The 70784-nt window shown below is 46.5% G+C and overlaps 2 protein-coding genes, 1 long non-coding RNA gene and 1 pseudogene across 24 annotated transcripts; 2 read left to right on the forward strand and 2 right to left on the reverse strand.

Moving 5' to 3' along the window:
* The first annotated feature begins 2486 nt into the window (after nucleotides 1-2486).
* LOC147343434 (ubiquitin carboxyl-terminal hydrolase 17-like protein 22) lies at nucleotides 2487-8982 on the forward strand (annotated as a pseudogene). Its single transcript, XR_015155958.1, has 3 exons — nucleotides 2487-2511; nucleotides 3441-4397; nucleotides 6803-8982. The product of XR_015155958.1 is annotated as a ubiquitin carboxyl-terminal hydrolase 17-like protein 22 (transcript).
* A 17620-nt stretch (nucleotides 8983-26602) lies between these two features.
* On the reverse strand, nucleotides 26603-50254 carry LOC147343435 (protein FAM90A13-like). 20 transcript variants are annotated; one of them, XM_086379761.1, is made up of 9 exons: nucleotides 50124-50254; nucleotides 45869-46300; nucleotides 44288-44444; nucleotides 43704-43786; nucleotides 43457-43583; nucleotides 29602-29770; nucleotides 28963-29159; nucleotides 28430-28535; nucleotides 26603-27891 (listed from the first exon to the last, which is right to left on the reverse strand). In XM_086379761.1, exons 6-9 carry the CDS (start codon nucleotides 29719-29721, stop codon nucleotides 27187-27189), a joined length of 1128 nt encoding a protein of 375 aa, XP_086235887.1. In that variant the 5' UTR covers nucleotides 29722-29770; nucleotides 43457-43583; nucleotides 43704-43786; nucleotides 44288-44444; nucleotides 45869-46300; nucleotides 50124-50254; the 3' UTR covers nucleotides 26603-27186. The 20 variants fall into 20 exon arrangements, 17 of the variants coding, with proteins under 17 accessions (XP_086235887.1, XP_086235889.1, XP_086235888.1 ...); XM_086379763.1 differs by lacking the exon at nucleotides 50124-50254 and having other exon boundaries at nucleotides 44351-44444; nucleotides 45869-50083; XM_086379762.1 differs by lacking the exon at nucleotides 50124-50254 and having other exon boundaries at nucleotides 44296-44444; nucleotides 45869-50083.
* An 8652-nt stretch (nucleotides 50255-58906) lies between these two features.
* On the reverse strand, nucleotides 58907-66660 carry DEFB1 (defensin beta 1). The gene is made up of 2 exons (XM_086379781.1): nucleotides 66529-66660; nucleotides 58907-59162 (listed from the first exon to the last, which is right to left on the reverse strand). Exons 1-2 carry the CDS (start codon nucleotides 66587-66589, stop codon nucleotides 59014-59016), a joined length of 210 nt encoding a protein of 69 aa, XP_086235907.1. The 5' UTR covers nucleotides 66590-66660; the 3' UTR covers nucleotides 58907-59013.
* Nucleotides 66661-67039: 379 nt separating this feature from the next.
* Nucleotides 67040-69641, forward strand: LOC147343437 (uncharacterized). Of its 2 annotated transcripts, none has more exons than XR_015156004.1 (5): nucleotides 67040-67350; nucleotides 67443-67551; nucleotides 67968-68233; nucleotides 68323-68495; nucleotides 69060-69641. It is a non-coding gene; the product is annotated as an uncharacterized LOC147343437 (long non-coding RNA). The 2 variants fall into 2 exon arrangements; XR_015156003.1 differs by having other exon boundaries at nucleotides 67968-68216.
* The last annotated feature ends 1143 nt before the right edge of the window (nucleotides 69642-70784 follow it).

Genomic DNA, 70784 nt, shown 5'->3' on the forward strand with positions numbered 1-70784 from the left:
TATGAACTGAACTGAGGGGGAGTGACACTGGGAGCTGACAGTCAGTACCGAGTGGTGCTGCTGGGCAGGTGTGGATCAGGACCCTGCCTCCCAGGAGGCAGCCACCCTGCCAGCCAGCTGTCCTCACTCTGGAGAGCTGGTGGTGTCCTGTGGGGGACCTGGACCAGGTCTCTCTGTGCCCAGAAACCCCTCCATATAAGGCTGGCAATGGGGTTAAGTGCCCTGTGTCCTCGTGTGTAAGTGGATTCCTTTCTCTTCCTGCTCCTAGGCTGTGCCCCCAGAATGTATTTCCCTGTTAAATCTAGAGCTCTGCTGCCCCTGAGAACTGATGTCATGACCCTGTCACTCACTCCGTAAAAACCTGTCTCTCATCTCCCATCACTGTAGGTTTATTATCATCATTAATATAATGAGTACATCTCCCTCCCCATGTTCATTGTTGCCTTAATTGTTATTGTTGTTAATCTTCTTTATTCCCATTATTGTATATTATAGTACATTGTTATTCAGTCAGTTCAGTTGCTTATTTGTGTCAGACTGTTTGGGACTCCATAGACTGCAGTACACCAGGCCTTCCTGTCCATCACCAACTTGCTAAAACTCATGTCCATTAAGTTGGTGATGCCATCCAACCATCTCATCCTCTGTCATCCCCTCTCCTCCTGCCTTCAGTCTTTTCCAGCATCAGGGTCTTTTCCAAGGAGTCAATTCTTTGCCATTGGGTGGCCAAAGTCTTGGAGCTTCAGCTTCAGCATCAGTTCTTCCAATGAATATTCAGGACTGATTTCCTTTCAGATTTATGGGTTTGATCTCCCTGCTGTCCGAGGGACTTTCAAGAGTCTTCTCCAACACCACAGTTGAAAAGCATCAATTCTTTGGCACTCAGCATTGTTTATGATCCAACACTCATATCCATACATGACTATTGGAAAACCCATAACTTTGATTAGACAGACCTTTGTTGGTAAAGTAATGTCTCTGCCTTTTAATATGCTGTCTAGGTTTGTCATAGCTAGTACATTGTGGTTGTTGATACAGAACATTGAGGTGAGATGTCTTTGGAAAAGTGTTTCCAGCTATACCACAAGGTATCATTTTCTCCTGAGGAGCTTCCTGAAATATTCCAATTCTTGATTCTACCAGGTGTGAAATAGATAACTAATAGTGATGTAATGCACAAGCATAGGGAATATGGCCAATATTTTATAATTATTTTATATGGAGTATGATCCATTAAAAATATTGAAGTACTAAGTGCTGCACCTGAAAGGTTTATAATCCTGTAAATTAACTGTACTTCAACTAAAAAAATCAATAAAAAATAAAAGCCAGTTTTTAAAACATAAAAAACACAAAAAAGAATGAACTTTTAGAAGCCAGATTTTATCTCCTACCAAATTCATATGTTCAGCTATTCGGCTGTATATTGTCACCCTGTTTATTTAACTCCTATGCAGAGTACATTATGAGAAACGCTGGGCTGGAAGAAACACAAGCTGGAATCAAGATTGCCGGGAGAAATATCAATAACCTCAGATATGCAGATGACACCACCCTTATGGCAGAAAGTGAAGAGGAACTAAAAAGCCTCTTGATGAAGGTGAAAGTGGAGAGTGAAAAAGTTGGCTTAAAGCTCAACATTCAGAAAACGAAGATCATGGCATCCGGTCCCATCACTTCATGGGAAATAGATGGGGAAACAGTGGACACAGTGGCAGACTTTATTTTTCTGGGCTCCAAAATCACTACAGATGGTGACTGCAGCTATGAAATGAAAAGATGCTTACTCCTTGGAAGAAAAGTTATGACCAACATAGATAGCATATTCAAAAGCAGAGACGTTACTTTGCCAACAAAGTTTCGTCTAGTCAAGGCTATGGTTTTTCCTGTGGTCATGTATGGATGTGAGAGTTGAACTGTGAAGAAGGCTGAGTGCCAAAGAATTGATGCTTTTGAACTGTGGTGCTGGAGAAGACTCTTGAGAGTCCCTTGGACTGCAAGGAGATCCAAACCAGTCCATTCTGAAGGAGATCAGCCCTGGGATTTCTTTGGAAGGAATGATGCTAAAGCTGAAACTCCAGTACTTTGGCCACCTCATGCGAAGAGTTGACTCACTGGAAAAGACTCTGATGCTGGGAGGGATTGGGGGCAAGAGGAGAAGGGGACGACAGAGGATGAGATGGCTGGATGGCATCACTGACTCGATGGACGTGAGTCTAAGTGAACTCTGGGAGTTGGTGATGGACAGGGAGGCCTGGCGTGCTGCGATTCATGGGGTCGCAAAGAGTTGGACACGACTGAGAGACTAATCTGATCTGATCTGATCACATTGAAGAAACCAGAATGGAGGATGTTCCTTGTGGTCCTGTGGTTAAGACATTGCCTTCCAAGGCAGGGAGTGCAGTTTCCATTCTTGGTTGTGGTAACATGTTGCAAAACGTGGCCCCCGAATTAAAAATAAATCAATAAAACTTGAAGAGACCCTAATGTGGCTGTCTATGGAGACTGCTTGTGAGCCCTTGGACTATAGCCTCTCAGGCTTTCGGTCCATGGAATTTCCCAGGCAAAAACACTGGAGTGGGTTGCCATTTCTCTCATGTCTATGGAGAGGGGGCAGATAAAGCAGTGTTTAGGTTAAAGTCATACCCTCATCTCAGCAGACTGGTGCCTTTAGAAGAAAAGCAAGAGACCCCAAAGTCTAAGGACGGGCAGGCCACTGGAGGACACTGGTCACACTCTAAAAACAGAGGCCTCAGGAGAAAACAGAGCAACTACACTTGATGTGGAAACTTCATGCCTCCAGGACTGAACCTCTGCCTGCAGTTGGAGATCTTTATTTAGATAGAAACTGGAGTGTGGACCTCCGGAGGTGCGGTTTCACACCAAACCCCTCAGAGCATGTTTTCCATTTCTATAACCCAGTAACTCTGGAGGCAGAGACCAAGCCTTGGGCTCAGATCTGGGGACTCCCAGGACCAGACCTGGGGTTGAAGGACTGAAGAAGTGCTCTAAAAGGATAAATGTTACTAGAACTCCTACCGTCAAATATCTATGATCTGTCCAACTTCTTTCTCATACCTTTCATTTCAGGTGTTCTTTTTCATACATCTTGAGTTGACTTCTACTTTCAAATACTTGGGATGAATGTGGATGATTCCCAATAAGTTTTCATCTTTCTAAATATATTATAGTTTCACCATTAAAAAAACTATCTTTGGGGAATTCCTTGGCAGTCCAGTGGTTACATGTCAGACATGCACAGCTGTGCATCAGGGCACCCAGGATATCTCACTTTCTTGTGCATTTTGTCACCTGTGAAATCTGAGACCCACTTCCAAGCTGAAAGAGACATGAGCTGGGAGTTGGGCTTCGAACATGGGGAACACCTGCTCTATGAATGCAGTGCTGTAGTGCCTGACCGACACGCGGGCCCTGGGCAGCTCATGCTGTTTCAGCAGCATGGACCATCTGTCCCTACCATATCTGTGTGCTGTGTGCTATGCAAGCTCACATCACCTGAGCCCTCCTTCATTCTGGAGAGGTGATCTGGCCCTGGAAGTACCTGGTTGCTAGTTTCCACAGATATAAGCAGGAAGATGCCCACGAGTTTCTGATACTCACCCTGGACATCATGCAGCAAGTGTGTCTGAGTGCCTATGAGCTGTTAGACCATGCCTCTGAGGACAGCACCCTCATCTGTCAGATCTTTGGAGGGTCCTGGAGATCTCAGATCCAGTGTCTCCACTGCCTTGGTGTCTCAGACACTTTTGACCCATGTCTGGACATCCACTGGATATCATGGCAACTCAGAGTATGAACCAAGCTTTGAGAGAGCTAGTGAAGCCCAAGAAGCTAGATGGTGGCAATGCCTATCATTGTAGCATATGTCTCCAGGTGCAGGCCACCAAGAGGTTGACTCTGCACCACGCCCCCGCAAGGTCCTGATCCTCGTGCTAAAGCGGCTCTCAGGTTTCACAGGTGACAAAATGCACAAGCAAGTGAGATATCCTGGATGCCTTGATGTTCTACTGTACATATCTGAGCAGAAAGTAGGACACCTGGATTATGTGCTCTATGCCGTGCTGGTCCACTCCGGGAAGAGCTGTCACCAAGGACATTACTTTTGTTGCATAAGAGCTGGAAATGGCCAGTGGTACAAGATGGACGATGCTAAGGTCACCCCCTGTGCCGTGCATCTACCCAGAGTGCCTATGTCCTCTTTACATCCAGAAGAATGAACTGGAAGCAGGTAATGGGGGTAGCGCCAGGAGGTCCCTGGGGGTTGACCCCGCAGGTGTGGATGCAGCCCATGGCGAGCCTGCAGGAGATGCCAGTCCTGGAGCTCCTGGGTCAGAGGAGCCCCTGGAGGAAACTGATGTTCAAGAAATCAGCTTAAAAACCATATGATTATCTCAATAGATGCAGAGAAAGCCTTTGACAAAATTCAACATCCATTTATGATAAAAACCCTCCAGAAAGCAGGCATAGAAGGAACATACCTCAACATAATAAAAGCTATATATGACAAACCACAGCAAACAGTATCCTTAATGGTGAAAAATTGAAAGCATTTCCCCTAAAGTCAGGAACAAGATAAGGGTGCCCACTCTCACCACTACTATTCAACATAGTTTTGAAAGTTTTGGCCACAGCAATCAGAGCAGAAAAAGAAATAAAAGGAATCCAGATTGGAAAAGAAGAAGTAAAACTCTCACTGTTTGCAGATGACATGATCCTCTACATAGAAAACCCTAAAGACTCCACTAGAAAATTACTAGAGCTAATCAATGAATATAGTAAAGTTGCAGGATATAAAATCAACACACAGAAATCCCTTGCATTCCTATACAATAACAATGAGAAAACAGAAAGAGAAATTAAGGAAACAATTCCATTCACCATTGCAACGAAAAGAATAAAATACTTAGGAATATATCTACCTAAAGAAACAAAAGACCTATATATAGAGAACTATAAAACACTGGTGAAAGAAATCAAAGGGGACACATACAGATGGAGAAATATACTGTGTTCATGGATTTGAAGACTCAATATAGTGAAAATGAGCATACTACCCAAAGCAATCCATAGATTCAGTGCAATCCCTATCAAGCTACCAAGGCTATTTTTCAGAGAACTATAACAAACAATTTCACAATTTGTATGGAAATACAAAAAACCTCAAATAGTCAAAGCAATCTTGAGAAAGAAGAATGGAACTGGAGGAATCAACCTGCCTGACTTCAGTCTCTACTACAAAGCCACAGTCATCAAGACAGTATGGTACTGGCACAAAGACAGAAATATAGGTCAATGGAACAAAATAGAAAGCCCAGAGATAAATTCATTCACATATGGACACCTTATTTTTGACAAAGGAGGCAAGAATATACAATGGAGAAAAGACAATCTCTTTAACAAGTGGTGCTGGGAAAACTGGTCAACCACTTGTAAAAGAATGAAACTAGAACACTTTCTAACATCATATGCAAAAATAAACTCAAAATGGATTAAAGATCTAAATGTAAGACCAGAAACTATAAAACTCTTGGAGGAAAACATAGGCAAAACACTCTCCGACATAAACCACAGCAGGATCCTCTATGACCCACCTCCCAGAATATCGGAAATAAAAGCAAAAATAAACAAATGGGACCTAATTAAAATTAAAAGCTTCTGTACAAAAAGGAAACTATAAGCAAGGTGAAAAGACAGCCTTCAGAATGGGAGAAAATAATAGCAAATGAAGCAACGGATAAAGAATTAATCTTAAAAATATACAAGCAACTCCTGCAGCTCAATTCCAGAAAAATAAACAACTCAATCAAAAAGTGGGTCAAAGAACTAAACAGACATTTCTACAAAGAAGACATACAGATGGCTAACAAACACATGAAAAAATGCTCAACATCACTTATTATCAGAGAAATGCAAATCAAAACCACAATGAGGTACCATTTCACGTCAGTCAGAATGGCTGTGATCCACAAGTCTACAAGCAATAAACGCTGGAGAGGGTGTGGAGAAAAGGGAACCCTCTTACACTGTTGGTGGGAATGCAAACTAGTACAGCCACTATGGAGAACAGTGTGGAGATTCCTTAAAAAACTGGAATAGAACTGCCATATGACCCAGCAATCCCACTGCTGGGCATACACACTGAGGAAACCAGAATTTAAAGAGACACTTGTACCCCAATGTTCATCGCAGCACTGTTTACAATAGCCAGGACATGGCAGCAACCTAGATGTCCATCAGCAGATGAATGGATAAGAAAGCTGTGGTACATATACACAATGGAATGTAACTCAGCCATTAAAAAGAATACATTTGAATCAGTTCTAATGAGGTGGATGAAACTGGAGCCTATTATACAGAGTAAAGTAAGCCAGAAAGAAAAACACCAATACAGTATACTAATGCATATATACAGAATTTAGAAAGATGGTAACAATAACCCTGTATGAGAGACAGCAAAAAAGCCACGGATGTATAGAACAGTCTTTTGGACTCTGTGGGAGAGGGCGAGGGTGGGATGATATGGGAAAATGGCATTGAAACATGTAAATTATCATATGTGAAATGAATCACCAGTTCGATGCATGATACAGGGTGCTCGGGGCTGATGCACTGGGATGACCCAGAGGGATGGGATGGGGAGGGAGGTAGGAGGGAGGTTCAGGATGGGGAACACTACACCCATGGTGGATTCATGTCAATGTATGGCAAAACCAATACAATATTGTAAAGTAAAAAAAAATTAATTAATTAAAAAAAAAAGAGAGAAAGAAATAATCTTAGGGGAGTGGAAGTGCCTCCAAGAACACCGTCGACCTCGGCTTGAGTTCCACCTCCGAAAGGTTGAGTCAGCCCCACCTCCCGCGGCAGTCCTGATCCACCTGTCAAAATATGGAGATGGGAGGAAAATGAAACTTCCTGAACAGGAAAACTACCGGCTCAAGAATTCAACCAGGGATCCCCCACCTCAGGGGCCAATAAACGTTGGCAGTGACCCTTGTTTCCAAGGGGGAGGCCAAAGGAAGAAAAGTAGCAAGAAGAAGCAGAGGCCTCTGGATGCACTGCAGTAAGTGCTGCTGTACATGTCTGCATGCACACTCACATAGACACACACACACACTCACATAGGCACACACTCACAGACTCAAATATACACACACACTCACATAGACACACACACACACATAAACACACACAATCACATACTCACATAGACACACACACTCAGACTCACATAGACACACATACACTCACATAGACACACACTCACAGACACACACTCACACACTCACATAGACACCACACATTCACACACTCATTCACTTACAGACACACAGAGTCATGTATAGGAACTAGTTGGTGTTCTGGGTGTGAATTGTGGAAGGGCTGTGTGTCTGGACCGTTCACGGGACACAGAATTCAGCTTGAACTTTCCCTCCTGAGATTTGGGGTGGGAGATCAACTGTGAAGTTGTTGGAGGGTGGTATTGATGACTAATTTATTTTCCTTTCCTCACTGGGTTGGGCTTTCTTTTCATATTAACATGACCACTTGTAGTAATTTTACTGTTAAATGTATGTCTGTATGCTCTGTGCCTTCGTCATCTGATTGGTTTCCCATTTGCTTGAGAGGAAATACTAATACCTATTTCATTTGTGGCATGTCCTTTCTTACAGTGTGTGCAGACCGGGGGCCCTCCAGACACCAAGGTCACATCTGTCCGAGGCCGTGTTCTCACATGGACTCTGCCCTGTCAGCACTGCGTTGGGGACATCACTGGGTCCCCCGCCTACCATCCTGCACTCTGCCCAGGACCTTCTGTCCCTGCCCAGCTCACATAAGCAGGCCTCCTTGGCCTCAGCCCTGCCCTCACGTTGCAGGTTCAAGCCCCGCATCCTGATGTGCCCGCCAAGCCATGCCCCCACCCTGCCCCCCAAAGACTGAACCAGGACTCCAGACTCTGCATCCTGGCCGCAGACGAGGGGGTTTGCCTAGGTCCCCATTCAGGATACAGGGTCCCTTAACAGGCAGAGACCCCCAGCAACTTCCAGACCCACAGAAAAGCACTCAGCAGCTCCACTGGGAGGCTGACCAGACTGTCTGTCTCCACTCAGCACAGACGGCTGTGGACAGAGAGACATCTGCTCAGGTGACCAGCCCTGACCTCGGCCTCCCCACAGGAGGACTGCTCTGACCACTGCCTGTTCCCCATCCAGCTATTCCAGGCTGGCACCTAGAATGGTCTTTACCAGACTGACCGACGGATGGTGGAGCTCCAGGTTCAGAAGAATGTCCTTCCTCCAGCCTCTGGAGATGCCACCCTTTTCTGTCAAAGCCCTCGTACCCTCAGTGACCCTGGAGGGCATGCCCCCTGGGTCCCGTGGCCTTTCCTCTTTGATGACTCTGTGCTCCGGTTCTCCTTTGAGCAAAGTGACTGGAGTGAGAAGCTCACATAAAAACTGAGATGTGGTTTTCTGCCCCAAATGACTGAGGAGGGGTGAGCACAGGGCATTCACCGCTCCCTGTGTGTGAGTGGAGGAAGAAACCCGGAGCGACATGGGAGGTAGACACGCCACACAGCCTCTTCTAACTGTGGACATTCCAGGAGAAAATAACATGGAACTTATAAAACTGGCATAGGAAAGCTTTTTTAACTTTTAAAAATTTTATCATGAGGTAATCTGAGTAAACTAATTGAACAGGAATTTAATTGGAAATAAAGAGCTTTGAAATTAGTCTGAATTTGGGGACTCTGGTTAAAGGACTGAGCTATGGGCTCTGTGTCTTTTAAGAGTTGCCCTGTCCTGAAACAAGAGTTTTGTTTTATAAAAATGATTGTAATATCTAGAGAACTATATGTAACTTTGTTCTGTATTTTCCAAGTCTCCTGTAAATGTGTTATCATACTTTCATCATTTAAAAAATTAAAAAAGAAGGGAAAAAGTTTTGTTTTATAGAAGATGAGAGTTTTGTCTCTGTGGAGGTGTTTTATAGAAACCACTACATTTCGTTATTCAATAGCACTGTGTTTTAAAATGTCTTTCAATGTTACTAAATCCACAAAATATGATATACCGTGCAGGTATTTTGATTTCTAAGTTGTCACCAGTTGACTTTATGTTTTATTTATTAAGTTTATATTACTGACATGTTCATATGCTTGGTCGTGTCCAACTGCAACCCTATGGACTGTAGCCCAACATGATCCTCTGTCCATGAAAAATTTCCAGGCAAGAATACTGGAGTGCGTTGCCACTTCCTCCTCCAGGGGATCTTCCTGACCCAGGGAACAAACCCGCATCTCTTGTGTCTCCTGTATTGGCAGGAGGATTCTTTACCACTTCGCCACTTGGGAAGCCTATATTCCTGATTGTAGGGTAAGGGAGTTAGAGAAGGCGAGGTTTGGAAAAAGAAGACCAGCACTTTACAGGAACAGATCACCTTTAATGAGGCGAGAAGGGGCAGCAGTCAGATTAATGAGCTGCTGCACTAACCCAAGAAAAGAGTAAGCATATATAGGCATATATGTGGAAATCTACTGTCTTAAGGGGGCCGTTCTTCTCCAAGGTTGTTTGGAGTAGTTATCTCTTAAATGGCTGGGGCAAGGAAGTCTGGAGATCGCCCAGAGGATGGGGCCAGCTGGGAGCTGGGCGTAATCAACCTTAATGTCCATTTTTTTTCTTCCTGTGAGAGAGTTCTTTGTTTTGCATAGAATGGTGGGGAGGACCTGAAGGGGAGTTTTAACTCCAGGCTATTTTGAGCCGTGGAACTTTCCTTCACTGATATAACCTGTGGCTTAATAGAAATGCAGTCCTTTGGGTATCCAGGACTCAACTCTAAGAAAATGAGATTCCACAAAGTGGATGGACCCAGGAAATTGCATTTCTAGCGAAACTCTTAGGGATGCTGAACATGGTCCCCAGACCTCCCTCCAGCGAGCACTAAGGTAAAAGGCAAGCACAGAACCGCCAGTCCCTGAGACCCACTGAGTACATCTTAACACAGGACTTCTTGTTCCTAGGGAGGCCACCATCACTTCTCAGATAGATTACAGCTTGCACTGAGCTAACCAAGCAAAGACTGGAGGGGAGAAGGGGGTCGGTTCTGAGCAAGGTGGCATCTGAACAACACCCAGCCTTCATTCAGTAACACCAACTGCTTTGAGCAGCTATTCTGCTCTCCTGGGTGGGCTGGGGGCCTTCTACGCTGGACCCTGTGCTGGGAACCACAGTTCATGATATAAGCACATCGTCATGCACTGCAAGTACATGTACACACTGGAGTGGAAACCTTCGGATGTGCAGATGGCCCATTCAGCTTAAAATTCCTGGTTCCCAAGCAGAAATAATTAAACCAGGGGACACAGTGTTTCACTGTATCTGGACACTTTTCTTATTCTTTCCCATAAAAGGCCTGGAAATCTTATGACAGCAAGCATTTCAGTTTCATCTCCCATGCTCAGTAAAGAGCTTATCTCCTGAGACTAAGATAAATCAACATACTACTTCAGTTTTTTTTAAAAAAGATTATTTGAAACCTTCACCATTACCACACAATCTCCACAGACTCATCCTGTTCTCTTACTTTCATCAGATTATGTGTAAACTATGTCACAAGTGAAATAATTAACTTTGGATGCAGGCACTTTCCACCCCAAGATTTAAAGGACTCCTATAGAGTCATATACAGAAGAACTGTACAAAAAAGATCTTCATGACCAAGATAATCATGATGGTGTGATCACTCACCTAGAGCCAGACATCCTGGAATGTGAAGTCAAGTGGGCCTTAGAAAGCATCACTACAAACCTAATGGAGGTGATGGAATTCCAGTTGAGCTATTTCAAATCCTGAAAGATGCTGTGAAAGTGCTGCACTCAATATGCCAGCACATTTGGAAAACTCAGCAGTGGCCACAGGACTGGAAAAGGTCAGTTTTCATTCCAATCCCAAAGTAAGGCAATGCCAAAGAATGCTCAAACTACCACACAATTGCACTCATCTCACATGCTAGTAAAGTAATGCTCAAAATTATCCAAGCCAGGTTTCAGCAATACGTGAACCGTGAACTTCCAGATATTCAAGCTGGTTTTAGAAAAGGCAGAGGAACCAGATATCAAATTGCCAACATCCGCTGGATCATCGAAAAAGCAAGAGAGTTCTAGAAAAACATCTATTTCTGCTTTATTGACTATGCCAAAGCCTTTGTGTGGATCACAATAAACTGTGGAAAATTCTGAAAGAGATGGGAATACCAGACCACCTGACCTGCCTCTTGAGAAACCTGTATGCAGGTCAGGAAGCAACGGTTAGAACTGGACATGGAACAACAGACTGGTTCCAAATAGGAAAAGGAGTACACAAAGCTGTATATTGTCACCCTGCTTGTTTAACTTATATGCAGAGTACATCATGAGAAACGCTGGGCTGGAGGAAGCATAAGCTGGAATGAAGATTGCCGGGAGAAATATCAATAACCTCAGATATGCAGATGACACCACCCTTATGGCAGAAAGTGAAGAGGAACTCAAAAGCCTCTTGATGAAAGTGAAAGTGGAGAGTGAAAAAGTTGGCTCAACATTTAGAAAATGAAGATCATGGCATCTGGTCCCATCACTTCATGGGAAATAGATGGGGAAACAGTGGAAACAGTGTCAGACTTTATTTTTTTGGGCTCCAAAATCACTGCAGATGGTGGCTGCAGCCATGAAATTAAAAGACGCTTACTCCTTGGAAGGAAAGTTATGACCAACGTAGATAGCATATTCAAAAGCAGAGACATTATTTTGCAAACAAAGGTCCGTCTAGTCAAGGCTATCGTTTTTCCAGTGGTCATGTATGGATGTGAGAATTGGACTATGAAGAAAGCTGAGTGCCAAAGAATTGATGCTTTTGAACTGTGGTGTTGGAGAAGACTCTTGAGAGTCCCTTGGACTGCAAGGAGATCCAACCAGTCCATTCTGAAGGAGATCAGCCCTGGGATTTCTTTGGAAGGAATGATGCTAAAGCTGAAACTCCAGTACTTTGGCCACTTCATGCAAAGAGTTGACTCATTGGAAAAGACTCTGATGCTGGGAGGGATTGGGGGCAGGAGGAGAAGGGGACGACAGAGGGTGAGATGGCTGGATAGCATCAGTGACTCGATGGACGTGAGTCTGAGTGAACTCCGGGAGTGGGTGATGGACAGGGAGGCCTGGCGTTCTGCGATTCATGGGGTAGCAAAGAGTTGGACACGACTGAGTGACTGAACGGAACTGAACTGTAGAGTCATTATTTATACCATCTCCCACATAACAGGAACAGAACTGTCTTTCATTTCAGCTCAAGAATTTATTTCTACACTTGTGTTCTTTTCCTATTCTTTCCTGCCAGGTCAGAATGTATGTTATGATTTAAATTGAATTCATTTTTTATTTTTTAAACATGGTTGATTTACAATATTATAGTAGTTTCAGGTGTACAACATAGTGATTTAATTATTTAAAACATTGCTGCTGCTGGCAAGTCGCTTCAGTCGTGTCCAACTCTGTGCGACCCCAGAGACGGCAGCCCACCAGGCTCTCCCATCCCTGGGATTCTCCAGGCAAGAACACTGGAGTGGGTTGCCATTTCCTTCTCCAATTTAAAACATTATACTCCACTTAAAGTTATAATAAAATATTCCCTGTGTGGTACAATTTATCTTTGTAGCTAAATTAAAAAATTTTTATACATAGTAGTTAGTACACCTTGATCTCATGTTTTCAGTTTGCCCCTCCCCTCTTCCCTTTGGTAAGCCCTGCTTTATTCTCTGTGAGTCTATTTGTTTTCTTACTTCATTTGTTTTTTTTTTTAGGTTTCACATATAAGTGATAGCATACAGTATTTGTCTTTTTGTGTCTGACTTATTTCTCTAATCATAAGACCCTGCAAGTCTGTCCATATTGTTGCAAATGGCAAAATTTCTTTTTTACAGCGAAGTGATATTCCATTGTGCATATACATCATTTGTTATTTACTCTGTTGATGGAGATGTAGGTAGCTTGCATATCTTGACTTTTGTAAACAAAGTACTTATGGACATTGGGGTGCACGTATCTTTTCAAAATAGCATTTTTGTTTTCTTGAGCTGCACACCCAGGAGTGGGGTTGTTGGATCATACAGTAGTTCTATTTTTCACTTTTAGGACCCTCAATACTCTTTTTCATAGTGGCTGCACCAATGTGCATTCCCACCAACAGTGTGCTGCTGCTGCTGCTGCTAAGTCGCTTCAGTCGTGTCCAACTCTGTGTGACCCCATAGACGGCAGCCCACCAGGCTCCCCCATCCCTGGGATTCTCCAGGCAAGAACACTGGAGTGGGTTGCCATTTCCTTCTCCAATGCATGAAACTGAAAAGTGAAAGGGAAGTTACTCAGTCGTGTCCGACTCTCAGCGACCCCATGGACTGCAGCCCACCAGGCTCCTCCATCTATGGGATTTTCCCGGCAAGAGTACTGGAGTGGGGTGTCATTGCTTTCTCCAAACAGTGTGTTAGGGTTCCCTTTTCTCCATATGCTGGACAACCTTTTCAAGTTGTAGAACTTTTTGTGAGGGCATTGAGACAGGTGCAAGGTCACAGCTCATTGTGGATTTGATTTGCATTTCTCTGATGATTAGAGGTGTTGAGTATCTTTTTATATGGCCATGTGTATTTCCTCTTTATGAAAATGTCTATTCAGATCTGCCCATTTAAAAAAATATTCATTTATTTATTTATTTTTGACTGTGCCGGGTCTTGGTTGCTGCCCAGGCTTTTCTCTAGTTGTGGCGAATGGGGGCTACTCTTGTCATGGTGCCACCACTTCTCATCCCGATGGCTTCTCTTGTTGCAGAGCACAGGCTCTAGGTGCTCGGGTTTTGGTATCTGCAGCTCCTGGGCTCTAAGGGATAGGCTCAGTAGTCGCGGTGTACAGGCTTAGTTGCTCCATGGCATGTGGGAATTCCCTGACCAGAGACTGAATCCCAGGGTTGCCTCCAGGGAAAATGACTCACCTCCAGCCCGGGCGGGACTCAGCTTCCTGCCAACATCAATGCTGGGACGCAGCTCTAAGAAACTCGTGGGCTCCAACTGCCTAAGGCTGCGAACCTCAGGCCCTGTTGCTTCTCCTACAGCATCTCACCCCTTCTCCCTGTGACCGGCTGCCAAGGGCCAGCGGGAGAGGGGCTTCCCACACCCTGACCCAGGATACCGCGTTTCTGGTGGTCTGTCTAATCTCTGAACGCAGTTCTGTCCAGAGAGGGAGGCGATCCCGCCCGGAGCAGCCCCAGCTCTCGGCCCTTGTTCCCGGGGACCAGTCCCTGCGGAGCCACCACGAGGGGAGGCTTGGATCTCCTCTTGTTCAACAGAAACGCGCCCCACGACCACATCCCTGGAGGCTGGAGCAGAACAGACCCGGCGAGACCTCCCTGACGGCAGAACCGCGGTCCAGACAAGTCTGTGCCCTTCAGACCTGACCTCTGGGAAGCCATCAAGTCCCTCGGTCGTCTGAAATTCGTGTCTTCGAGGTCCTGAACTACAAGAGGCGAGGAAGAGATTTTGGCAAGTTGGAAAACGGAGACTCGAACAGTCAGAGCGCTGGCTTTGAGCTACTGAGAAGGTCCTGCGCCGGAAGGTGCCGGCGGCCCTGGAGCCCGCCCTGCCGTGCGCGCCACAAGGCGGCGCCGGAGAAGGGACCGGGCGGGTCCACGTTCCGGGCGTCAGGCGGGACCGGACTCCTTTTGAACGCGAGTCTGCAAAGAGCCTGGACAGACGGACTGTTAACGGAGAGACGCAGGTGCTCACTGACACGGCGGAGTGAGCGCCAGGCGGAACTTGAGACCTGCGGTCCTCCTTTGAAAAGTGCGAGAGGCGAGCGCTGCACACGGGGGGGGGGTCCGCAGGGCCGATCGGCCGGACGCCCCGGGCGCGGGGCCCACACCCCGCGCGCTTCCCGGCAGCGCTCAGCTCCCCCCGCCTCCTTTTCTTGGTGCAGACCTGCGCTCAGCTCCTGTGAGACGGGCGCGCCCGGACCTGCTCCCGGACCGACCTGGGGGGCCTGGGGCTCGGGGCGTCCTCCTCACACGACGGCTCCGGAGGGACAGGGCTGGGGGGCGGAGGTGACCCTGCGGCTGAAGGGGCTTGTAAAGTCCTCCGTGGCTGCTTCCTTTCTTATGGCGAATGCCCAGTCGTGATGTTACTTAAAGACAAAAGAATAACCTTTGTAGCATCACTAAACTCATGACTTCTCTTTCTCTCCCTCCTCGCTACTCCTTTCTTTCCTTTCCTTCTTCTCTTTTAAAACTCACATCTGACAAATGTCAAATACACGCAAACGTATAATGAATCATCATATTCCTATTTCCTCGCTTCTTGGTATTTCTCAATATTTTGCAAATCTTCTTTCAGCTCTATACTTTTCATGTATTTCTCTCTTCCTTTTCTTTCTTTTTTTGACTGAAATGGGAAGTATATACTCTTTAATTTTCATTTATGTATTCATTTCTTTTTTAATTGGACTGTAGTGGCTTTACAACGTTGTGTTGGTCTCTACTGTACAGCAAAGTGAATCAGCTGCATGAATACATGCATCCCTTCTTTCCTGGATTTTCTTCCTACTGAGGTCACCACAGAGCATTTTTCCTTTCTTTTTCTTTTTGCTAGACTGTTTTGAAGCAAATCTAGGGTACCCTGTCGTTTCCCTGCTCAGCCCTTCAGTGAGCTTCTTTAGCTGATGAGGCCCTTTCTCTTCCAGCATAACTGCCACATTGCTGGCACCCTAATCAAGTCAACAAGAAGCCTCTGATATTGCTGCTGCTGCTGCTAAGTCGCTTCAGTCGTGTCCAACTCTGTGCGACCCCATAGACGGCAGCCCACCAGGCTCCCCCGTCCCTGGGATTCTCCAGGCAAGAACACTGGAGTGGGTTGCCATTTCCTTCTCCAATGCATGAAAGTGAAAAGTGAAAGTGAAGTCGCTCAGTCGTGTCTGACTCTTAGTGACCCCATGGACTGCAGCCCACCAGGCTCCTCCATCCATGGGATTTTCCAGGCAAGAGTACTGGAGTGGGGTGCCATTGCCTTCTCCGTCCTCTGATATTACCTAGTCCATATTCAAACTTACCTGGCCCTCTCAAAAATGTTTTCTTGCAATTGATCTCTTTGATACAGAATCCAAATAAGGCCCACCTGTTGGTTGTTTTGCCTCTTTTCTCTCCCTATCATTGTAATCCTCCTTTCTCCTCAGGCCATTGGGTTGGTAAAAAAACTAGTTTGTTTTTCCTACCTAGCATCTCATGTCCTGAGTTTGACTTATTGCTTCCTTGAGTGGTTGTTTTACTTGTTTCTCTAACTTTGGCATTTCCTGTAAATTGTTAGATGTAGGAACTTGATTAGTTTCAGGTTCAACTGCTGGTGAACCCTGAGGGAACTCGGGAAGGAAACAAGAAATACCCACTATCTAGTAGCCATCAGACTGCAGCCACCCCTGATGGTGCAGCTTGAGGAAACTCAGGATGAGAAAACACAGGATCCTGGCCCCAGAGAGCCGAGGAATGATTTCAATGAGCCCAAACTCTTGGATCTTCCCATACCTAGAAAAGTGCTGAATTCCTTAACTGGGGATATCTGTTTTTCTTTTATTACCAGTAACCTTTTGTTCTCACTACGTGTTGTTATCGCAAAAATTCCTGTATATCCTGGAATATATACTGGGTTCACCATTTCCTCTTCCAAACAGTTTTATCTGAGAGGCTCTCTCCCTAAAACTGCCAGCCGAATAAACATAACTCTCAACTTGTAGGTTGTGCATTTTTTTTCAGTGAACATGCTTTTGGCCAGAGTATTTCTTAGGTGGTGGTGTGCCCTTCTCTGAATCACAATAGGAGGTCCATGAACCTCTGATCCTGTCGCTTACAGTGAGGACTAAGTTGATGATTGAGTGTAGTTGATCTCAGCCATAATTCTCTATCATCAAATTCCTTGCCAAGCTTTCCAACAGATATTTTAAAGCCATCCATTGACATTGTTTTAGTTCTATGGTTTCATTCAGGGGTGCAAAATGTGGTTTTCCAATTCTATTACCCATTCTTTATTTATCTGGAAATTTTCTATAAATATTTCACTCATATAATGGTTATTTACCGTAAAATACAGTTTCTACAAGAAGGGCAGAATAAATGCTTCATCTTTTCTCCTATATACTGATTTCCAGAGTAATAAGTTGGAATCTTAACAAACCCCAAGTATAAATAATATCGTTTTTTAGGTATCAGTATGACCTCATGGGTTTTTCTATACTTGATGTGTTTAAAATATAATTTACTATTATATTTTTGTGTATTTAATGTGTTTATATATTTTATATATTTAATCAGTTATAGTCACAATTCTCTGCCAGGATGGAAAATGCTCCATCCTAGCCTAGGGAGGCCCCCTCAGATTGGAGCCAGTGTTCTCTGGACATTCACCAGCCTTTGGTAGCTTCTCTACTATCTAGCACAACGAGACTCCAGACTCATCTTGTCCATCTCATGCTCCGTACTTGGAACCTGCCGCTTCTATAAGACATCGTGGTTCTTTCTAGTGGTAAAGGTAACGACCCATGGCCTGTGTGCTAGGGGTGCTCATTGCTACTTCACTGTCTCTGCATTTGTAGGGGTGGGGCTGAGAAGTATACACTTGTTAAGAGGGGGAAAGTCTGGATTTTATACTAATACATCCAATTCAAATTTAAGGCTATAGGATTTTAATATAACCTTTTAATTTTATATGAATCTTCTCTTACATCAAAAATCTTGGTTCTGATGATGTTTCTCATCCTCCCCCCAACCTGACTTTCATCTTGAGAAGCTTCAGATGGACACACAGGCAAGATTAGTATAGTGCGTACCCGTACACCCTCCCTCTGGATCCACCAGTTGTAATCGCTTTGCAAATTTAATTTGCTTTGAGTGATTACAGAGGAAGTTGCCAGCTTTGTGACATTTCAGCCAGCTCTAAATATTTCAGCTCATACCTCCTAAGAACAGGCCATTCTTCGGCAAAATGTCAGTGCAGGAAACAACTCAGATGCAAATCTCGTAGATACTGCTCTGAGGAGGGGCACTGGTCATGGCGTGTTCAGATGACTTTGGCTTTTCCACTGGACAACAGTCATGTCTTGCATCTTCAAAATATATGTTCTATACTCTGCATCAGATCAGATCAGATCAGTTGCTCAGTCGTGTCCGACTCTTTGCGACCCCATGAATCGCAGCACACCAGGCCTCCCTGTCCATCACAAACACCCGGAGTTCACTGAGACTCACTTCCATCGAGTCAGCGATGCCATCCAGCCATCTCATCCTCTGTCATCCCCTTCTCCTCCTGCCCCCAATCCCTCCCAGCATCAGAGTCTTTTCCAATGAGTCAACTCTTCGCATGAGGTGGCCAAAGTACTGGAGTTTCAGCTTTAGTATCATTCCTTCCAAAGAAATCCCAGGGCTGATCTCCTTCAGAATGGACTGGTTGGATCTCCTTGCAGTCCAATACGTTTTACACAAATATACATGTGTTTTGTGAAAACGAAATTCTTCAAAAGTACTTATAACTGGAAGCCACTGCCTTTCACTGGTCCTTCTCTGAATGGCATACTTACCCTTCTTATTTTCACTTATCAACTTTAAACACCATCTGTTGGCTCATAAACCACAAGGACTTAGTTGATACCACCCACTGGACCGCCAGGGAATTCCCCCACGTTTTTATACTGCTTGATTTTTATGTGTGCTTGTGATTGATTGAAGTGGAATGTGGGCTTGCTCTTGCTAGATGAAGGAGAGGATAGCGTGTGTATCATCAGGAGTTGAAAGAAATTTATTGGAGAAAAGGGAAGGCAACCCTCTCTCTCCCAGCAGTGGGTGTCTACAGGCCTCGTGGTGCAGAGATGACAAAAGGCAGGGGCAGTGGTCCTGGAGATGCTTCTGTGAGTGATGTGTAAGTAGATCATGTGACGGTGCTGGAGTTAGAAATGATCCTCCAGGAACCAGCTATTAGGCCTCCTTACTCGGGATAGTTTTATGGTCTTAATGAAAGTTCTCAAATGCTAAGGTTAACCAACCTACAGCCCACTGTCCCAGCCCAGGGAGGAGCAGAGGCAGCAGTTCTGGGCTCAGCAGATGGACAGGCTGCTGAGATCACTGGGTCTGGGATGAGCTTCTGCTACGAATGAGGGGGCCTGAGGCTGTGTCATTTATCGCGTGCTCTCAGTCTCACCTGGACCCCCTGCATTGCTCACCTGTAGATCTGGTGATAAATCAGAGTGGAGGTGGCAAGGCTCATGGCCTCATCAGCATCCCCCAGTCCCATACTCGGTGGGCTTTGCGCCTGGCCTTTCTGTCCTTTCAAACTTCAAACTTTCTTAATCTCTTCCAAAAGGAGACACAAGACTCATTCTAGTCTCAAGGACGTCCACTTCACAAAATCCTTTTATTAAAACAATGGTTACAAATACTCCACGTGGCTCCTGAGTGCCCTCTGCCGTCGCTCCCAGCTCAGAGTCAACGGATGCAGCACTTGGCTTTGCCCCTGGAGCAGGTGCCTTCGATCCTGTTGTAGAGGGGGCAGGGCGATAGATTGTAGGTTCCCCCTTTCCCGGCACATATGTAGCTGTCAGACTGCTGGCCGAGAGCTGTAAGCTGGCCAGCACCTGAGAGGAGGGAAAAGCAACCATGTCAGACTCCTGGCTTGTGGCCACAGGGATTTCAGGGGAAAGCAGGACAGACAGCCCTTTGCAAAGCACATCACAGGGGTTTCCCTTGCAAGAGCTTCACACCAAGATGACCTGTGGAGCTGCTCGTGAAACACGGCATCTGAAGAGCCCCCTCAATGCTGGTGGGTTATGGTGTCTCCACCCTTAGTGAGCCCTCATTTTTTGGCATTATCTTTGAAGATTCAGTTGGAGAAGGAAATGGCAGCCCACTCCAGTACTCTTGCCTGGAGAATCCCATGGAGGGAGGAGCCTGGTAGGCTACACTCCGTGGGGTTGCAAAGAGTCGGACACGACTGAGCGATTTCACTTCACTTCACTTCACTTGAAGATTCAGTACATTATAAGGCCAAAAAGGAATAGCAACATATCTCATCAGAGTGCTTTGGTTACGTTCCTTATCTAGAATGAGTCTGTGTGATTTTTAGCAAAGCACTCAAACATTCTGAACCCCAGTTCTCAAATTTAAAATTAAGGAGACTAGATTATGTGATCTCAATCATTTTCAAGATTCTGAGGCTGGTCATCTTTCTTTCGGTCGGGAAACAGCACTTTTATGGTTACTTTTTTTTAATTTAAACTTTTTATTTTATATTGGAGTATAGCTGATTAACAATGTTGTGATAATTTCAGGCGGACAGCAAAGGGACACACCGATGCATATACATGTATCCATTCTCCCCCAGTTGCTCCTCCCATCCAGGCTGCCATGTAACATTGGGCAGAGTTCCATGTGCTATACAATACATCCTTGTTGGACATATAGCATTTATATATACCGTTTTATATATACCATTTTATATATAGCAGTGTGTACATGTCCATTCCATTATGGCTGCATTTAATTCTCCAAGAAATTTATCACTAACTGACAGAGGAATAGAGATTAAATGTTCTCATTATCTAATCAGTCAATGGTTATATGTTAAAAGATGCAGAAAAATATTGGAAAAAATTCAACATTGATTCATGATTTTAAAAAAGAAAGAAAGAACTCCTACCAAACAAGGAACTGATTGTCAGTCTCATCACACAGACTCATTCTAGAATAAGGAAAGTAACCAAAGCACTCTGATGAGATATGTTGCTATTCCTTCTTGGCCTTATAATGTACTAAATCTGAAGTGAAGTGAAGCGAAATCGCTCAGTCGTGTCTGACTCTTTGCAACCCCATGGAGTGTAGGAAATTTACTTAAATTTACTTAACCTGATAAAGAGTACTTACAGAAGCCTACAGCATAGTGTACACTTAATGGTCAAGCACTGAAAACATTCCCCGAGACTGACAATCAGACGAGCATAACTGCTATGTTATTATCATTCCACATTGTACTTCAGGCACTAGCCAGGGAAATAAGATAAGAAAGAAAGAAACAAAAGGTACAAGTGTTGGAAAGGAAGGAGTAAAACTGTCTCTATTTGCAGATATTATGATTATATGAAGGCAGTCCAAAAGGAATTAACAGGAAAGCTTAGCAAATTTGCTGTCCATGAGATCAATATACAAAAAGAAAAAAAGAATTTTACTTCTGCAATCAACAGGAAAAAAAAATAAAAACACCTTATAGAAGAGCATAAAACATACCTGCTTACAAATCTAAAAAATAATGTACAATATCTGTATCTGTAAAGAATATTGTATTTTTTAAAGAGGCCCTAAATAAGTAGAAATGCTATGCTTAAGCATTGGAGGATTAATTATTTTTAAACTTTTAATTTTCGCCCAATTAAGCTGCAGGGCTAGCCCAAAACCATGAAAATCCCAGGAGATTCTTGCAGTGAAACTTGATGAGTTGATTCTAAAATTTTTGTGGCAATTCAAAGGACCAAGAATAGCTAAGGCAGTCTTAGCAAAGAAGGCAGGAGAACTTGCTTTATGGGATTTTGAGACTAATTATAGAGCCACTGTGATTAGACCAGATGGTGAGGATACAAACATACCAACGGAACAGGGCAGACGAATATACAAACAGAATAGCAGAAGATGCCCAAGGAGATCCATGCAGATACTGAAAGTTGAACAACAGTGCCTCAGCATAACAGTGGAGGAAAATGGTCTCCTCCATGCTTGGTTCTGGAACAATTAAATATTCATAATGGAAAAAATAAACCCTTACCCTTAGTCACACCATACGCGCACATTAAAAATCACTGCCAGATGATTATCAACCTAGATGTAAAAGGAAAATCAATAAGCCCTCAGAAGACAACACTGAACACTCTTCATGCCTTTGGGCTAGAAAAAGATTTCTTAAGGCATCAAAGTACTAACACTAAAGGAAAAAATATGACACTCTTAACCACCTTAAAATAATGTGGAAAATTCAGAGAGTGAAAAACTAAGGCACAAGGTGAGGGAAGTATTTGTCATGCTTACAGCTGACAGGGCTGCTATGTAGAATCTATAAAAAACTAGTCCAGATTACAGGGCCTCTCCTCCGTCCAGCCTCCACACCCAGGAGACCAATCACTTAAAGGAGCTGTGTCTGGGGCACCCCTGGCAGTCCAGTGGTTAAGAATCTGCCTTGCAATGCAAGAGACATGGGTTTGATCCCTGGCCCAGGAAGATCCCACATGCCCCAGAGCAACTGAGCCCCACGTGCCACACTACTGAGCCTGTGCTCTACAGCGTGAGATCCGCAACTACTGAAGCCCATGTTCCGGAAAGCCCATGCTCATCCCCAAGAGAAGGCACTAGAACAAGAAGCCTGTACACACAACAAAGAGCAGCCCCCGCTGTATAGCTAGAGAAGGTCCTCACATCAGCGAAGACCCAGCACAGCCAAAATGAAGAAATAGATCCTTACAAAGAAGAAGAAGCCATATTTGATTCTGTGAATCTGGTTTGAAAGCCTCTGGGGCCCACCTGAACACCGATGGGGTCTCCTGCTGCCTCAGGCCTGATTGACCTGTGCTTCCCTACATCCCTGGCTCCTCTCCTGACCCCTCACCCAGGTCTTGGCACGCTTTGTGCCTTGACAGCCCTGCAGAGTTGGAGCTGATGGCCTGGGTTTGACAGAGTCGCTGCTCTGTCTGTTACCAATCATGTGACTTTAGCCAAGTTATTAAACCACAGAATGAGGGTAATGAGTCTTCCTCCCCATAGTGGAGCTGGGAGGACTAGAGTAAGAGTGAGAGCTCTGCTTTTTTTTTTTTTTTTTTATCTGGATGTCTTGGCTTTCAGGGAGGCCTGGGGTGCTGCGATTCATGGAGTCCCTAAGAGTCGGACGCGACTGAGCGACTGAACTGAACTGAACTGGGCTTCCAAGGGGATCCCTTGGATTTTCAGATGGTAAAGAGTCTGCCTGCAATGCAGGAGACCAGGGTTCAATCCCTGGGTGGGGGAAGATCCCCTGGAGAAGGAAATGGCACCCTACTCCAGTATTCTTGCCTGGGAAATGCTATGGATCGAGAAGCCTGGCAGGCTACAGTCCATGGGGTCACAAAGAGTCGGACACGACTGAGCGGCTCGCCCACCTCCTGGGCTCTCACACCAGCTCTCCTTCCATGTGGTTTGTCCTTGCCCCCTCTCGTTTTGACAGAGGCAGATGAAAAGACAAAACAGGTGATGAAATAGTTAATCCCACTAGGGGACTGAAAGCAGAAAAATATGGGAGACCCCTGTAAGTTCGTGATCACTCGAGAGAGCAGGTTTGCTTAACCCCAAAACCAAGCAGATTGCTTAGCAACCAAACTGTGCAGCAGAGGCACGAGGCATGGCTCAAAACAGTAAAACAACGGTGGCATGAGACCCACATCTGCCCAGTGAGCTCAGTGAGTCAATGACCCCCAGGACATGCTCTCTGCACACATAGTAAAACTAAGTTGTGGACCTAGCTTGACCAGGAAGGGACGAGAAAACGCCCCTGATCAACCTGGAGGAGGAGCAATGTTGGAAGCATGATGTCCACCTAAGAAAGTCAAAGAAGTTCTCCCTCTCCCCACTTTTCCATTGCTTATAAAAGAAGCCAGTAAGTTTTGGGGTGGTGGCTGCACGGGCGCAGGAGGGCCGAGAGGAACTACTGGACATTCAAGGTCAGGTGGGGCGGCCGTGAGGAGGTACTCCTAGTACAAGGTAAGGAGCAGCAGCTGCGCTTTGCTGGAGCAGCTGTGAAGAGATACCCCACGTCCAAGGTAAGAGAAATCCAAGTAAGACAGTAGGTGTTGTGAGAGGGCGTCAGAGGGCAGACACACTGAAACCATAATCACAGAAAACTAGTCATTCTGATCACATGGACCACAGCCTTGTCTAACTCAATGAAACTAAGACATACTCTGTGGGGCCACCCAAGACAAGAGGGTCATGGTGGAGAGGTCTGACAGAATGTGGTCCACTGGGGAAGGGAACAGAAAACCACCTCAGTATTCTTGCCTTGAGAACCCCATGAACAGTATGAAAAGGCAAAATGATAGGATACTGAAAAAGGAACTCCCCAGGTCGGTAGGTGCCCAATATGCTACTGAAGATAAGTGGAGAAATAATTCCAGAAAGAATGAAGGGATGGAGCCAAAGCAAAAATAATACCCAGTTGTGGATGTGACTGGTGATAGAAGCAAGGTCCAATGGTGTAAAGAGCAATATTGCAGAGTGCCTGATGAACTATGGATGGAGGTTCATGACATTGTACAGAAGGCAGGGATCAAGACCATCCCCATGGAAAAGAAATGCAAAAAAGCAAAACAGCTCTCTGAGGAGGCCTTACAAATAGCTGTGAAAAGAAAAAAAAAAAAGACAAAAGCAAAGATATTCCCATTTGAATGCAGAATTCCAAAGAATAGCAAGGAGAGATAAGAAAGGCTTCCTCAGAGATCAATGTAAAGAAAGAGAGGAAAACAACAGAATGGGAAAGACTAGAGATCTCTTCAAGAAAATCACCCTACAAAAATCATGAAATGTAAACATTAAAGTATCCATACCCCATTGCCTAGACCACATCGGTACCTCTTTTGTCTACTGTCCTATTTCTCCGATGGACACACATCACCAAACTTAAATCAGCCTCAATCCCAGCTGCATACCTCTTACCTGTCAGTAAATGCTCAGAATGTCGGTGCTGTACAGTCTGTGCACCTTTGAAGGTGGCTAAAGAGGGTCAGTGGGGTCATTTCCCCTCCTGCTACTTTTGAGTCTCTCCCACATCACCTGACCTTGATGAGGTTGTATTAATCCAATCAAGGTTAAGTATCACCTTTGATCTAACAACATCTTGCAGACACTTTCCAAAAAGAGAAATACCTTATAAATTCACTTGTATATGGAACACTAAATACAAAGTAAAAGAGGGAATAAGCACAAAAAATTAAAGAGACAGCAAACGACACAAGAATAAAGACACATTGACAGAACAGAGCAGCTGGTGTCTGAGGGTGGCAGTAAAAGAGGCCCACAGGGCGGTAAAAGAAAAACCCGGTTTTTGGTGCTGGTCAGTTTTATGGCATGCCAGTGTTGAAATCTATTTTTATACAAATAAAACATATAGTATTGTAACCCAAAGATACCCTAGAAAAAGAAGTACTTAAAAACTACATTATCCATGCCTCAGTGCATCCCTTGTGACTCAGCAGGTAAAGAATCTGTCTGCAATGCCAGAGACCTGGGTTCCATCCCTGGGTTGGGAAGATCCCCTGGAGAAGGGAAAGGCCTCTCACTCCAATATTCTGGCCTGGAGAATTCCACGGACTATACAGTCCATGGGGTCGCAAAGAGTTGGACACAACTAAACGACTTTCACTTACTTCACTGAGAGACAAGGGGGTGGTGACCCTCAGCCTGAGCAAGGGTAGATAAGTGCCTGGTTTGTCAGGGAGTTCTCGAACCACTTGAGGTGGCCTGTGCTGGCCTCTCTTGGTCCAGGAGCAAAAGTCCCTGACACTTGCCTGTAGCCCCCTGCGAGATCCCCCTGACAGCCCCCTGCTGTCTGGACTCCCAGGGTTCTGGAGGAAGAGCTGGCGAAGGGCACCTGAGGATGAGGGCTGAGCTGATTCTGGGGCTTCCTGGGGCTGTAGGCAGTGCACAGGCTGACCACAGTCTCCAAGCAGGGGACTGACACGGGGGCACTGTTAACGTGCGTAAGTGGCCCCGAGGATCTGGGAGGCCCTGATTCTGTGTTTTTCATACAGTCCTCCCATGCTCCTCTTTCCCCTCCATTACAAGATCTATCTTGAATCAAAATAGTGTTAAGATGATCCTCAAGGCTAAGAGATAAAAACCATACACAAAATGTTTTCTATGGTAAAACTTTATTAAAATTCAAACTTATTCATTGGTAAATTTTATAAAATTTGTGGGAGACAGTATATCAATCCCACCAAAATTATCATTCAAAAGCAAGGCAGCAACTGATTCCAACTAGTTTTTCATACCAGGATGACATAATAGGGCTTCCCTAGTGGCTCAGTCTGTAAAGAATTTGCCTGCAGTGCAGGAGACATGGGTTCAATCCCTGGGTTGGGAAGATCCCCTGGATGAGGGCCTGACAACCCACTCCAGGATGCTTGCCTGGAGAATCCCCATGGACAGAGGAGCCTGGTGGACTGCAGTCCATGGGGTCCAAAAGAGTTACACACGCCTGAGCCACTAAGCATAGCATTCCAGGATAACAAAGTCACATGATACATAATAACAAAGTCAAAAATTTTCTGATGCACATAAATACAAAAGATCTTAAAAAATATTAGCATATTACATTCAACAGTATTTAATTATATATACATATGAAATGGATCTTGACCTATTGCTGATTTGATTTAGGGCAGAAGGAAGTCCCTGCAGGGGCCGGGTGCAGGGCCTGCCTAACCAGGGTGTTGAATGTGACCAAATGATCTTTCTACATCTCTTGAGAGGGCTGTGTAATTTTTCTAGTTTATTCTGAAAACACAGAAAGAAAATTTTATAAAACAAAGCTTTGTAGTAACATTTAATGACACTTGATAAGCACAGCCTTGGGAATTTTCCCCACTGTGATTTATAGTGCAAGACTCCACAGAGCCCACTAGACTTCTCTCAGGACAAGGCACTGCTGACCTTCTGCAGAGCAGAGTCCGGCCCTTTAGGCAGGTTCCAAATGTTCAGATACAGATACTACCATCCAACACAGACACTACCATCATCAACTACAGATACTACCATCACTTCCTATCTACACAATGGTTAAAGTCACTCCTAGAATTTGCCTCAATTACTGATAATAGTTTTAGGTTGACAGCTTGCCATTCGGTTGGATGAGTGCCATGGGACAGACTCGGATTCCATGAGGAGACAGGGCAGTGTGTGCAGCTGTGTGTCCCCAGGGTGGTCCAGTCCCACTGCTGTCTCGCCCACCAGGGTGGGGAGTCCTGCTTCACCGGGAACAGCCGCTCCCTCTAACACCCAGCCCACCCGCCAGAGTCACAGTCAAGTCAGGGCACCGGGCGCTGGAGGACGAGTCTCAGTTGCCACTGGAGTCTTCGTCCCAGTCACTCTCTTCGGAGGAAGAAGACACCTGGAGGTCATCGTAGAGGACGCTCCGGGGCCCGGGGACAGCGTGTCCGTCGGGCTCCTGGTCAACGGACGGGCTCTGAGCAGGAGGGGCTGGCTGCTCCGCAGGCCGTGGAGACAGGGGCGCCGTGTACTGGCAGCTCCAGCAGCCTTCGCCATCTCTCAGGAAGAGCATCCTGAGAGGCTGGGCCGGGACGTGGATGATGGGCAGGAGGTGGGCTGCGGAGACGGTGCCCACGCTCCTGGAAGGAGATCTGTCCGCTGGAGGCTGGAGGTCCAAGCATTGCCCCTGGGCAGGTGTCTCCCTGGATACACGGGCGGCCACTCTCGGTCCACGTCCAGCTGTGCTGGGTGGAGGAGGGAGATTCAGGAAGGCCCCCAGATCTGCTGTCGGAGTGCTCTGCTGGGGGGTCTGTACGGGGCTGAGTCTAGGTTTCTTTGGGAGGTTCACACATGTCAGGCTGGGGGTCTGCCCACATCTCTTGCCTGGAGCCTCGATGCGGCCCTTGGAGGCTGGAGCCAAATTCCTGCCGATGAGAGGCACTGTGGGGAGGCTGGATTTCACATCATCTCTCCTCGTTGGTGACCCTCTTGATTTGGGATCCTGGAAGGATTTCCTCTTGGATGTGTGGATAAGCAGGGGCATGTTTGGGTGCTGTAAGAGAAGACCACACAGAGAGGCCAGGGGTGAGAATCTCCTTCCCTCCAGAAAAAAAACACCTCACAGGAATTAATTTTATATGATAAGGTCCTCAACATCAGGGTGCTCATGTGACCTTGATACATTTATACATCCAATGGCAAATGGAAATGTTCTAACAATGTCTCTTGTTCAGTAAGGGGAAGCAAGCTTTTGGTAGATCTTCTTCTCGAGACTGTACACAGATTGGGGTTTTGCATGCGCCATGATGGCAAAATGAGTTTATCTGTCCAGTTTTGGAGGATGAATCACAATTCACAGATTTCTGTTCTAACTTAAAGGATTCGACTATGGAAGCTGCTGATAAAATCACTTCCATGTCCCTGCCAGCTTCTCGCCAGACATGTGAGTAAGAATGCAAAATCAAAGGCACTGCGAAAAATGGCATCTGAAAAATAAATGATGACTTTGGTCAGGAAAGAACATGACCGGTTTCCTCCCACAGACAGGACTGAGGCCAGTGGATTAAAGAGGGGGCCCAGCAGAGACTGACCCTCAGGCAGAGGCCGGGCTCTGGCTCTTCCTTCCAGCTCTGCAGCTGCCGACCACGGGGCCTCCTGGGAAATTGCTGCAGGAGCTTCCTCTGCTGCTCCTCTTTCCTGCAACACAAACATGTCAAGTGTCAGAAACCCAGTATCCTTGTCACAGTTGGGATCAACGGTGCTGTGGCCCAGCCCCTTTCCTAGTTTGGGTGTGACATCAGACCTGAACCCCTCTGCCTTTGTGCAGACCCCTGGGTCCTTCCCAACTCCAAAGACCCCTCCAGGGTCTCCCAGGAAGTCCTGTCTCTTCATCTGTATGGCTTTGGGTCTGGTCAGGTGCAAAGTTATGTGTGTTCCCCACTTTCCTTCGTGACTTCAGAGTCTAGTGTGAGCCCCCAAGTGTGGCCCCTGAGCACGTGGCTCCTGTCTCTGTCTGCCCAGTTTCCCTGTCCTTTCTAGAGATGGCTCAGCACAGTGTCGACAAGGAGAGGAACCGTCTCCAGATTGCAGCCCAGACCTTGGGTCCCACCTCCCCGCCACTCACCTCTGCCTTTCCTCCTCCTCTCTCTCAGCCGTGTTAGGGGTCCCTGGGGTCGGTGGGTCCTGCAGCTTCCACGCCAGGTTCTCCTTACCGAATCTGGACCCCAAGGGCAGGGGGACCAGCGCCCCTTGCCAGCGCTTCATGGGGCACCTGAGGCTCCTTGCTGTGTGCCCAAAGGCTCCACAGTCCTTACACTTCACCTGTGGGTGGAGGAGAACCAGGTCAGTGAGTCAGCAGAAGCCACAGGCACGAGGCCAAAGGGAGTGCAAAGATGGATGGAGAGCGTTGCATGCTGGTTCTGGAGAAAGGACACAGTTCCTTAGGTGCCAGGATAGTTACAATATTGTGGTTCCCAAAGCCCTCATCAGGAGCATCAGAGGAGGAGGGGCTGGCGGCCTAAGGTGAACAGTAAGAGCCCCATTGAAAGATCTGGATGAAGCCAGGGCAGACATAACCCCGAGGAGCCCAGATGGTCCCTCCCAGGCTCTGAGTGGCCAGATCTGCTGGGGAGGGAGGTCGAGGGAGCTATCTTTGGATGGGAATGCACTAGTGAGTTATGGACCCAGAATATTCCAGGTCTAAACCCTGTCTCCGCAGTCCATGCCACCCACAGATTCCCTGCGGGTCCAAGCCTCCACACACCATAGAGTCTTTGTCCTGTGGTGGGGGAGCCGTCTGCCTCCCAGGTCCCGGGTTTTGCTTCCTCACTTTCTGGTCTTGAAAGAGTTGGCAGGCTGTCAGCCATCCGTAATGACCAGCCATCTTCCACACCTACTGGAGGTTCTCCTCAATCTTAATTTTTGGATTTTCTCTGTGAAAAGAAAGAAAAAACTGTCAAACTGATGCAGAGACACAGAGACATCCCTGCCCTATCACCCCTAAATGGGGATCATGACATCGTGACCAGGTTTCTGACCCTAAATGGGGATCATGACATCGCGACCAGGTTTCTGACAATTTGACTTCTCCTACCCAGATCTTTCTCTTCACAGAAAGTGGAGATGAACTAAAGAGCCTCTTGATGAAAGTGAAAGAAGAGAGTGACAAAGTTGGCTTAAAACTTGACATTCAGAAAAGTAAGATCACGGTAAGTGGATAGGGAAACAGTGACAGACTTTATTTTTTGGGGCTCCAAAATCACTGCAGATGGTGACTGCAGCCATGAAATGAAAATACACTTGTTCCTTGGAAGAAAAGCTATGACCGATTTAGACAGCATATTGAAAAGCAGAGACATTCCTTTGCTGACAAAGGTCCATCAAGTCAAGGCTATGGTTTTTCCAGTCGTCATGTATGGATGTGAGAGTTGGACTGTAAACAAAGGCAAATACCGAAGGACTGATGCTTTTGAACTGTGGTTGGAGAGGACTCTTGAGAGTCCTTTGGACTGCAAGGAGATCCAACCAGTTCATCCTAAAGGAAGTCAGTCCTGAATATTCACTGGAAGGACTGATGCTGAAGCTGAAACTCCCATACTTTGGACACTGATGCGAAGAACTGACTCACTTGAAAAGACCCTGATGCTGGGAAAGATTGAAGCCGGGAGGGGAAGGGGGTAACAGAGGATGAGATGGTTGGATGGCATCACCAACTCGATGGAAATGAGTTTGAGTAAGCTCCCGGAGTTGGTGATGGACAGGGAAGCCTGATGTGCTTCAGTCCATGGGGTAGCAAAGAGTCAGACATGACTAAGCGACTAAACTGAACTGAGGGAGGAAACTTCGGTGGAGAAGCCAGGATAGTCACGGTGGTCAAATGTGTAGTGGCAGTGAGAGAGGAAAATCTGGGTGGTGAGCATGAATAAGGTTCAAAAGCTGAAATGTGATAATGTACAAAAGGGCAGAGTCGCTGCAGTCAGCATGACGCGAGGTAGCCAGCAGGAGCTTGCCCGCCAGAAGAATCAGAAAAGGCAGAGCAGCTCAGTTAAGGGAAAGCACTGAGCCACTGGGGTGATTGTCCCCCAAGCAGAGGGACATGCAGATCACGCAACAGAAGCTGAGAAAGGCAAAAGGGAAGGGGGAAGCCAAGTAGCTGTGGGGCTTCGTGTGCAACCCTCTAGCCCTTGGCCTGTGTCCCTGAAGCCAGTGCCCCAATGCTGGGGTTTCCTGCTGCAGGGGTCCCGGGCCCCAGGACTCATGGCATTCCCTTTGCCCTGAGTCTGCAGCAGGTCCCTTTTGTGCTTCCTTCCCCTCACGTAGCCTCTCTCCCTTTCGGCCACTCTCAGAGGGTGAGGGGGTTATCCTTTCCCAGTCTTTTCTATTCCTGTGGAGTTCACCCCAAAGTTTTAAAATTAGCTTTGTAATTGCAAACAAAACAAAACAAAACAAAAACAAAACAAACTACAAATGAAACATCTAATATTAACATCAATGTTTACTCAATTTAAAAAATGAAATCATAAAGTTCAAGACACCTTACCCTATTGCCAGGCCATACCACTACATAAGTTTACTATGGACTTTTTTTCTGAACGATATGCTGAACACCAGCTTTAAAAAGCAAACCAATCTAAAATCCAGCTGTGTTCCTCCTCTCTGTAGGAGATGATCATAGAGGTGGGAGAGGCTTGCCCTCACTGAGGGAGATGCAGATTTGATGGTGGCTGAGGACCAGTCAAGATGTCCCTTTCTCTGCTGACCTGAGGCTGCTCCAAAGTCGCATGAGCTTGTCGAGAGTTTCTTAGCCAAGTGACAGCATCTATTCCCTTTGGTCTAACCACATCTGAAGACATGTGAAGAGAAAGAAATAATTCACGATTTCCCTCATGTGTGGAACACAAAAGACAAACAAAAAGAAAACAAGAAAAAAGAATTTTAAAGAAGACAACGTGGACATGATAGCAAATACAAAGATACACAGACCTGAGTGAAGGAAATCAGAAGAGGAACCTCAAAGAAAATGGGGCAGCAAATAGTAACAGAGGAAAACTGCAGTTTTTGCTGCTGAGAAGGTGTGTGATTCACAGAAGCTGAAATGTATGGTGATACACCTAAAACTTCACTAAAATTATATTAGGATAATACCAAAACTTAAAACAAGTAAAATAAAATTCAAAAGAAATTACAGAATCGATCCCAGGCTGTCCCGTTTCCCTGAGGGACAGGCCAAACACCAAATTTAAACCACACAACCTGAAATTCAGCTGTGAGCCTCTAGTCTGTCAGCAGATGCTCAGAATCATGAGTGCTGGACACTCCAGCTGAGGAGATGCAGCTTTCAGGGTGGCTGAGGAGGGTCAGAGGGGAAATTTCCCTTTCCCACTGACTTTATACTCCCTTAAGGTCACATGACCTTGATGAGGTTTTCTTTCCTTTTTTTTTTTTTTTTTGATGAGATTTTCTTAACCAATCAATGTTATGTAGGCTACAGTCCAGGGGGGTCACAAGGAGTCAGACACAACTGAGCGACTGAACAGCAAAACTCACCCTGTATCTTGTCTTGTGTCTTGAAGACCCATTTAGAAAAGAGAAATACCTTGTGAATTCACTTCTATGTGGAACACTAAACACAAATTTCAAAAGCAAATAAGTCAAAAAAAAAAAAAAAAGAAAGGAAAGCAAATGACAAAAAAGCAAACATTCTCACAGAGCAGAGCAGGGCATGTCAGAGGATAGTGGCAAGGGGACAGCTGATGAGTGAAACTGGTCCACAGGAGGGTTACAGAAACACCCAAGTTGTTGGTGCTCACCAATTGTCTGATCGACTGGAATTGAAATATATTTTTTGTACACATAACGTTTAATCTAACCAATTCGCTGAATCAGTTCAGTTCAGTCGCTCATTTGTGTGCGACTCTTTGCTACCCCATGAATCACAGCACAGGGCAGGCCTCTATGTCCATCACCAACTCTGGGAGTTCACTCAAGCTCAAGTGCATCGAGTCGGTATTGCAATCCAGCCATCTCATCCTCTGTCGTCCCCTTCTCCTCCTACCCCCAATCCCTCCCAGCATCAGGGTCTTTTCCAATGAGTCAACTCTTCGCATGAGGTGGCCAAAGGATTGGAGTTTCAGCTTCAGCATCAGTCCTTCCCATGAACACCCAGGACTGATCTCCTTTAGGATGGACTGGTTGGATCTCCTTGCAGTCCGAGGGACTCTCAAGTGTCTTCTCCAACACCACAGTTCAAAAGCATCAATTCTTCGATGCTCAGCTTTCTTCACAGTCCAATTCTCACATCCAGACATGACCACTGGAAAAACCTTGACTAGACGGACCTTTGTTGGCCAAGTAATATCTCTGCTTTTCAATATGCTATCTAGGTTGGTCCTAAGTTTCCTTCCAAGGAGCAAGCATCTTTTAATTTCATGGCTGCAATCACCATCTGCAGTGATTTGGGAGCCCCCAGAAATAAAGTCTGCCACTGTGTCCACTGTTTCCCCATCTATTTGCCATGAAGGGATGGGACCAGATGCCATGATCTTCATTTTCTGAATTTTGAGCTTTAAGCCAACTTTTTCACTCTCCTGTTTCACTTTTATCAAGTGGCTTTTGAGTTCCTCTTCACTTTCTGCCATAAGGGTGGTGTCATCTGCATATCTGAGGTTATGGATATTTCTCCCAGCAGTCTTGACTCCAGCTTGTGCTTCTTCCAGCCCAGCGTTTCTCATGATGTACTCTGCATATAAGTTAAATAAACAGGGTGACAATATACAGTCTTGATGAACTCCTTTTCCTATTTGGAACCAGTCTGTTGTTCCATATCCAGTTCTAACTGTTGCTTCCTGACCTGCATATAGGTTTCTCAAGAGGCAGGTCAGGTGGTCTGGTATTCCCATCTCTTTCAGAATTTTCCACAGTTTAATGTGATCCACACAGTCAAAGGCTTTGGCATAGTCAGTATAGCAGAAATAGATGTTTTTCTGGAACTCTATTGCTATTTCGATGTTGGCAATCTGATCTCTCTTTCCTGTGCCTTTTCTAAAACCAGCTTGAACATTTGGAAGTTCACGGTTCAGGTACTGCTGAAGCCTGGCTTGGAGAATTTTCAGCATTACTTTCCTGGCGTGTGAGATGAGTGCAATTGTGTGTTCGTTTGAGTATTCTTTGGCATTGCCTTTCTTTGGGATTGGAATGAAAACTGACCTTTTCCAGTCCTGTGGTCACTGCTAAGTTTTCCAAATTTGCTGGCATATTGAGTGCAGCACTTTCACAGCATCATCTTTCAGGATTTGAAATAGCTCCACTGGAATTCCATCACTTCCACTAGCTTTGTTGGTAGTGATGCTTTCTAAGGCTCACTTGACTTTACATTCCAGGATGTCTGGCTCTAGGTGAGTGATCACACCATCAGTGGCCGAGAAGAGCTACCCCACATCCAAGGAGTGGCGGCTGCATGGGCGCAGGAGGGCTGAGAGGAGCTACTCCACCTTCAAGGTCAGGAGTGGTGGCCATGAGGAAATAGCCCTCGTCCAAGGTAAGGAGCAGCAGCTGTGCTTTCTGGAGCCGCCGTGAAGACATACCCCACGTCTAGGGTAAGAGAAACCCAAGGAAGATGGCAGGTGTTGTGAGAGGGCATCAGAGGGCAGACACACAGAAACCACAATCACAGAAAACTAGCCAATCTGATCACATGGACCACACCTTGTCTAAGTCAATGAAACAAAGCCATGCCGTGTGGGGCTGCCCAAGACGGGAGGGTCATGGTGGAGAGGTCTGACAGAATGTGGTCCACTGGAGAAGGGAATGGCAAACCACTTCAGTATTCTTGCCTTGAGAACCCTGTGAAGAATATGAAAAAGCAAAATGATAGGATACTGAAAGGGGAACTCCCCGGGTTGGTAGGTGCCCAATATGCTACTGGAGATCCGTGGAGAAATAACTCCAGAAAGAATGAAGGGATGGAGCCAAAGCAAAAATAATACCCAGCTGTGGATGTGACTGGTGATAGAAGCAAGGTCTGATGCTATAAGAGCAGTTTTGCATAGGAACCTGGAACATCAGGTCCATGAATCAAGGCAAATAGGAAGTGGTCCAACAGGAGATGGCAAGAGTGAACATTGACATTCTAGGAATCAGCGAACTCAAATGCACTGGAATGGGTGAATTTAACTCAGATGACCATTATATCTACTCCTGTGGGCAGGAATCCCTTAGAAGAAATGGAGTAGCCATCATGGTCAACAAAAGAGTCCGAAATGCAGTACTCAGATGCAATCTCAAAAACCACAGAATGATCTGTATTCGTTTCCAAGGCAAACCATTCAATATCACGGTAATCCAAGCCTATGCCCCAACCAGTAACGCTGACGAAGCTGAAGTTGAATGGTTCTATGAAGACCTACAAGACCTTTTAGAACTAACACCCAAAAAACATGTCCTTTTCATTATAGGGGACAGGAATGCAAAAGCACGGAGTCAAGAAACATCTGGAGTAACAGGCAAATGTGGCCTTGGAGTACGGAATGAAGCAGGGCAAAGGCTGATAGAGTTTTGCCAAGAGAATGCACTGGTTATAGCAAACACTCTCTTCCAACAGCACAGGAGAAGACTCTACACATGGACATCACCAGATGGTCAACACCAAAATCAGACTGATTATATTATTGTCAGCCAAAGATGGAGACACTCTTTACAGTCAGCAAAAACAAGACTGGGAGCTGACTGTGGCTCCGATCATGAACTCCTTCTTGCCAAATTCAGACTTAAATTGAAGAAAGTAGGGAAAACCACTAGACCATTCAGGTATGACCTCAATCAAATCCCTTATGATTATACAGTGGAAGGGATAAATAGATTTAAGGGACTAGATCTGATAGGCAGAGTGCCTGAGGAACTATGGATGGAGGTTCGTGACACTGTACAGGAGACAGGGATGAAAACCATCCCCATAGAAAAGAAATGCAAAAAAGCAAAATGGCTGTCGGAGAAGGCCTTACAAATAGCTGTGAGAAGAAGAGTAGCCAAAAGCAAAGGAGAAAAGGAAAGATATAAGCATCTGAATGCAGAGTTCCAGAGAATAGCAAGAAAAGACAAGAAAGCCTTCCTCAGCGATCAATGCAAAGAAAGAGAGGAAAACAACAGAATGGGAAAGACTAGAGATCTCTTCAAGAAAATCACCCTACAAAAATCATGAAATGTGAACATTAAAGTATCCATACCCCATCGCCTAGACCACATCGGTACCTCTTTTGTCTACTGTCCTATTTCTCCGATGGACACACATCACCAAACTTAAATCAGCCTCAATCCCAGCTGCATACCTCTTACCTGTCAGTAAATGCTCAGAATGTCGGTGCTGTACAGTCTGTGCACCTTTGAAGGTGGCTAAGGAGGGTCAGTGGGGTCATTTCCCTTTCCTGCTACCTTTGAGTCTGCTCCCACATCACCTGACCTTGATGAGGTTGTATTAATCCAATCAAGGTTAAGTATCACCTTTGATCTAACAACATCTTGCAGACACTTTCAGAAAAGAGAAATACCTTATAAATTCATTCATATATGGAACACTAAATGCAAAGAAAAAGAGGGAAGAAGTACAAAAGATTATTAAGAGAGAGCAAATGACACAAGAATAAACACACATTCACAGAACAGAGCAGCTGGTGTCCGAGGGTGGCAGTAAAAGAGGCCCACAGGACGGTAAAAGAAAAACCCAGTTTTTGGTGCTGGTCAGTTTTATGGCATACCAGAGTTGAAATCTACTTTTTATAGAAATAAAGCATGTACTACTGTAACCCAAAGATACCCTAGAAAAAGAAATACTTAAAAATTACATTATCCATGCCTCAGTGCATCCCTTGTGACTCAGCGTGTAAAGAATCTGCCTGCAATGCGGGAGACCTGGGTTCGATCTCTGGGTTGGGAAAACTCCCTGGAGAAGAGAAAGGCTACCCACTCCCGTATTCTTGCCTGGAGAATTCCACGAACTATACAGTCCATGGGATCGCAAAGAGTCAGGCAGCACTGAACGACTTTCACAGTGCATAAAGCCACCTGTGTACATATTTTATTTATGTCTTGTTTCTCTGGGGGATACACTGAACACCAAATAAAAACAAACAACCTGAAGTCTGGCTGGGTACCTCCAATCTGTCAGTAGATACTCAGAATGGTGGGCGCTGGACTCCATCCAGTGGAGGAGATGCAGCCTCGGAGGTGGCTGAGGGTCCGTGGTGGAATTTCCCTTTCTTAGCTGAGTCGTTACTGCTCCAAGGTCATGTGACCTTGTTAAGATTTTCCTGACCAATCCAAGTCATATATCAGCCTGTTCCTTCCATGTCTGAAGACAGATTAAGAGAAGAGAAACACCTATTGACTCTACTCATGTGTGAAGCAGGAAGAAACCAAGAAACAAAAAGAAAACAAGTGGAAAAAAAATCAAGGAACAAAACAAATGACACATACACAGATGCACGGAACTGAGTGGTGGATGCAGCGGGGAATTTGCAGGCGGGAGGGCCCAAGGTTAACACAGTCACGGAGAGTAAAGGAGGGAAGATAATGTGTTGGTGCTGAGCAGGTGCTCGGTATGCAGGAGCTGAAATATATTGCTGTAAACCTAAAACTCTAATATTATAACAGAATACCTCAGAAAAATAAAAATGAAAATGAAAAAAAAATTAAAGAATCTTCACCCCATTGTCTAAAGCCACATCACTACATATTTTGACTGCTGTTCCATTTCTCTGGGGGTGTAGCTGAACACCACATATATTTCAAAGCAACTTGAAATCCAGGTGCACTCCTCCTATCTGTCAGTAGAATCTCAGAAAAATGGGTGCTGGACAAACTTCACTGGATGACATGAAGCTACTCAGGAGGCCAAGGATGTGTCCATGGGGAAAGTTGTCTTTGCAAACTGACCTCCATGCTACTCCAAGGTCACATGACCTTGTTGAGCCATTTGTACCCAAGGAATGAAATGCATGACAATAGACAGATAAGACAATTGGTTGCCCCTTACCCTTGCTCAGTTTTACCACCTGGCTGTCCCCAGAATTCCTCGTGGAGATTTTGAAAGCTAATGATGGAGTCTCCCTGGTAGTTCAGAGGATAGGACTCCACCTGCCAATGCTGGAGACATGGGTTCGATCCCTGATGTGGGGAGATCACACGTGCTACAGAGCAACTAAGCCCATGCGCCACTATTGAGCCTGCGTTCTAGCACCCGGGAGACACAACTACTGAGTCCATGCACCGTAGAGCCTGTGCTCTGCAGCAAGAGAAGCGATTGCAAGGAGAAGCCTGCACAGGGCAACCAGAGAGTAGCCCTGGCTCGCTGCAACTAGAGAAAAAGCAATCATCGCAAAAAAGACCCAGCATAGCTAAAATTAAATAAATAAGTAAGAAAAAAAAGAAAAGTAGTGAGGTATCAGTACCATCCTTGTGTGTGTTTCTGTGAGTGGACTCGGGCCTTCTTGGGGAATTGTGCTGCTTTGGCAGGAGCGCACCTCATCCGAGTGGATATCCAGGAAGACTCTCCCTGGAAGTCCTACAGACAAGAGAGGAGATTTGCTTTGTGATGACATTCATTTCTTTCTTTGGAAATGGACATTGCACTAATTCTTTTAAAAACCTGCTTGTGTGATGGCTGATAGTTTTAGGTATTTTATATTCTTGCAGATTTATCCCATGAGCTTATGTGAGGGTAACACGGCTGGGTTTCTGTTGAGACTGCTGTGTGCATAATTCAGGAATCAGCTGAGTAAGATAAAGAGTACAATCATGGAAAGAACTCTTCATCGACTTGGCTCAGTTCAGAGATTTGGGGACAAAATAACAAAGATTTCTGAGGTCTGGGAGGGCAGAGATCACATGTCTGCCTCTTGAGCCCCAGGTGGTTTCTATCCGCTGACATAGGTTGAAGGGCCTCAAATAATATAAGACCAGAGGTTTCTGAGACTCCCCCCGGGTCCTTGCTTGAGCAGGTCATGACATTCCGGGAAACCTGGCCAGTGGAGCTGAAGATCAGAGCTGTGTCACCCCCAGGGCCTGAAGGGATAGATAGGGTGGGGAGATGTTGAAATGAGTGGAGCTGAGGTGTATGGAAAGAGCAGTGGAGAAAGGGAGACTCAGAGAGTGGGGCTGAGTCTCTGCCCACTTTCTCAGAGTGCAGACCTGCGTCCTTGTGTTTACAGGGGCCCAAAGAAACCAGACTTCCCAGGTGGCACAACTGATAAAAACCCACGTGCCAGTTCAGGAGACATAAACAGACGTGAACTTGATCCCTGAGTTGGGAAGATCCCCTGGCGGAGGGCATGGGAACCCACTCCAGTATTCTTGCCTAGAGAATCCTATAGACAGAAGAGCCTGGCAGGCTGTGGTTCATGGGATCAAAAAGAGCTGGACACGACTGAAGCGACTAGCATGAACACAGGCAAAGCAACCAGACAGCAACACTGAGCTCCTTTAGCCACAAATGATTGTTTGAATATTTACAATATTTATTGTACACACAAATTTTAACTTCTTACAGAACTTTACATCCACGTCGCCAGGTCTCTTCATTCTCCATTTCATGCCACGTTTTAATGAATAGGTCTTTCCCCAAATCACAATCTACTCACGTGTTTGCTGTTGTTGTTGTTCAACTGCTAGGTTGTGACTAACTCTGCAACCCCATGGACTGTACCCCCAGGCTCTTTTTTCCATGGGGTTCTCTAGGCAAGAATGCTGGAGTGGGTTGCCATTTCCTTCTCCAGGGAATCTCCTGGACCCAGGGATCAAACCCACGTCTCCTGCATTGCAGGTGGATTTTTTACCACTGAGCCACCAGGGAGACAGGATTGTATGTTACAGCAGTTTTTAGGGGCTTGCACAAGGATCTTTTAGGGGTTTGCCCTGCTACACAAAGAACCTGCCTGTAATGCAGGAGACCTGGGTTCAATCCCGGGGTTAGGAAGATCCTCTGAAGAAGGGAATGGCAACCCACTCCACTATTCTTGGCCTGCAGAATTCCATGGACAGAGGCACCTGGTGGGCTACAGTCCGTGGGGTCACAAAGAGTCTGACATGACTGAGCGACTAACACTACACCTCCTACACAGGATTTTTTTCTTCTGATACGAAATCCAGCTGTAACTCCACTGTGATTTTAGGATTGCTGCATCCTCAGTGTGATAAGTTTGTGTTGACTGAGAAATAAGTGATCACCGAAGACTTCCCTTCCTTCATGACACTGATGGTATGTTGTATAGTCTGAGTACATGTGGACCAGAGGGGTTGCTCTATGGAGAGAGAATTTCTCAGAACTTTCTGTGAAATCACTTTTCTAGGATAAATTGTTCAGAAGTATGCTTTGGTGCTGCTCAACAGACTTTAGTATTTCTCAAAGGTCTTCGTCTTTGTTCTTGTTTTAGTGCTTATTTTTTTCACGGAATTTCTTGTGCACATCAAGCCTGGGGCTTGGCCAAATGTTTGTTGACAGTTATCAAAGTCCTAGTGGTTCTCCACATGGAGTTGGCTCACGTTGAACAATAATTATGAAAGAAAAACTAGGCGTTCTTATCCTCTGCTCACATCCTCTAGGGTCTTTAAGGGTTGGGAGTTGTTGCTGAAAACACCCATATTGTATTTAGAGGGAGTTCTGCTAAGTTACCTGAGGTCGGGCCAGTGACTAAAGGCTTTGCCACAGAGATAGTGCACGTGTGGATCCATGTCCACAGGTGATTCCTGTCTGGACAGGGAGTGTGATGCCTGAAGGAGCCTCCATATTGATTACAGACAGTTACTTTAGTGAGTGTGAATTTGGTGAGTTTAAATGCTAATGCTATGGCTGCTGTTCCTCCCACATTCCTCATGTGTGGAATGTGGAAGGAACAGCGTGTCACCTCAGGTGAGAAAGTCTACTGAGGGCCTTCCTGCTTTTCTCTCTGGTGCTGGGTTTCCTCGTGTTGTCTATGAGAAGAGCAGTGACTAAAGCACTGCCCACAGAGCTGACACTCATAGGGTTGCTCACCCGTGTGTGTTCTCTCATGCCTTCTCAGGTTTGCATATTGACTGAAGGTGTTCCCACACCGCTGACATGTATAGGGTTTCTCTCCTGTGTGGGTCCTTTTGTGCCGAGTCAATTCAGAACTCTGACTGAAGGCCTTCCCACACACAAGACACACGTGAGGTTTCTCTCCAGCGTGGATTCTCTTGTGCTGACTAAGGCCAGAGCTTTGGCTAAAGACTCCCACACTGACAACATTCATAGCACTTCTCTTTGGGATGGAGTTTCTCGTGTTTTCTAAGGTAAGAGATTTGATGAAAACTTTTCTCACACAGACGACATTTATAGAGCTTCTCTCCTGTGTGTTTTCTCATGTTCCAGGTATGAACTTTGAAGAGCTTCCCACACACGTGACATTCGAATCGTGTCTCTCCCGTGTGGACCCAGTTGTGGTTTCTCAGAAAATAGCCATTTCCACAGAGACTGCATTTGTATGGTTTCTCTCCTGTGTGAATCATCCTGTGTCATCTGAGGTTAAAGTAATTATTAAAGACTTTTCTACATAGAGGACATTCACATGATTTTCCTCTAGTGTGAATAGGACCCTGTGCATTAAGAAATGATCCTTGACTACATGATTTTCCACACTGTTTGCTGACATGTTTCCTTCTTAAGTGAATTGATGAATGTTGAGGTGAAGATCTAGAAGCTAATTCATCTCTCAAATTAGTGCATCCAGCAGGATCCCCTTGCTGGTGAGAAACCTGTTTTGGGAAAGGAGATATGAGGCTGTTACTGGTTTGCCCATGTCCAAGCAGACACTTATTCTTCTACATGTTCACCCTAGAGCATCAGCCAGCAATAGTCTCCTGGTAAAATGTCTCCCGTGTTGGTTGCAAACATGCTGTGTTACTCCCCTTCAGGCACAAACATTCTCTTTTATAGTTTCCAAACCCCAGATATCAGATAATTTTGAAAACTTCAGTGTGTTCTAAAGACTAGGAGATGAACAATGTTTGTGATATTGACTTTTTTCCTTACATTAGTTTTAAGCTCATATTCACTTAACCAATTTCAGACTATTCAAAAATTTGCTCTGAAAGCTTTATCTCAACTTACACACAGGCAACTGTGCTCAATTACCAACTTATCACACTGCTGGGTCTTTCATTTGGATGACTGAGTTTCCCACCCCTGAAACTTACTCCTGACATAGTAGAGGATATGTGCTTTCTGTAGACACTTTGCATGAATATCATTTCTTGTTGTTTAAGGGATCGTTCACTGCCTAAAGAATGGAAAAAATATAGATTTTAGAATGGCATTAGGGAAATAAAATGTAGACAACCACCAAGGTCATGTGAGTATGTTTCAAATATTGGCACTCAGTTGGAGAAACTGTGTATAGCAAGGAAATATTCAATGTTGTATTTGAAATATTTTAAAAGTCATTGTCTATTAGCAAAGAAAAACAGGATTAAAATATAACAATGTAATGTGGTCAGGAGACATTGGGTCAGAAAATGGTGGAAAAAACATGAAATGGCAGGATCAGGACAAGAATTACTATGTGAAAATTTAGGTGCGATAACTCCACAAGAAACCTTTCCTTAAATACAAGAAAATGGCAGGAAGTAATATGAATTGTGATGATAGGGGCCCAGAAGGATGACAACACGAGGAATATGCCCCAATGTCCTCACTTCCACTTTGGAATATATCCCTGTCTTCATCAGACTTTCATCTGGTGTCGCCAAGGACTTAACACACCAGCTGAAACCGTTTTGCCCTGAAGCCCAGGCCTCTGACGCTCACCTGGACTCTGACCTTGGAGGCCTCCTGCTGCTTCAGTCCGCAGCTCTGTTCCTTGTTCCAGCTATGAAATCACATCTGATATGCTAATTTCATAGCCTGTTTGATTAAAAAACAAATAAACGTGGATTTAAGTGTGGGCTAATTACCATTTGCTGTGCTCAAGTCATGGGTAAGGTAGTGAAGAAAATAAAGAGATAATTGAAGGTTGGTGCAGGTAACATCTTCACCGGACAGAACAGTGAAGGTCCTTCAGCAGACCAGGAGGAAACCCAGAGCAGCAGCAGGAACAGTGAGGCTGTCTAGGGGCTGATGCCCGTGCACCAGTTCAGAGAGAGGCTACAGAATCCTCAGTCTTTTCCAAATGGGAAAGATCAAAAGACTCTACAGTGGGCTGAATATTCCTGTCAAACAGGATCCAGTAGTGATTCACCTTACAGGAAGAATCGCAATTATGTCATATACAGGACTCTGGTGTTAAGTCTTCATGAAGTGATTCGAACAGAAGAATTATTATTTTAAATATTTGATCCTTTTATTTATACATTAAAATGTCCATTGAATCCCCAATCCTGTTCTGAACTTTGAGACTAAGTACCAATAAAGATATGAAATCTGGCCAAGATAACCTTTCAGTGTGGTAATGAAAAGTGCCATGAAAAGGAATGTCTTCCTTTAAGTAATTATGAGGACTATCAGAGAATCAGGAAGCAGCTGAGTGGGACACAGGGAAGCTGTTCTAAATGCTTGTTCAGTGAGTGAATGAACAGAATGGACACAGGTGCAGGCACATCCCTGTTGACAGACTCACCTACAGAGACCAGGTGGGAGACAGTTTCCAGCATCACATTTCTAAACAGGTTTTTCTGGGACTTGTCTAGCAGGCTCCACTCTTCCTGGGTGAAGTTGACGGCTATATCTTCAAATGTCACCGATTCCTAAAACATCAGGGATATTCTGGTTTAGACAGAACAACCCTACCACTGTCCAGAGTGGGCGGCTGAGCTGAGGAAGGATGGGGACTGGGTGCAGCTTCAGGAGGAAGCATCACTACTCACCAGGGGCTCCATCCTTAAGCTCAGTCACCGGGAGCCTTTCTCGGGATCTCACTCACAACTGATCAAGCACTAGGCAGGCCAACCTGAGGATGGAGAAGCCACGAGACCCCAGTCCTGTGCTTCCAGACCCACCTGAATTCAAGCCCCAACCTTCACCTGGGTGTAGCCCCAGCCCAGCACTCAGAATGGTGGTGGTGCACCCGGTGGTGCATCCAGGGAATACTATGCAGCTTCTTCTCTCCCAGATCCCATGTGAAGAGCTAGAGCTGTGGTTGCTAACACAGAAAGTCAGAGTCGGCAAATAAGAACATGCTAAGCATTGACTTTGTGTTCATCAGCCCGTGGCACCCAGAATCGCTCAGTGTCCTCCCGGGTTCCCACCCTGGGGGACCCTGACTCTCGCCAGAGTGGATGATGGTTTACTGCTGTAGGTAAACACTCTGGAAGCCCCCAGATCATCTCCTGCCTTATGCGCCCACAGTGCTTCTCCAACAGCCCTGGCAGTCCTCTGGAAACACACTGCCTTCCAGCTCCCCTCAGCCCTGACATTAGTTCTGTTCCACAGGCACATGAATATCAGTCACCTAAGGACCTATTTTAGATGGAGTTGAATTGAGAACTTATTCCATTTGGAGAAGCCGTGGCACCTGTCTGGCCAGCCTCGTCCTTAACATCCTCCGAACCAGAAGGTAGCCGGCATCCAGGAGTCACAGTGTTGCTGTCATAGACTGTTGCTGTTCTCTAGATCAACGATGTTCAAAAATATGGAAAAACTGAGGTTTAGGAAGAAATTGCTTCATTTGCCAATTTACAAATGACACCCAGAGATTCCAAAAACTTTAATATGACAGAGTTACACTAGAGGAAGGAGCAGCTGTCATTTAATTTTGCTCAGTCAGTGTCCTGTGATCAAATTCCTTTAGAGTAACAAAGGTCTCCCTGGTTTTACCTGTAATATGACCTCTAACATTAGCAATCAGAAGAAGCTCCCTGTAATCTCTTTTCATGTTTATCACCCAGTTTGGGAGGAACCTCTCCATATATCCACAGTCGATCCCTTCATCACATCCCCTCTGTCTTGAAACAGAAATCTCCCTAAAGATATTTGCTCTCAGGCTCCTGCTCTCCAGTCCTCCCTTCACAAACAAAGTGAAAGCCTAGGGATCATTTCCTATCAGAAATGAATTCCTGGATCCATGCCTCTGCTAACTGTGGAGAGGAATCAAGTGTCTAGGACAAAGCACAAACCCCAAAATCCACTCAAGAAAGTGATTGAATCACTGACTGGATTATCCATGGATGGACTGTCCGTGCGTGCTTGCTAAGTCACTTTAGTCGTGTCCAACGCGCAACCCCATGGATCATGAGGGGCTGTCCAGGAAAACCAATCAAGATTTGCCTTTCATTTTGACTTAAAGACAATTTCAGAATGAAGTGACATGTTCGTCTTCACTCTTAGAATTTTCCTTCTACTGATAAGAGGAACAGGCAAATTCCTATGATATCGAAGGAAACCCCAGTCATATGCAAAAGGGCAGTCACACCAGTGGACACATTTCAAGAGACCTTCCAACAAATAATTATGTTGAAATAATTATTTTAACATAAAAATCTATCTCAAGTCACATAAGAAATGAAGAAAATCGCTTGATGAAACCCATAGAAGGACAGTAATTCAGACAGGCAGAAAATGAAGTATTAGAAACAAATTAGTAAAAACATCAGATGGAGATCAACAGCCAGTAGAACTTTCCAAGATGAAGGGCATGCTCTATACCAGTGTTGTATGATACAGAAACTGCTGTGCCACACGTGTATCATGACAAGAGACTTGAAATCTGGATGGCACTACCAACAATGTGAAAGTTAGCTATTCAGTTGCATGAATTTAAATATTCCAGCCACATGGGGCTGTATTAGAGAGCACACGGCTAGGATCTTCGGTTAGGCAGATGAAATAATTAAACAGATTTAAGACAGCAATGTTGGAGCTGAAAAAAAGGGATGTGAACAGTCAAAGGTTGGAAATGAGAGTGGCAAAGAAAATGTTGACACAGTATGAGTCAGAGACCATAAGAGGCTGCTTTGACACCAGTGTCTAGAGACAGATAAGACACAACATTAAGGGAAAGAAACACACTCCTATCTCAGTTTGGAGGACTCACCAAAACCCCAAATTGCAGGAGCCAGTGAAGCCAAGTAGAATCTGAGGACTCCACAGCAAGCAGCTGATTTCTTTCTTCAAGGTCCCAAGCAGTCCAGCTTCTTCTTCTCTGAACAAATACATCCCTCTGCCTGTACGACTTCCTTTTATACCTGAATAACAGCCTATAATCCAATCTAGGCAATGGTTCACCTTATTGGGAACCCTCTTCAATTTGATTAGGTTTTCCAAACTAATAGGAAAGTATAACCCTCAGGCATGTTGAAGAGCAAGGATGTAATGACATTGTCCAGGGACAGTGAGAAGATCCATCATTTCCTTCTTCATCCATAAATATTTTGAGTGCATTTTCTGCACCAGGAACCAACTATGTCTTCAAAACAAGCAGGACATCAGACACACTGGGATTCTGGGGAAATGAAGCTGGGATTCTCTGGGAGAAATTAAAAATAAAATGCAAGATGAAGGACTATGAACACTTGAAAGATAAATAACGAGGTGACCATATAATACCTACTCCTGGACTGCAGAGCATGACTCATTAAAGCACTGGCCACACAGGGCCTTCAAGAACATGTTAACAATTTATTAACTGTGCACAGAAAATGGGAAGACAATTTTATACTCTATTTCTTGGTTAGTGGGGAAATCAACAAAAAATTTTCCTACATAGTAAACTGTTGTAATTTATTTTACTTCCATGCCATGCACAGTTGATTTCCATACTGGAGTAGAAATATTACCAGTGGCTTATCCATGGTTCCCAAATGGATAAAATTAAACCAGAGGACATAGTAGGTATTTCATTTTATCTGAGGACATTTTGCTTATACCCCATATAATGCCTGGGAATCCTATTATTTCATGCATTTCAATTCCATCTCCCATGTTCATTAAAGAAATTTCATCTGAAGCTAGTATATTAAGGTAAATCCACTATGTTTTAATTTTTTTTTTTAAAGAATATTTTAAACTTTCCCCATTACCACTCAATCTCCAAGGGCTCATCTTTTTCCCTTACGGTTCATCAGATTTTGTGTAGACCATTTCCTAAATGAAACATCATTTTGGGAGTGGACACTTTCCACCGCAAGATTTAAAGAACTCTTGTAGGATTATTCATTATTTATGATATCACCCACATAAAAAGAAAGGAGTTGCCTTTCATCTCACTTGGGAATTCATTTCTCTACCTGTGTTTTCCCCTATTCTCTCCTGGCATCAGAATGTATGTTATAATTTAAAACGCATGCACTGTATTTTATTTTCATCTAGTTTTTAAAGATAGTTGATGTAAAGTATGATATTCGTTTCAGATGTAGCATGGTGATGCCCCACTAAAGTTACTGTAAAATATCACCTGTATTCCCTGAGTTTTGTAATATATACTGGCAGCTCATTTATTTTATACAAGGCAGCTTGTTCCTCTTAATTTCCAACCCCTAACTTGCGCCTCCCAGCTCCCCTTCCCCAGTGGTAACCACTGCTTTGTGGTTTATATCTGTATGTTTCTGTTTTATTTTATTTCAGATTACACACATAAATGATAACACACAGTGTTTGTCTTTCTCTGAGCTATTTCACATGGCATAATATAGAGTGCAATATTACTCAGCCATAAAAATGAAAGCAGTTTGCCATTTGCAGCAACAAGCGTGGACTGGAGGGTGTTATCGGTTCATCTGTGGATGGACACTTAGGCGCTTCCGTATCTGGGGTCTCGTACACAATACTAATGTGAACACGAGAGGTGCATGTATCTATTCGAATTCATGTTTTCCTTTTCTCAGATTTTACCCAGGAGAGGAATTTTGGATCATACAGTAGTTCTGCTTAGTAGTCTGAAGAACCTCCAAACTGTTCTCCACAGTGGCTACACCAATTTGCATTCCCACCAACAGTGTAGGAGGGTTCCCTTCTCTCCATATTCTAGCCGACACCTGCTAGCCGTAGAATTCTGATGATAACCGGGACAGGTGTGAGATGACATCTCATTGTGGATTGGACTTCCATTTCTTTGATTAACATTGTTGAGCATCTTTTCATGTGCCTGTGGCCAAGTGTATTTCTTCTTTATAAAAATGTCTGTTCAGACCTCTGCTCAATTGTTATTTGGCTTGTTTGGTTTTTTTGATATTGAGTTGTATGAGTTGCAAACCAGCCATATACACTTTAAACCACTCCTCTCTGAACCCTCCTTTTTGCGTTTAAATATGTTATGGCATCACCCAACCTGAAATTTTAAATGAAACAAAAAAATATAAGCAAATAATTTGGATTCCTTTTATTTCTAATGGTTTCCCTTTCATACCCTCTTTAATCCAGGTTGAGGGTAGAGCTTTTTAGCATTTCTCCCCATCTCAAACAATTTTGTGTTTTTCCTCATTAATTCATAGACATGATTCTTGCCAGCAAAGCTCACATCCGATCAAAATTCAAGTCTCATGAGATGCCATCAGTCTTCATGTTATTTCCATCCTGAGCAGAAGTCGATTCCTTCTGTTGTGAGCCCCATTTTCCCTGGAATCTTATCACTTTTGTCACAGTTTTGGATACCAGAGGGCAGAGGAAATGAAGTTTCATGTGCTGAGTATTTATTCGGGAGTGATCTCAAGATAACCATGTTGGGAAAGGATGAGGAGGAGGAAATCCATGCAGTCAGGAAGCCCAGCTTCACCTCAGCCCGACAGCAAGCGCTGGCCAAGCACACAGTGACCACTGCGCCTACATGGCCCTTCATGTGTGTCCTTATTCAGGCCACAATGTCCAGGGCTGGACGTCTATCCCTGTGGTCAGCCCCATGAGGGAGGGTGTCACCTTGAGACGGGTGCCTCTTTGCTGATGAGTCACCCCCTGTGCGTGATGACTGGTAAAGTCCCCCGGGGAGTGTGGGTCCCACAGTCCCCATCACCCTGCAGCTCAGAGAGCTGTGAGGACAACATCCTCCATTCTCTGTGGCCAGAGTGGGCAGTTTCGACGTCAGACCCTCACAGGCTCAGTCAGGGCAGATGGCTGGAATTCAGCCACAATTGGGGGGCAGGGGGAAACAAAACTGGGAACTGCACGTCCCAGGAGGCGGCCGCCCTGCAGCCAGCTGTCCTCACTCTGGAGAGCTGGTGGTGTCCTGTGGGGGTCCCAGACCAGGCCTCTCTGTGCCCAGAAGCCCCTCCTTCCATGGCTGGCAATAGGGTTAGCGCCCCCATGCCTTCCTGTGGACGTGGATTCCTTTCTCTTCCTGCTCCTAGGCTTTGTCCCAGAACATATTTCCCTGTTAAATCTAGACCTCTGCTGCCTCGAGGACTGATATCACAACCTTGTCATGGACTCGGGGAAGCCTGTCCCTTCACCCCCTTTGCTATAGGTTTATCACCATCATTGATATAATAAGCACATCTCCCTCCACACATTCATCATCGTCCTCACTGTTATTTTGTTAATCTTCATTATTCCCATTATTCCCATTACTGTCTATTATAGTACATTGTGGCTGTTAATATACAACACTGAGGGGACACGCTCTTTGGGGAAGTGTTTCCAGGAGCTTCCTGAAATACTCCAAACTGCCCTCCAGGAGCAGAATCAACACTCGATTCTATTAACAGATAATCAAGGTATGAAACAGGGATGCAATGCACAGCATGGGGAATATAGCCAATATTTTATAAATATTTTATATGGAGTATGATCCATTATGGACCTCTCAGAGTCCCTTTAACAGCAAGGAAATCAAACCAGTCAAATTCAAGGGAAATCACCCTGAATACTCGTTGGAAGGACTGATGCTGAAGTTGCAACTCCAGTATTCTGGTCATCTGATTCGAACAGCTGACTCATTCGAAAAGTCCCTGATGCTGGGAAAGATTGAAGACAGAAGGAGAAGAGGGTGTCAGAGGATGGGATGGCTGGATGGCATCACCAATGCAACGGACCTGAAGTTGAGCAAACTTCGAGAGATGGTGAGAGACAGAGATGGTGAGGGACAGAGAGGCCTGGTGTGCTGCAGTCTATGGGGTCACAAAGAGTCAGACATGACTGCGCAACTGAACAACATCATGATCCATTATCATCATCCAAATATCAAAGTACTAAATTGCACACCTGAAAGTAATATCCTGTAAGTCAATTGTAATTCTACTTTTTAAAAAATTAATAAAAAATAAGAGGTTTAAAAACAAACCAAAAAAACACAAAAAATGAATGAACTTTATAAACTGGATTGTGTCCCTTCCCCCAAATTCATATGTTGAATCCCTCACCTTGAAGAGACCAGAATGCGACATCCCTGATGGTGGATCTAGTGGTTAAGACTTCACTTTCCCATGCGGAGACAGCAGATTTGATCCTTGGTCAGGGAACTAAGATCTCACATGCTGCAGGGTGTGGCCAAAAATTAAAAATAAATAAATAAAGATTGAAGAGACCAGAATGGGGCTGTCTATGGGGAAGGGGCAGATAAAACACTGATTAGGTTAAAGTCATCCCCAGAGGGTGGGTCCCTGATCCCAGCAGACTGGTGCCCTTAGAAGAAAAGCAGGAGACCCCAGAGTCTGAGGAGGGGCAGGCCGAGAAGGACGCAGTAGGTGAGTGGTGTCCACACTCTAAGGATGGCGGCCTCAGGAGAAAACAAACCCACCTACACCTTCATCTGGAAACTTCCTGCCTCCAGGACCGAGCCTCTGGCAGCAGTTGGAAACTTTTTCATGCTACGTGCTAAGTCGCTTCAGTCACGTCCGACTCTTTTGGACCCCATGGACTGTACCTGCCAGGCTCCTCTGTCCATGGGGATTCTCCAGGCAAGAACACTAGAGTGGGCTGCCGTGCCCTCCTCCAGGGGATCTTCCGAACCCAAGGATCAAACTAGAGCGTGCACCTCTAAATTCAGCCTGGGGGAAGGTGCAGTTTCACATTAAACCCCTCAGGATATATTTCCCATTTCTCTGACCCAGAACGATCTGGTTCTCACTGGCCTCTCCTTCCCAGAACTCGTGTCCCAGGACGCACAGGTACAGTGACAGAGGAGACTGCCCCATGTTTGTCATGGTCTTCGAGCTGACAGTCGGGTTTTCCCACAGTCAAGTAGCCAAACAGACCTATTAGCTTCAAAGAGCTGGAGGAAGGTGAGCTCTGTATTACATTCATCATTAAACAGCCTCCAGGAATACCAGCAACTGTATTTTTTCCCCTTTGACCATGTGTGAACGAAAGGTCTGTTTCTTGGCTGGGTAATTATGGTAGCACAAGTTTTAAAGTGAAGTGAAAAGTGATCTCAGTCCAGGCTCACAGAAGAGGATTATACTGTCAAGGGCAGAGCAAGGTCACCGAAGGCAAGGGCACGATTTTTACGTTCTTTGCAATTTCGCGTTTCATATAATAAGGTCACAGGCTTGCTGTATGGAATGACAGTCATCCTCACACCTGGGGTTTCTGCCCTGAAGTCTCTACCCCAGCAAGAATGGGGCCACTTTTCCCCACTAAGAGGAGCAGCTCAAAACTGCTGCATCAGGCAAAGTGCCCAAGACACTTCCTTTGGGCAGGTCTGTGGGGCCTCACCCAGCTCGGGTCAGGCGTCTCCACATGCGAGGAAGCAGGTGCCCTGGGTCCAGAGAAAAGCAGCTCACCTCTGTGAGGGTGAAGGGTCAGTGCAGGAGGGAGAGGTCTGGGTATGTCTGCGTTCATGCCTCTGGCTCTCTGGAATCTGCTAGAAAGTCTCTTAGTGAGCATGTAGATTTGTAGATAAGTTTCCTCTAAGCAGCAAAGCATCAACTGATGTGTGGACCACAGCGGGGCATGTCTGAGGGTGGGCTAGGTCGGGCCCCGGGCCTACCCTGGATCTCTGTGCTCCGAGGCCTCCCCTCCCACGATGGGTGAAAGCATCTGGACACTAGTGTGGTTTGGAAATTAAACCAGAAAAAGTGAGGGGTGAAAATCCTTTGTAAAGTCCTTCTATAGGATTAAAAAAAAAAAGACTCAAATAACAGACCTAGGCTGCTGCAGGCCCCTAGATCCAGTTTAACAGGTTTTTCAACTCGCTCTACAGACTGCAGACAGCAGGGTCCAGAAAATGGACAGAAGTGTCTGTCAACCTCTTGTTTTAAGAGTCTGCAGGTGGCCGTGATTGAGGCCTCACACAGAACCCTCCTGCAGGCCGAATGAAGAGGTCAGTGCCTAGTGTCCCCTGGGCCAGTGTAGACAGCCAGTGACACACACTTAGCATGGGGAAAGAAGCCTGGGATTGGGAGGGGAAATCACAAACACACACACGCACATATTCACACACACACAGCCCTGCACACAGAAACATCTGTGCATGTATACCCACACTCACACACATACCTGTGCACACATGCGTGTGTGTGCACACTCACACACACACACCTGGAGCACACAGAAACCCGTGCCTGTATACCCACATGCACATACACACACACACATGTGCGCACACACACATGCACACACCCTGAACTTACATTTTTCTGTTGACTAGTAGCAAGGCTGAGACATCTCTTGTGGGAATCTGTTTCCACTCAGCTGGATTAGGGTTAGATAGTCTACTTTCTGGGCCACCAGTCAACCCAGGGAGCTTTCAGGACTCAACCTTTAGATTCAGTTGAGTTTGCCTGTCTCAGTTGTGCAGGCAAGGGGGGTCCTTCCCAGGGCCTGTGTTTGCGGGGGCGGGGGATAGGGTCTCCTCTCTGGCCAGACCCATGTCCCTTCTTCCCTGTTAATCATTCTCTGGGTCCTGGTGACCCCAGAGTTACTGATCACCAAGAAGAAAGCACACTGTCTCCGTGAAGGACTGCAGGGGTGATTCGTGGTCAGGAGGGTATGACGAAAGGGAGGGGGTGCCAGCCAAGACACCCGCACTCCTGTCCTGGCCCATTCAGAGGGACTTTCAGGAGTCCTAGGACTCTGTCCCACCTGGCTCTCCGGGTTGCTGTGGATGTGCCTTTGTTCGGGTAGAGGGAAAGGACAGGACATAGTTTATTCAGCTAGTTTATTTGGCAGTTTAATTTATAAAAGTAAGTATTAGTCACCTGTCACAGGAGCCTCTGTCTGTGCTCTTCCCAGACCGCAGGAATATTTGGGGCACTGGGTTTCCTCCAGGGAACGTGACTCACCTCCAGCTGGGGTGGGACTCAGCTTCCTCCCAGCATCAATGCTGGGACGCAGCTCTAAGAAAACCATGGGCTCCAACTGCCTAAGGCTGCGAACCTCAGGCCCTGTTGCTTCTCCTACAGCATCTCACTCCTCCCTGTGACTGGCTGCCAAGGGCCAGCGGGAGAGGGGCTTCCCACACCCCCACCCAGGATACCGCATTTCTGCTGGTCTGTCTAATCTCTGCACTCAGCTCCGTCCAGAGAGGCAGGCGGTCCCGCCCGGAGCAGCCCCAGCTCTCGGCCCTTGTTCCCGGGGACCAGTCCCTGCGGAGCCACCACGAGGGGAGGCTTGGATCTCCTCTTGTTCAACAGAAACGCGCCCCACGACCACATCCCTGGAGGCTGGAGCAGAACAGACCCGGCGAGACCTCCCTGACGGCAGAACCGCGGTCCAGACAAGTCTGTGGCCTTCAGACCTGACCTCTGGGAAGCCATCAAGTCCCTCGGTCGTCTGAAATACGTTTCCTCGAGGTCCTGAACTACAAGAGATGTTGGCAATTTGGAAAACGGAGACTCGAACAGTCAGAGCGCTGGCTTTGAGCTACTGAGAAGGTCCTGCGCCGGAAGGTGCCGGCGGCCCTGGAGCCCGCCCTGCCGTGCGCGCCACGAGGCGGCGCCGGAGAAGGGACCGGGCGGTCCACGTTCAGGGCGTCAGGCGGGACCGGACTCTTCTTGAACGCGAGTCTGCAAAGAGCCTGGACAGACGGACTGTTAACGGAGAGACGCAGGTGCTCACTGACACGGCGGAGTGAGCGCCAGGCGGAACTTGAGCCCTTTGAAAAGTGCGAAAGGCGGGCGCTGTACACCGGGGGCCGGGCGGGGTGCTCGCGGAGACGGAAGCCCCGGGCGCGGGGCCCACACACCGCGGGGCTGGATGGACGCCCCGGGCGCGGAGCCGACACACCCCGCTCTTCCCGGCAGCCCTCAGCTCCCCTTGTCCTTTTCTTGGTACAGTGGAGCCTGGCTGTTCACTGGGAAGAGCAGAGAGCAGGAGAGGACTCGGAGACTCACACCCAAATCCACAGGGACGACTTGGTTCCGGAGAGCAGGCTCCGCGAGCAGACCTGCGCTCCGCTCCTGTGAGACGGGCGCGCCCGGACCTGCTCCCGGACCGACCTGGGGGGCCTGGGGCTCGGGGCGTCCTCCTCACACGACGGCTCCGGAGGGACAGGGCTGGGGGGCGGAGGTGACCCTGCGGCTGAAGGGGCTTGTAAAGTCCTCCTTGGCTGCTTTCCTTTCTTATGGCGAATGCCCAGTCGTGATGTTACTGAAAGACAAAAGAATAACCTTTGTAGCATCACTAAACTCATGACTTTTCTCTTTCTCTCCCTCCTCGCTACTCCTTTCTTTCCTTTTCTTCTTCTAAAACTCTCACATCTGACTAATGTCAAATACACACAAACGTATAATGAATCATCATATTCCTGTTTCCTCGCTTCTTGGTATTTCTCAATATTTTGCAAATCGTTTTTCAGCTCTGTACTTTTCATGTCTTTATTTCTCTCTTCCTTTTCTTTTTTTGACTGAAATGGGAAGTGTGTACTCTTTAATTTTTATTTATGTATTCATTTATTTTTTAATTGGACTGTAGTGGCTTTACAACGTTGTGTTAGTCTCTACTGTACAGCAAAGTGAATCAGCTGCATGAATGCATGTATCCCTTCTTTCCTGGATTTCCTTCCTACTGAGGTCACCACAGAGCATTTTCCCTTTCTTTTTCTTTTTGCTAGACTGTTTTGAAGCAAATCCAGGGTACCCTGTCATTTCACTGCTCAGCCCTTCAGTGAGCTTCTTCAGCTGATGAGGCCCTTTCTCTTCCAGCATAACTGCCACATTGCTGGTACCCTAATCAAGTCAATAAGAAGCCTCTGATATTACCCAGTCCATATTCAAACTTATCTGGCCCTCTCAAAAATGTTTTCTTGTAACTGGTCTCTTTGATACAGAATCCAAACAAGGCCCACCCATTGGTGGTTTTGCCTCTTTTCTCTCTAATCCTTTCTCCGCAGGCCATTGTTTTTATATATAAAAAAAATAGTTTGTTTTTCCTGTGTAGCATCTCCTGTTCTGACTTTGACTTATTGCTTCCTTGAGTGGTTGTTTCACTTGTTTCTCTAACTTTTGCATTTCCTGTAAATTGTTAGTTAGATGTAGAAACTCCATTAGTTTCATGTTCAACTGCTTGTGAACCCTGAGGGAACTCGGGAAGGAAAAAAGACATACCCACTATCTAGTAATGGCACCCCACTCCAGGACTCTTGCCTGGAGAATCCCATGGACGGAGGAGCCTGCTAGGCTGCAGTCCATGGGGTCGCTAAGAGTTGGACACGACTGAGCGACTTCACTTTCACTTTTCACTTTCATGCATTGGAGAAGGAAATGGCAACCCACTCCAGTATTCTTGCCTAGAGAATCCCAAGGATGCCGTCTCTGGGGTCGCACAGGGTCGGAAACGACTGAATCGATTTAGCAGCAGCAGCAGCAGCAGTAGCCATCAAACTGCAGCCCCCCCTGATGGTGCAGCTTGAGGAAACTCAGGATGAAAAAACAGAGGATCCTGGCCCCAGAGAGCCAAGGAATGATTTCAGTGATCCCAAACTCTTGCATCTTCCCATACCTAGAAAAGTGCTAAATTCCTTAACTGGGGATATCTGTTTTTCTTTTATTAACAGTAACCTTTTGTTCTGACTATGTGTTGTTATTGCAAAAATTCCTATATATCTTGGCAAAATGCTGGGTTCACCATTTCCTTTTCTAAACAGTTTTATCCGAGAGGCTCTACCCTAAAACTGCTGGCCAAATAAACGTAACTCTCAACTTGTAGGTTGTGCATTTTTTTTCAGTGGACATGCTTTTGGCCAGAATATTTCTTGGGTGGTGGTGTGCGCTTCTCTGAATCACAGTAGGAGGTCCATGAACTTACAGTCTTGTAAGCTTACAGTGAGAACAAGGTTGATCACTGAGTTTAGTTGCTCTAAGCCTTAATTTTCTATCATCAAATTCCCTGCCAGGCTTTCCAGTGGATGTTTTAAAGCCATCCATTGACATTGTTTTAGTTCTATGATTTCATTCAGGGGTGCAAAATGGTGATTTTCCAATTCTATTATCCATTCTTCATTTATTAGCTGGAATTTTCTATGAATATTTCATTCATATAATGGTTGTTTTTTTGATTACAGCCATGAAATTAAAAGATGCTTACTCCTTGGAAGGAAAGCTATGACCAACCTAGACAGCATATTAAGAAGCAGAGACATTACTTTGTCAACAAAGGTCTGTCTAGTCAAGGCTATGGTTTTTCCAGTGGTCATGTATGGATGTGAGAGTTTGACTCTAAAGAGGGCTGGGCGTAGAAGAATTGATGCTTTAGAACTCTGGTGTTGGAGGACTCTTGACAGTCCCTTGGACTGCAAGAAGATCCAACCGGGCCATCCTAAGGGAAATCAGTCCTGGGTGTTCATTGGAAGGACTGATGTTAAAGTTGAAACTTCAGTATTTTGGCCACCTGATGCGAAGAGCTGACTTATTTGAAAAGACCCTGATGTTGGGAAAGATTGCCGGCAGGAGGAGAAGGGGACGACAGAGGATGAGATGGTTGGATGACATCACTGACTCAATGGACGTAAGTTTGGGTAAACTCTGGGAGTTGGTGATGGACAGGGAGGCCTGGCATGCTGTGGTTCATGGGGTTGCACAGAGTCGGACACGACTGAGTGACTGAACTGAACTGAATGGTTGTTTACCCTAAAATACAGTTTCTACAAGAAGGGCAGAATAAATGCTTAATCTTTTCTCTTATATACCAGTTTCCAGAGTGATAAGTTGGCACCTTAACAAACTCCAAGTGTAAATAATATTGTTTTTTAAGTATCAGTACGACCTCATGGTTTTTTCTATGTTTGGTGTTTAAGATATAATTTACTGTTATATTTTTGTGTATTTAATGTGTTTGTATATTTTATATATTTAATCATTTGTAGTCATAATTCTCTGCCAGGATGTAAAATGCTCCATCCTAGCCTAGGGAGTTCCCCTCAGATTGGAGCCAGTGTTCTCTGCACATTCACCAGCCTCTGGTAGCTTCTCTATTCTCTAGCACGAGATACCCCAGACTCATCTTGTCCATCTCATGCTCCGTACTTGGAACCTACTCTTTCTGTAAGACATCCTGGTTCTTTCTAGTGGGAAAGGTAATGAATGACCCATGGCTTGTGTGCTAGGGGTGCTCATTGCTACTTCACTGTCTCTGCATTTGTAGGGGTAGGGCTGAGAAATATACACTTGTTAAGAGGGGAAAAGTCCAGATTTTAAACTAATATATCCAATTCAAATTTAAGGCTATAGGATTTTAATATAACCTTTTAATTTTATATGAATCTTCTCTTACATCAAAAATCTTGGTTCTGATGATGTTTTTCATCCTTCTTCCAACCTGACTTTCATCTTGAGAAGCTTCAGATGGACACGCAGGCAAGATTAGTACAGTGCGTATCCATACACCCTCCCTCTGGATCCATTAGTTGTAATCGCTTTGCAAGTTTAATTTGATTTGAGTGATTAGAGAGGATGTTGCCAGCTTTGTGACATTTCAGTTCAGTTCAGTTCAGTTGCTCAGCTGTGTCCGACTCTTTGCAACCCCATGAATCGTAGCAGGCCAGGCCTCCCTGTCCATCACCAACTCCCGGAGTTCACTCAGACTCACGTCCATCGTGTCAGTGATGCCATTTCAGCCAACCCTAAATACTTCAGCTCGTACCTCCTAGGAACAGGCCATTCTCTGGCAAAATGTCAGTGCTGAAGATTGACACACAGATGCCACACAGATGCCACACAGATGCAAATCTCGTAGATACTGCTCTAAGGAGGGGCACTGATGATGGTGTGTTTAGATGACTGTGGCTTTTCCATTGGACAACAGTCATGTCTGGCTTCTTCAAAATATATGTTCTGCATACAAACTCTGCATACATTTTACACAAATATACATGTATTTTGTGAAAACGAAATTCTTCAAAGTATTTATAACTGGAAGCCACTGCCTTCCACTGGTCCTTCTCTGAATGACATGCTTACCCTCTTATTTTCACTTATCAACTTTAAACACCATCTGTTGTCTCATAAACCACAAGGACTTAGTTGATACTACTCACTCCCCTAACCACTGGACCACCAGGGAATTCCCCCACGTTTTTACATTGCTTGATTTTTATGTGTGCTTGTGATTGATCGAAGTGGAATGTGGACTTACTCTTGCCAGATGAAGTAGAGGACAGTGTGTGTGTGTATCATCAGGAGTTGTAAGAAATTTATTGGAGTAAAGGGAAGGCAACCCTCTCTCCCCCAGCAGTGGGTGTCTACAGGCCTTGTGGTGCAGAGATGACAAAAGGCAGGGGCAGTGGTCCTGGAGATGCTTCTGTGAGTGATGTGTAAGTAGATCATGTGACTGTGCCGGAGTTCGAAATGGTCCTCCAGGAACCAGCTATTAGGCCTCCTTACTCGGGATAGTTTTATGGTCTTAATGAAAGTTCTCAAATGCTAAGGTTAACCAACCTACAGCCCACTGTCCCAGCCCAGGGAGGAGCAGGGGCAGCAGTTCTGGGCTCAGCAGATGGACAGGCTGCTGAGATCACTGGGTCTGGGATGAGCTTCTGCTACGAATGAGGGGGCCTGAGGCTCTGTCATTTATCACATGCTCTCGGTCTCACTGGACCCTCTGCATCGCTCACCTGTAGATCTGGTGATAAATCAGAGTGGAGGTGGCAAGGCTCATGGCCTCATCAGCATCCCCCAGTCCCATACTTGGTGGGCTAGGCGGCCTGGCCTGTCTGCGCTTTCAAACTTCAAACTTTCTTAATCCCTTCCAAAAGGAGACACAAGACTCATTCTGGTCTCAAGGACGTCTGCCTCACAAATTCCTTTTATTAAAACAATGGTTACAAATACTCCACGTGGCTCCTGAGTGCCCTCTGCCGTCGCTCCCAGCTCAGAGTCAACGGATGCAGCACTTGGCTTTGCCCCTGTAGCAGGTGCCTTCGATCCTGTTGTAGAGGGGGCAGGGCGATAGGTTGCAGGTCCCCCCTTTCCTGGCACATATGTAGCTGTCAGACCGCTGGCCGAGAGCCGTAAGCTGGCCGGCACCTGAGAGGAGGGAAAAGCAACCATGTCAGACTCCTGGCTTGCGACCACAGGGATTTCAGGGGAAAGCAGGACAGACAGCCCTTTGCAAAGCACATCACAGGGGTTTCCCTTGCAAGAGCTTCACCCCAAGATGACCTGTGGAGCTGCTCGTGAAACACGGCATCTGAAGAGCCCCCTCAATGCTGGTGGGTTATGGTGTCTCCACCCTTAGTGAGCCCTCAGTTTTTGGCATTATCTTTGAAGATTCAGCACATTATAAGGCCAAAAAGGAATAGCAACATATCTCATCAGAGTGCTTTGGTTACGTTCCTTATCTAGAATGAGTCTGTGTGATTTTTAGCAAAGCACTCAAACATTCTGAACCCCAGTTCTCAAATTTAAAATTAAGGAGACTAGATTATGTGATCTCAATCATTTTCAAGATTCTGAGGCTGGTCATCTTTCTTTCGGTCGGGAAACAGCACTTTTATGGTTACTTTTTTTTAAATTTAAACTTTTTATTTTATATTGGAGTATAGCTGATTAACAATGTTGTGATAATTTCAGGCGGACAGCAAAGGGACACACCGATGCATATACATGTATCCATTATCCCCCAGTTGCTCCTCCCATCCAGGCTGGCGTGTAACATTGGGCAGAGTTCCATGTGCTATACAATACTTCCTTGTTGGAGGTATAGTACTTATATATACCATTTTATATAAACCATTTTATATATAGCAGTGTGTACATGTCCATCCCATTATGGCTGCATTTAATTCTCCAAGAAATGTATCACTTTTTCCTAACTAACTGACAGAGGAATTGAGATTAAATGTTCTCATTATCTAATCAGTCAATAGTTATATTATGTTAAAGATGCAGGAAAATATTGGAAAAAATTCAACATTGATTCATGATTGAAAAAAAGAAAGAAAGAACTCCTACCAAATAAGGAACTGGAGGAAACTTCCTTAACCTGATAAAGAGTACTTACAGAAGCCTACAGCACACTGTACACTTAATGGTCAAGTGCTGAAACATTCCGTGAGATGGCAATCAGACGAGCGTAACTGCTAGTCATTATCATTCCACATTGTACTTGAGGCACTAGTTAGGGGAATAAGATAAGAAAGAAAGAAACAAAAGGTAGAAGCGTTGGAAAGGAAGAAATAAAACTGTCTCTATTTACAGATATTATGATTATATGTAGGCAGTCTAAAAGGAATTAACAGGAAAGCTTAGCAAATTTGCTGTCCGTGAGATCATATACAAAAAGAAAAAAAAGAATTTTACTTTTGCAATCAACAGGAAAAAAAGAAAGAAATAAAAACACCTTATAGAAGAGCATAAAACATGCCTTGTTACAAATCTAAAATATAATGTGCAATATCTCTATCTGTAAAGAATACAGTATTTTTTTTTTTTGTAATTTAAAGATGCCCTAAATAAATAGAAATGCTATGCTTAAGCATTGGAGGTTAATTATTTTTAAAATGTTAATTTTCCCCCAATTAAACTGCAGTGCTAGCCCCAAAACCATGAAAATCCCAGGAGATTCTTGCAATGAAACTTCACGAGCTGATTTTAAAATTTTTGTGGCAATTCAAAGGACCAAGAATAGCTAAGGCAGTCTTAGCAAAGAAGGCAGGAGAACTTGCTTTACTGGATTTTGAGACTAATTATAGAGTGCAATGGCAACCCACTCCAGTACTCTTGCCTGGAAAATCCCATGGACAGAGGAGCCTGGTTAGGCTGCAGTCCATGGGGTCACTAAGAGTCGGGCACGACTGAACGACTTCACTTTCACCTTTCACTTTCATGCATTGGAGAAGGAAATGGCAACCCACTCCAGTATTCTTGCCTGGAGAATCCCAGGGATGGGGGAGCCTGGTGGGCTGCCGTCTATGGGGTTGTGCAGAGTCGGACACAACTGAAGTGACTTAGCAGCAGCATAGAGCCACTGTAATTAGACCAGATGGTGAGGATACAAACATACCAACGGAACAGGGCAGACGAATATACAAACAGAATAGCAGAAGATGCCCAAGGAGATCCATGCAGATACTGAAAGTTGAACAACAGTGGCTCAGCATAACAGTGGAGGAAAATGGCCTCCTCCATGCTTGGTTCTGGAACAATTAAATATTCATAATGGAAAAAATAAACCCTTTACCCTTAGTCACACCATACGTGCCCATTAAAAATCACTGCCAGATGATTATCAACCTAGATGTAAAAGGAAAATCAATAAGCCCTCAGAAGACAACACTGAACACTCTTCATGCCTTTGGGCTAGAAAAAGATTTCTTAAGGCATCAAAGTACTAACGCTAAAGGAAAAAATATGACACACTTAACCACCTTAAAATAATGTGGAAAATTCAGAGAGTGAAAAACTAAGGCACAAAGTAAGGGAAGATATTTGTCATGCTTACAACTGGCACGGCTGCTATGTAGAATCTATAAAAAACTAGTCCGGATTACAGGGCCTCTCCTCCGTCCAGCCTCCACACCCAGGAGACCAAGCACTTAAAGGAGCCATGTCTGGGGCACCCCTGGCAGTCCAGTGGTTAAGAATCTGCCTTGCAATGCAAGAGACATGGGTTTGATCCCTGGTCCAGGAAGATCCCACATGCCTCAGAGCAACTGAGCCCCACGTGCCACACTACTGAGCCTGTGCTCTACAGCGTGGGATCCACAACTACTGAAGCCCATGTTCCGGAAAGCCCATGCTCATCCCCAAGAGAAGGCACTAGAACAAGAAGCCTGTACACAAAACAAAGAGCAGCCCCCGCTGCATAGCTAGAGAAGGTCCTCACATCAACGAAGACCCAGCACAGCCAAAATGAAGAAATAGATCCTTACAAAGAAGAAGAAGCCATGTTTGATTCTGTGACTCTGGTTTGAAAGCCTCTGGGGCCCACCTGAACACAGATGGGGTCTCCTGCTGCCTCAGGCCTGATTGACCTGTGCTTCCCTACATCCCTGGCTCCTCTCCTGACCCGTCACCCAAGTCCTGGCACGCTTTGTGCCTTGACAGCCCTGCAGTGTTGGAGCTGATGGCCTGGGTTTGACAGAGTTGCTGCTCTGTCTGTTACCAATCATGTGACTTTAGCCAAGTTATTAAGCCACAGAATGGGGGTAATGAGTCTTCCTCCCCGTAGCTGAGCTGGGAGGACTAGAGTAAGAGTGAGAGCTCTGTTTTTATTTTTTTTTTTAATTTATCTGGATGTCTGGGCTTTCAAGGGGATCCCTTGGATTTTCAGATGGTAAAGAGTCTGCCTGCAATGCAGGAGACCAGGGTTCAATCCCTGGGTGGGGGAAGATCCCCTGGAGAAGGAAATGGCACCCTACTCCAGTATTCTTGCCTGGGAAATCCTATGGATGGAGGAGCCTGGCAGGCTACAGTCCATGGGGTCACAAAGAGTCGGACGCGACTGAGCGGCTCGCCCACCTCCTGGGCTCTCACACCAGCTCTCCTTCCATGTGGTTTGTCCTTGCCCCCTCTCGTTTTGACAGAGGCAGATGAAGAGACAAAATAGGCGATGAAATAGTTAATCCCACTAGGGGACTGAAAGCAGAAAAATATGGGAGACCCCTGTAAGTTCATGATCACTCGAGAGAGCAGGTTTGCTTAACCCCAAAACCAAGCAGATTGCTTAGCAACCAAACCGTGCAGCAGAGGCACGAGGCATGGCTCAAAACCGTAAAACAACGGCGGCATGAGACCCACGTCTGCCCAGTGAGTCAATGACCCCCAGGACATGCTCTCTGCACACATAGTAGAACTAATTTGTAGACCTAGCTTGACCAGGAAGGGACGAGAAAACGCCCCTGCTCAATTTGGAGGAGGAGCAATGTTGGAAGCATGATGTCCACTTAAGAAAGTCAAAGAAGATCTTCTCCCCCTCCCCACTTTTCCATTGCTTATAAAAGAAGGCTGTAAGTTTTGGGGGTGCAGCGCCCCATTGCCTGCCCACTTTTAAACCTCATAAATATTGTATTCTAATAAATCACTTCTATCACTTTGCCTGTCATTGAATTCTTTTCTGGGCTAAGAGATAAAGAACTTTGGTACCAGAGCTCTTCAGAAACACCCCCGGGCAAAAATGACTCTGAACAGTTTCACTTTCACTGGTTTAGTTAAGTTCGGGCTGAAAATCCAGATTCCCACCTTGGCCAGGCAGATAACACAGCTCTGTGAAATGGGCTGAGGTGAGGCAGTAGGGACTGGTGGGGTCTGCGGTGTCCTGAGGAGTGCATCCTGTGTGGAGGCAAAGCCACTCTTGAGCTGCAGCTCACTGCTGCCATACAGGAGTCTGCCACATCTGTTGTGTCTTTAGGAGAAGATAACATGTACACACTGCTATATTTGATGTGGATAACCAAAGGGCTTCCCTGGTGGCTCAGCACGTAAAGGATCTGCCTGCAATACAGGAGACACAGGAAACTTGGGTTCAACCCCTGGGTCAAGAAGATCTCCTGAGGAGGGCATGGCAACCCACTCTAGTGTTCTTGCCTGGAGAATCCCATGGACAGAGGAGACTGGCGAGCTACACTCCATGGCGTCACAGAGACAGACTTTGACTGAAGCCACGGAGAACGCAACCAAAAGGACCTACCGAATAGCACAGGGAACTCTGCTCAGTATTATGTAACAACCTGAACTGGAAAAGATTTTGAAAAAAGAGTAGATACATGTATACATACAACTGAATTATGTTGCTGTACACTTGAACATAACACATTTTTAATCAAGTATACTCCAATATAAAATTAAAAGTTAAATAAAATTTTAAAACTTTTTTAAGAAGATAAAAATCTGATTTTTTTGTGTGACATATCCTGACTTTTAATTGGGAGAGACTTAAAAGAAATATTATTTTGAAAATTCCATGAACTCAAAACTGACTTTCATCATTCCCTCACTTCTCAGAGTCCTCAACAAAGCCTTCCTGGCTCCTCGAGGTCCCGTCAGCTCTCATCGTCAAGTGTTCCCCTAGCACTGTGCCCTTAACAGCATTTTACAGCACAATTGTCACTAGCTAAGGAATTCTGTAACCAGTTTGCTTGTGCTCTGCTTCTCAAATGTGCGGCCATGGATTTCGGGGCTGTTCCCCGACGCGTCCCCTCATCCCAGGGCAATGCCTGCCTGCAGCAGCTCTTTGCCGGATACTCCATGAACAGCGAGGACACAGCCTCAGCCTTTCTCAGCACCTCTGCTGGGCTCCCGTGCAGCTTCTGCAGGGACCTGGGTGGCCTTGCCACTGTGACATTATTCCACGTTCACACAAAGATCACCCGTGTAAGCTAACAGTGGGCGACACGGGCCTTTTTCTCTGACCGGGAGGAAGACTGCTCAAGAGAACACCAAGTCTTAGGATCTCCTGCAGTGACCACAAAGCGCTGGTTCCCCAGGGCCTCACAGGCCTCGATTCCCTACCTGTGAAACGACCCGGTCTGAGGGCTCTTCCAGAAAAGGAGTGAACCGACCCTGTAGGGGTTCGGGGTGGCTGAGTAGTGCTGCCTCCCTCCCTGCACAGCCCCAGGCCTCTGGCATTGGGGCAGCCTGCTGGCAGGGCGGGTATTGCAGGGGCGGCTGCAGCAGCTGCAACAACCAGCACACAGCAACGAGCACACAACCACAAGGAGGGGAAACACCCCAGCTGGCGCCTGAGCACGGGGCACCTTGACCCTGGGACACAGGCTGGGGACCCTGGTGTGTTCTGACGCAGAAAACACCTGGGGTCTTCCTCCCCTCCAGACGTTTCGACATCCCCCAGAAAACGTGGTGTCGAGCTTGCCCTTCCCTGCAACCCCTTTCCTGGTGTGAGCATTTCAGGTCTCAGAGGGGGTGCTCCACCTGCAGGGACCCCACCGCTCAGGCCCCCCCAGCTCCAGCCCAGAGGTGGGGAGGACCCCACTCCGCCCCTTCTAGAAGAGGAGTTGGGCTCGGGGAGCAGTCCTGAAGGTTCCCATCCTGAGGCCCTCTTTGCTGCTGCTTCTGTGCGACAGGGCTTGCCTGTCGTCCAAGGGCAGTATCTAAGCCAGTCCAGTTTATGCTGGGCGCTCCATCATATCAGCTGCCATTTCTGGAAGGAGTGATTAGTAAGTTCAGTTCCTCCTGTGAGTCCCTGGGAACACTCGTTTTTGAGGCTTTGGATGAGATGCTTGAGATCCTACTTAGATGTCACAGACTGGAAACAACTCTTCAAGTTAATATCGTGGCTTTCAAACATTTTGAGTGTGAACTGAGCTGCGGTAAGAGACTTTGCACGGCTGCTCATGAACACACGTGCTGTGAGATGAGTGTGATAACAGCAGGACACTGCATGGATTTCTCTGAGTCTCTTAAGGGTCCCAACTGGAAACATTAAAGTTCTGCATTGGAATACTTTGGAACCCAGCTGTCTGAGGGGAGCTCTGAGGAACCCCTGGAGTAAGTGAGGCACAACTGCACAACGACGTGCTGCCTTGGAGGAAAGCACAGCAGGGCTTGCAGAGAATTCCAGAGCTTAAGGCTCTTAGAGCCCTCTGCCGCAGCCCACTCACTCTGCCAACGAGGAAACTAACAGCCAGAAGAGGTGACTGGCTAGAGATGACCTGGGAGTGAGTGGCAGGGCTGGGATAAACTGTGTTCTTGATTCTTCTGGCAGGCAGGGGCTCCCCTTTTCTTACACCAGGGGCATTGCTGATTTGACCCCGAGGAACTGGCATCCCCTGGCCTGACACAGAGCTCCCCTGCGGTGCACTGGGGAATGGGCCACCCTGGAGGATGTGAGCGGATTTCTCAAGGAAGGTGGATCCCTGAGTGTCTGCACGCAGGTGAGTCAAAGACTCTGGCGGAACTGGTCTTGTGGGCAGGGCAGGTGGCACCTGCTTGCAGGAGAACACCTGGGAGGGCCCACCCTGGGACCTGGCGAGACGGGGTGCACCTCTGGGCTGGCTGGGATGCTGCGCCTCTCGGGGGTAAGGGGGCATCTTGCAGATGGAGTAGGGGTCCCCTTCACAGAGGATACTTTCTGGATGCCCAAGACAGAGACAGGGCAGGGGATGTGGGGGCTGCCTGGCACCTGATATCCCTGCCAAGGGCAGAGGGAAGGGAGCCCTGAGGGAGAGATGAGAGATGGGAGGGCCCTCCTGCTGCTCAGCTGCCCTCAGGCTCCTGGGAGAACTAGCCCAGGGAGGCTCTAGGCAGGCAGGTGCACTCCTCGCACTCAGGATGGCCTGGACCCCTCGGTCGGACCACCCCTCGCCATCTGCCCGGGACAGGCCGCTCAGCCCCGGAGAGGCCTTCCTGCTGCCGCGGGGTCGGGTCGCAGAGGCGGCCAACCTCAGACGCGGCCCCGAGTTCCAGCCCCGGGCGCTGCAGGGTCCCGGCTCACCTGGGCCCAGCTGGGAGAGGAGCAGGCCGAGGGCCAGCAGCAGCAGGCGGAGGACCCTCATGGTGGCGGCGGGCGGCCAGAGGCCCGGGGAGAGAGGCTCAGGGGAGGCCGGGCTGCCGAGGCTCCAGAGGCGGCAGGGTCACCGCCTTTATAGGGCTGGAGGATTGCACAACCGCACACACCGACGTGAAGGGCGGCGTCCAACGCCAGGGAGAGATTCTAATAAATAACCTTTCACATCAAGCCTTGAGTCGTCGGGGAGTCACGTGGACGCGCCTCTCCCTCCGGCTGCTGGATCCGGCGCTTGCAGGCCTGGAGGCGGCTCCTCCCGCCTGCTCTGCTCTGGGTCCCCGCGGAGCTGCTCAGATAGAGTTCCCGGGACGGGAGTGCACGCTGGAACCCCTCCCGCCAGAGGCTCGGGGAGCCGGAGAGGTGGCCCCGGGGGCACTGAGCCAGGCGGCCGCCCGGCTGGCAGCCCGCGTCAGGCCTGTAGCTGAGCTGCGCTCTCCACATGGTGCCCCGGACTTCACCCTCGTCCCTCACAAAAGCCGGACTGTTGCCTTTCCTCCAACCTTTGGAATTTTCTTCCGGCCCAAGGTTGACTAATACTAGTCTTTCTAGTTTCTGGCTGGTGTTGCTTTTTTTAAATCAAAATATCTCTCAAATCTTTTTATAATCTATGAGCTTCTTCTGCCACTTAAACTTTTTTTTTGGGGGGGTCAAGACAAATTTTTTGGAGCAGTTTTAAGTGCACAGCAAAATTTAGGGGAAGGGACAGAGTTCGTCGTATTCAAACATTTCTCCTTTCACTCACTGACTCAGGTGTGTATATGTGGTTCCTGTTATGTGCTGGGTGATGTTTAGGGTCTTGGGGTGCAGTGAGGACCGAGATTTATGTTGGTTTCCTGCAAAAGTCTAGTTGAGATGGACGAGCAGACGGGCCGTTGCCATGGCACTGGATAGGCGCTCTGATTGGCAGCAAGTGAGGACCAGGGAACAAGGCCGGGATCTGAGGAAGAGTGTGTGAGTTTGGCTTTGGTTTCTTCCTTAGGCAATAGGGAGGTCTGGGAAGATTTGAATCAGGAGAAATACACAAGCCAGTTGCCATTTTAGAAACCATCTCAGGGAAGTGTGGGTGGAGAAAGGCAAGACTGGACTTGGGAGGAAAGGGGAGGAGCTGGTGGAGCAATGAGGGTCTTAACTAAGGTCGTGGAGCGGGGAAGAAAGAAGACATGGATTCAGGGATGTTAAGAAGGAAAAGTCCCCCAGACACGGAAGGAGACAGATTGAGCTCGATTCCTGGCTCTGTCTAGGTAGAAGGTGATGCCCTGGACCAAGGTAGCATAACCAGGAGGAGGAGGTGATTCGGGGAAGTGGTGGTGAGTTGCATAGACATTTCCGCAGAAGCAGTGTCTCGGTTTGGGTTTCCCGAGGTGCAGAATGTGAGCCCAGAACGTGACTGAAGGTGGAGAGCTGGGAGAGTAAAGAGAGGGGGAAGGCAACTGGACGAGAAGGAAGTGGACAGAGACGTGCGCCTCCAGCCCGCGGTTCCCTTTTTCATCAGCAGCAGGGCTCCAGGCTCCTGCTTTCTCTGTGGAGCCGCCGGGGCCTGGCACCGCAGCCGGGACAACCTCTTGGCTGGACTTGCCCCATCTGTGAACCAGGGAGATTCAGACAGAGCCCGTCAGGTCGGCACAGCTGGCATGTGTGTTGTTTACACAGATCAGGGGAGGGACTGGCGGGGCATCTGTGTGCGGCGCTCCTGAGAGTAAGAGCAGCCACTTTCATTGACAGCTCACCGGCCCCGGGCCAGCCCACGTGCCCTGCGTGACTACTGAGCATGGAGCGCTCTGCAGCAGAGATGGACTCGACTGCATTTCAACGATATTTATGACATAACCACCATGTGCTGAGCACCGCAGGAGGGAAGAAGGCGCCCTGCTCCTGGGGGCTGGCGGCTCCTGTGGGTGAGCCTCTCTCTTGTTTGCCAGCCACCTCTGAGAAGTCCTCCCTGACCTCCCCTCGTCCTAAAAGTGGCTGGTACTTCTGGGCTGCCCTTTTACAGCCTCCTTCCTGTTGCGTTCTTGGCATGCTGGCTGCTTCCCCCGACATCAGTGGGGTCTGAGGGAGGGGCCGCATGGAGACCCCCATCATCTCCCCTCCCAGGAGAGTCTGCTGTTGGTATAGATGACCAGTCGCTGGAGGAAATGAATGAAATGAGTGCTGCCATGGACTGAATGGTGTCCCCCAGTTGCCCGTGTTGAAGCCCTGTGTTTGGAGGTGGGGCCTTTAAGGAGGTAGTTAAGGCTGAAAGAAGTCACAAGGCCCCATCCCTGTAGGACGGGTAGTCTTATAAGTAGAGGAAGAGATTCATTGCTCTGTTTGCCACATGAGCACACGGTGAGAAGGCCGCCTCCAGAACCACGAGACAGGAGCTTCTGCCCTTCAAGCTCCCAGCCTGTGTGTTTCGTTACAGCAGCCATCCCGACTAATACACGTGTCTGCACCTCAGTTAACTCTCTGTCTCCTAGGACCCCAGAACTCCTGGGACTCCACTCCTGAGAGCTCCCCAAACTCTTGGCACCCCAGCAACGGTCCTTCTCTAAATGCCACAGCCCATGTTTGTGAAAGGATTTCAATCTGAAATGGAACCGGAAGATATAAAATGGAAAATCTCATGCATATGCCCTCAGAAAAATAAAACTTCAGGACTAGAAACAGAGTTTCTGTAAATGCCTGGTTTACAGAAAAGTGATAATATTACAGTTTTCTTAAATGAGAGGGCCTTGGTCATAGGTTGCCTCATATCAGCCTTGGAGGGTTTGCTTATGGTTCCAGAGGTGAGAAAAAGAAATGACCTGGGTTAGGCTCATCTGAGATTTGTTTGCCTGCCTGGGCTGGTTTTGTCTGCTCAGGGAACTTTCAGGCCTGGTCTGTGTACTTTTTTAAACTGATTTTTATTTTAATAGACTAACTGGACTCTCCCTTCTTTACATTTCCTGGCCATAAACACAGCCTACCCCACACCTTTTACTGACTCACTTATGGCTTCTACAGTTTGTGTGCCCTGATGCAATTACTACTGTTCCTGAATAAACTCATCTTTTCGGCAATTTTGTGCTCGCCTCGGTTTACCTTTTCACGTGGTCCACGGTAGCTATTTCCACTCCGCTCTGCTGTGTCTGAAAACAGACTCAAGGCCTTGTTTATAGTTTGGGGCCGCGTCAGGAGGGCCTGCTTTCCGGGGGGTGGCGATCATTAACACTCTTTGCCTGAGAAAGCTCAGGTCAGGGTCTTTTCAGGAAGAAACTTCATATTTAAACACATTTGTGTGGGGTAAAAGAAAAAGAAAATCTACGTGCGTGCACATCCACAGATGAAAACACAGGGGAAAGCCCGGAGACTAACAGAAAGTCACCGAGTGGAAGCAGTATTTGCTTCTGAGAAGGGGCAGGGGTTTGGAGGGACAGGCCGGGGAGAAACCCTCCATGTTCCCGTGGCAGGTCTGCATCCTGATTATTCGGTTAGTGGAGCTCACGTGGTGGTCGGGGGTAGCACGAGCCCCGGAACTCCTGGCACTTGCTCCTGTTCTCTCCCTGGCGCCTGACCTTGGCCGCAGCCGGCTGGGTCCTGTCCTCGTCTGCTGGTCCGCGGCCCGCTTCCCGGAGGCAGGAGTTGTTTGCGTCCGGTGTTGATCACACCTCCCTCCTGAATCAGGGCTCAGGCGCCGCTGGGTGCGGATGACCTCAGGTGTCCCAGGCCACCACCCTCACGTTCCCATCCAGCAAAAGAAGGCGGTGAATTCTATGGGGTTTTTTAGTGGCCAGTTTCCAAACGAGGCAGCCCATCAGAATCACCAGGGACACCTTCACGAAAAGCTCCTGCTTGAAAATTGCCAGCAGTGAAACTCTAGAATCTGTCTTTTATTTTGGGCTGTGCTGCACAGCTTTGAAGGATCCTAATTCCCTGACCAGGGGCGGAACTCTTGCCTTGGCAGTGAAAGCCCCGAGTCCTAACCACTGGACACCAAGGAATTCCCTGGAATCTGCCCTTTCAACACGAAAAAGACTCAGGCAACGCCGTGGCTCTGTGCACAGAAGGCAGAGCTTCCTGCAGGCCTCGTGGTCTCCAGAGTTCCTGCCAGGCTGGCAGCGCGAAAGCAGCGTTTGCTCTAAAGCTGTGGACTCACTGGGCCTCCAGTTTGGCTACTGGACAGGTGAGGGCCCTGTGAGGGCATCAGGATGGGAGGCAGGTCA

The sequence above is a fragment of the Bos grunniens genome, chromosome 27 (assembly GCF_055505025.1).
Source record: "Bos grunniens cultivar Pamir isolate PY7600 chromosome 27, Bosgru_T2T1.0, whole genome shotgun sequence".
Lineage (NCBI taxonomy): Eukaryota > Metazoa > Chordata > Mammalia > Artiodactyla > Bovidae > Bos > Bos grunniens.

What these genes read in the sequence shown, in the direction of transcription:
- LOC147343435 (XM_086379761.1), bottom strand. Translation starts at nt 29,721, where the DNA reads ATGGCTGGTCATTACGGATGGCTGACAGCCTGCCAACTCTTTCAAGAC. An exon ending in GAGGAGGAGGAAAGGCAGAG is followed by an intron (nt 28,536 to 28,962) that starts GTGAGTGGCGGG and finishes TTTGTGTTGCAG; the next exon opens with GAAAGAGGAGCAGCAGAGGA. An exon ending in AGCCCGGCCTCTGCCTGAGG is followed by an intron (nt 27,892 to 28,429) that starts GTCAGTCTCTGC and finishes CTTCTCTTACAG; the next exon opens with CACCCAAACATGCCCCTGCT.
- DEFB1 (XM_086379781.1), bottom strand. Translation starts at nt 66,589, where the DNA reads ATGAGGGTCCTCCGCCTGCTGCTGCTGGCCCTCGGCCTGCTCCTCTCC. An exon ending in CCTCTCCCAGCTGGGCCCAG is followed by an intron (nt 59,163 to 66,528) that starts GTGAGCCGGGAC and finishes CCCTCCTCTCAG; the next exon opens with GTGCCGGCCAGCTTACGGCT.